At 35.3% G+C, this 70,975-nt stretch overlaps 5 protein-coding genes and 1 long non-coding RNA gene across 10 annotated transcripts; 5 read left to right on the top strand and 1 right to left on the bottom strand.

Annotated features, from left to right (window-relative positions):
- Positions 1–3,824: 3,824 nt before the first annotated feature.
- Positions 3,825–7,275, top strand: LOC120184185. The gene is made up of 4 exons (XM_039188711.1): positions 3,825–6,098; positions 6,246–6,489; positions 6,630–6,843; positions 6,963–7,275. The coding sequence occupies exons 1-4, from the start codon at positions 3,825–3,827 to the stop codon at positions 7,273–7,275; spliced, it is 3,045 nt and encodes a 1,014-aa protein (XP_039044642.1).
- A 13,792-nt stretch (positions 7,276–21,067) lies between these two features.
- Positions 21,068–32,597, top strand: LOC120184088 (glutamate synthase 1 [NADH], chloroplastic-like). Of its 4 annotated transcripts, none has more exons than XM_039188650.1 (22): positions 21,068–21,915; positions 22,030–22,149; positions 22,446–22,559; positions 23,021–23,173; positions 23,265–23,365; positions 23,457–23,553; positions 24,040–24,149; positions 24,643–24,746; positions 24,928–25,107; positions 25,191–25,534; positions 25,641–25,711; positions 25,794–26,263; positions 26,417–27,286; positions 27,402–27,556; positions 27,814–27,975; positions 28,271–29,881; positions 30,113–30,328; positions 30,421–30,689; positions 30,884–31,189; positions 31,394–31,661; positions 31,781–32,062; positions 32,161–32,196. In XM_039188650.1, the coding sequence occupies exons 1-22, from the start codon at positions 21,520–21,522 to the stop codon at positions 32,179–32,181; spliced, it is 6,420 nt and encodes a 2,139-aa protein (XP_039044581.1). In that variant the 5' UTR covers positions 21,068–21,519; the 3' UTR covers positions 32,182–32,196. The 4 variants fall into 4 exon arrangements, with proteins under 4 accessions (XP_039044581.1, XP_039044580.1, XP_039044582.1 ...); XM_039188649.1 differs by lacking the exon at positions 32,161–32,196 and adding an exon at positions 32,278–32,597 and having other exon boundaries at positions 21,520–21,915; positions 31,781–32,038; XM_039188651.1 differs by lacking the exons at positions 21,068–21,915; positions 22,030–22,149; positions 22,446–22,559; ... (2 more) ...; positions 23,457–23,553; positions 32,161–32,196 and adding exons at positions 23,624–23,755; positions 32,278–32,597 and having other exon boundaries at positions 31,781–32,038.
- Positions 32,598–41,375: 8,778 nt separating this feature from the next.
- On the top strand, positions 41,376–48,869 carry LOC120184207 (spermine synthase-like). The gene is made up of 11 exons (XM_039188731.1): positions 41,376–41,691; positions 41,788–41,832; positions 42,056–42,132; positions 42,278–42,400; position 42,796; positions 47,412–47,515; positions 47,610–47,682; positions 47,816–47,887; positions 47,980–48,175; positions 48,347–48,496; positions 48,769–48,869. The coding sequence occupies exons 1-11, from the start codon at positions 41,502–41,504 to the stop codon at positions 48,824–48,826; spliced, it is 1,089 nt and encodes a 362-aa protein (XP_039044662.1). The 5' UTR covers positions 41,376–41,501; the 3' UTR covers positions 48,827–48,869.
- LOC120184208 lies at positions 42,503–47,322 on the bottom strand. The gene is made up of 3 exons (XR_005521992.1): positions 47,189–47,322; positions 42,954–42,960; positions 42,503–42,525 (listed from the first exon to the last, which is right to left on the bottom strand). It is a non-coding gene; the product is annotated as an uncharacterized LOC120184208 (long non-coding RNA).
- Positions 48,870–49,455: 586 nt separating the features above from the next.
- LOC120184206 (probable protein phosphatase 2C 76) lies at positions 49,456–54,628 on the top strand. Of its 2 annotated transcripts, none has more exons than XM_039188730.1 (9): positions 49,456–49,773; positions 50,196–50,410; positions 50,752–50,879; positions 51,517–51,615; positions 51,840–51,998; positions 52,483–52,569; positions 52,701–52,792; positions 53,862–53,936; positions 54,311–54,628. In XM_039188730.1, exons 2-9 carry the CDS (start codon positions 50,313–50,315, stop codon positions 54,476–54,478), a joined length of 906 nt encoding a protein of 301 aa, XP_039044661.1. In that variant the 5' UTR covers positions 49,456–49,773; positions 50,196–50,312; the 3' UTR covers positions 54,479–54,628. The 2 variants fall into 2 exon arrangements, with proteins under 2 accessions (XP_039044661.1, XP_039044660.1); XM_039188729.1 differs by having other exon boundaries at positions 50,089–50,410.
- Positions 54,629–59,650: 5,022 nt separating this feature from the next.
- On the top strand, positions 59,651–61,208 carry LOC120184065 (probable trehalose-phosphate phosphatase D). The gene is made up of 6 exons (XM_039188632.1): positions 59,651–59,824; positions 59,925–60,065; positions 60,169–60,381; positions 60,462–60,563; positions 60,643–60,861; positions 60,947–61,208. Exons 1-6 carry the CDS (start codon positions 59,651–59,653, stop codon positions 61,100–61,102), a joined length of 1,005 nt encoding a protein of 334 aa, XP_039044563.1. The 3' UTR covers positions 61,103–61,208.
- Positions 61,209–70,975: the final 9,767 nt, after the last annotated feature.

Here is a 70,975-nt window from a genome sequence, read left to right as displayed (position 1 = left end):
TAATTTTTTTAAATTTTATATAAATTTAACTATTTAAGATCGTTAGATAAACGAAAATAAACTAATAAGATGAACACTAATAAGATAAACGAATATTTATTTTCATCATTCTAATAATTTTAAACCTATATAAAATTAAAATAGTTTTACATTTTATAAATAATTTCAACCCTTTTTTTTATTCATCCTAAACTCTATATTGTTGTGAGTTGTCAAACCCATGGCCATGCAAATAACATCATATAATTATAATATTAAACGGAAATATTATTCATCCTAACAAACGTGGATTTGGGGACACACTACCAAATAACAAAAATCTTTTAAAAATAACCTTTATTGTTTTTACAATTTAAAATTAATATATATATATATAAAAGAAAGCATCTTCACGTGTAACGGATTTATTTATAAAATATTATTTACATTTAAATCACTAAAATAAAGTATTTATCTGTTAATTTATTAACAGATCACCATTATGATATATAATTATATTGTAGTATTTATGATATTAATCTTTTTTATTGATAAAAAATTATTTTTATTTTTAATTTGTTTAAAGTATTTAATTGAATTTTTTATCCTTACTCTTACGTGCTTGGTGTTTATAACTATAACAGAATAACCCGCGCTCCAATGATTGAAATTTAGTTGGCATTGCGTTGGAGAATGTGTACTTCACAGTAGACTAATTTAAGGTTAAAAAATAATAGAAAGTGTGTATAATTAAAAGTGGCTATTTTGCCCACGTAATGCTTTGAAAAAGAAAAATTCTTCACGAATTGCATTTGATCAATTATTTGCTGAAATAACGTGATTTATACAGTAAGAGGGTTGGTCGTCAGGTGCTTCGGGCGACCTGTGCAGATCGTCATGTCGTCCGAGCGCTTCATGCAGCCTTTGGAGATAGGTCGCCAAGCAATCCAAGGTTGGCCCGTGATTCCCCAGCCTCTGCTCCCTTGCTGTCTGGTAAGCCAGAATGGCAGCGACGTGAATGCGATGGAGCATGCATGCATGAAAAAATTTTAAACAATTGATGCAAAAGCCAAAAATTAATTGGAATTAATTGGTGAATAGCTAGGTGAATAATTGGTGATATTATTGGTACCAATAATGCTTTAAAAATGTTGGTTATATATTACACGGACACATTTAGCCGAGAAACACCCTTTGGTGTCGCATGGAAGGGATGGCAACCAACCTTGTTACTGTAGCATCATCCCCATTTCACAAAATAATTTTTTCAAATAATTATTTCACGAATTCTTTTTCTCAATACCATTATATAAAACATTTTGCCATTAAAATTATTATTAAAACATAATATTTTTAGTTTGGTAAACCCTAAAATTTTAAAATTTTTCCAAACATTTTCCATTTGTACACCTTATTCATAATATTTTCGTTTGATAATTAAAAATGTCATCTTTTACGTAATATTTTCAATTCAACTAAAAATATTAAAAAATTAATATATTAAATTACACTCAACCAAAAAAAATTTAAACATTTCTGTTTACGTCTATTTGTTATTTGTTATTTGTTCTTGAGCTTTGAACTAGACTGTCGTACAATAGACCTCCCAGTTTGTTTGAACATGAAAATGTCAGCACAAGTGGGCGAGTGGGACAGGCTTTGCTCTCCGACCAATAACGTTACCACGCGCCAAAAGCTCAACTACACTGTCGAGTCTTGACTCTTTGGAACTTCAGAGTATGCATTCCACACACTTGCCAGTTGCCACCAGTGGTATCTTTAACTAATCAAACGGCCAACTTCTTTTTTATTATTATTAGTCCCATTACGATTTTGACCCTTTTGGTCCGTTCATGCATGTGCTTCTCATCTATCTATTCCACTCTCTCTCTCTCTCTCTCTCTCCCCCTCCAATTATTAAGAATCGTATAAGAAAATTGTAATCCGGTTCAAGTATCCAACTGGTTCTTGGATAATCAAATCAATAATTTAACTGACCATATATTATCTCCCATTTTTATAATTAAAATATCTTTAAATTAACCTTTATAATTAAGCCTTCCGACAAAGCTAGCCATCCATGTGGCCTATGCAGCAACTCGATAAAGAAAAGTCATGCATCATGCTCCCTTTCAACCATCTCTCCATTGTCTCTTCCCTCTATGGATCAACCATTTTCATATACATATATATATATATCCCGAGAAGCCGCGGTTTCTGTTTCACCAACAATTAAATTTTGATCACTATAAAACGAAAGGAAAGGTTGACATTTGAACAGTGCATGCAAGATATATGTATATGTATATATGCGTGTATGTATATGTTTACACTTTTTTTTCCATATATGTGGTAGGCTGGATCAGATATCTGTATATGTATATGTTTACAATATTAATTACCGGACATTGAATTTTGTATTTCGAGATGTTTTCGATGTTTAAGTTGATATTTTAATGAATGAAAAAAAAGACCTAAGTGGTTAAGATGTTGTTATTCATTGAGATCCCAGGTTTGAACACGACATCTGCGTCAATGTATGACCGTTCATTGTTAAATGATTGAGAGTCTTCCGAATAGATGTTATCTGGTATTGAGAGACAGAGATCTAATTCACCTAATTTCAAAACTTGGAGGACTCAAAAGACAATTAAATCCAACAAAATAAGAAGAATGAGACTTACTTTGTCTTTATCTAACTATACACAACTTCTGTTCACCTTGATTAAATACAAATTTTTACATTTATAAATCTAAATTTTATAATAAACATATGAAAAATTGAGCATTTTATAGTTTGTTATAAAAATGATTCTCTTAATTTGATTTATTTCATTTACATAAAAATTTAAATATTAGGTATTATTTAAAAGATTTAACGTCTTATCTAGTGACTTACACATATTCCATGTCAATAAGTATGAACTTAAATTTAAGATTATAAAATTATATATATCAATATAAACTAAAATAAACAAAAGACCATATGGCTTTCCGATTCTTTGATTTGATTTTGTCTATATTAATTAATTAAAATAATAGATGAATGTCCATTTACACACTTCAGATCCAATTAACTCATTTCAATATCATCTAACCCAAACCATTAACCACTTTACAATCAAAATCGAAACCCAAATCCATTTAGCCAAAGCCCAATTGGCCCAAGTGCCAAACTTGTGAAACCCTAGGTTACTCTTTGTTGTCGCCACCTCCGATGGTGTCCCTGCGTTCCAGCAGCCACATCGCTTCCCATGTGCAAGCCTCGCATCCCGCTGGTCCCCATCGAAGTCCCTCGTGCACCAATGTAACAACAAGCTGATATTCTGTCACGAGCCAGGAGGCAAGACGGGAGAATGATGAGAAGAAACGAGGAAACAAATTACAGGCTGATGAGGAGAAAGGGGGAAACACGGGAAAATTAGGGATTATATTTGGGAAATTAAATGAGAAGTTTAAGGATGGGGTTGAGATGTTACCTGATGAAGAGGGCCATGCGTGGACTGTTGAAGCAAGAGACCAAGGCTTATTGGACCATGAGATGACGAGCCCAATACCTACAGCCAACAAAAGACAATAGAAACGGTTAATATAAGTTGTTAGAGAAATGTTACGGCTGGCAATCTGTTAGTAAATAATTCCTATAAAATTCAGTTGTAATGAGATGGATATTATGAATGAAATGATGATGAATTCTGTTTTCCTTACTCTATTCTCTCTATCTTCTTAAATCCTTTCTTATTTTGTGAGCATTTCATCACAATTGGTAATCAGAGCAAGGCCATTTTTGTTCAAAAAATACTAATTTTTTTCTCAAGCTGGGTAAGACAAGGAAATTGCAGCAGATGACTCACAATGATCAGCCGCCGGTCATTACTGCTGATCCAGCAGAGTCTTATGAGGTGGAGCCAGTTCCAATTTGGTGGCTTACTCAACAGAGTACTTGGGAGCAGCGGATGCAACTACTGGAGGCTACAACAACTGACACGAAGAACATGCTTCAGCAACTATTGGGGTTGATGCAGAAGGCTGGGGCTGAATCTGGGCAATCTACTCCTGCAGAACGACCACAAGCACCAACAATTCAGATAAAGGATGCAACTAAAGTGCCATTACAAGTTACAGTCCTTGATGATAAGGAGAAATACTCATTTCAACCAGAACAACAGGGAATCCTAGCATCCAAGCCTACCTTGCCACAGGATGTTTTTAAGATGAAAACAACAGTAAATACAACGGAGTCAGGGGAACAATCTGTCAGTAAGGGTCATCCATTTATGGAAAAATATTCCAGCAATAACAACACTGGTATGTTTCTTCCGAAACCAAAAATAGAGCTCCAGTTCTTTGATGGTACTAATCCTAGGAGTTGGATTAGGAAATGTGAGAAATATTTTTCTATATTTGTTGTTCCTGAATTACAGAAGTTAGAAATAGCTGCCATGTACTTTACTGGTAAGGCTGAAGTGTGGTTTGATGGGTATATTATGAAGAAAAGTCGAGTTACTTGGCATGAGTTTGTTTCTGATATGTGTCATCGATTTGCTGATAAAGGATATATTGATGTTATTGATGAATTTAATAAATTGACTCAACTGTCCTCTGTGGAGGAGTATGAAGCTCAGTTTGAGGAACTTCAACCTTACCTTCTTCAGATTAATCCTGAACTAGGAGATGAGTATTTTGTTTCCAGTTTTTTGAGTGGTCTTAAGGAGGAATTGAAGCATAAGGTGAAGGTTTTGGAACCCAAGACTGTAGCTGAAGCTGCTAGGAAAGCAAAACTCTATGAGCTAGCAGCAGAAGTGGAAAGTAAAAAATTCAGAAGTATTTCCAGACCAATGCTGCCAGGGAATTTTACCAGTTCCAGGAATTCTAATCCTTCAGTAAGTTCACCTTTGAAAAACAGTTCAGGGCTCACTCCAAACAGACAGCAGCTACTGGATTATAGAAGGGCCAATAATTTATGCTATAAATGTGGTGACAAGTTTACTCCAGGACATCATTGCAAATTGAAGCAATTGAATTCTATGGAAGAAGTGGAGGAGCAAGAGGAGGCTGAAGAATTACAAGCAGCTCAAAATAATATTAATAAAATACCATCAGAAGAAAAAGATCCTGAGATTTCTATGAATGCAATTACTGGCAGTTCAGGAAGTAGTACCTTGAGGATTCAAGGATTCATAAAAGGGAAACCACTCAGTATATTAATTGATAGTGGCAGCACCCACAGTCTTGTCACTAATAGGTGGGCTAAAGAAGGGCAGGAATTGGAGGAAACTAATCCCTTAGTTATCACAGTAGCTAATGGTGATAAACTTTATAGTACATCAAAGAGTAAACAACTGAGTTGGGAGATGCAAGATTTTCTTTTTGCATATGATTTTAGGGTTTTACCTCTTGGAGGCAGTGATATGGTGTTAGGAGTTGATTGGATGAAGAAATATAGTCCAGTATTAATGGATTTTAACAATATGACTCTTAGTTTTAAAATGGGTGACCAAGAGATTGTATTGAGGGGAGGATTGCACACTACTGCAATGAGGATAATTTCAAGCAACAAAATGCAGAAATTGATGATTAAGAATCCTGAAGCAGTTGGGGAGATCTATATGCTGAATGCAGAGATTGGTTATAATGAAATTCCTCCTACAATTCAAGCAGTAATTGCTGATTACAGAGATGTATTTGAGGAGCCTACTGGAATGCCTCCAATAAGGAAGCATGATCATTCTATTATTCTAAAATCAGGAATTGAAGCAGTTAATGTCAAACCTTATAGAATGCCTTATCATCAAAAATCAGAGGTTGAGAAACAGGTGGCTGAAATGTTGGCAGCATCAATTATTCAAACTAGCAAAAGTCCATTTGCTTCACCTTGCTTGTTAGTTAAAAAGAAGGATGGTAGTTGGAGAATGTGCATTGATTATAGACAGTTAAATGCTTTAACTGTTAAGAATAAATTTCCTATACCTGTGGTGGATGATCTTTTGGATGAATTAGTTGGAGCTAAATTTTTTTCTAAATTGGATTTACGATCTGGATACTGGCAGATTCGGATCAGGCCTGAAGACATTCCAAAAACAGCCTTCAGGACACACCATGGTCATTTTGAATTCAAGGTAATGCCCTTTGGCTTAACTAATGCACCAGCTACTTTTCAAGCTCTTATGAATGATTTATTTGGAGCTTATCTCAGGAAATTTGTCCTAGTATTCTTTGATGATATTTTAATCTACAGCCCTGATTTACATAGTCATGCACAACAGTTGAGAATTGTGTTGGAAATTCTAAGGCAGAATAAGCTTTTTGCTAAGAGAACTAAATGTTTCTTTGGCCAATCAGAGGTGGAGTACCTTGGTTATACTATTTCTCCACAGGGAGTAGCTACAGATTCTTCAAAAATTCAAGCTATTAAGGAATGGTCCATTCCAAGGAATTTGAAATCTTTGAGGGGTTTTTTGGGCCTTACTGGCTATTACAGAAAATTTATTAGGAGTTATGGAGAAATCAGTAAACCCTCACTACTATGTTGAAAAAAGATCAATTTTTTTGGACTGAGGAGGCTAGAGAGGCATTTATCAAACTTAAGGAGACTATGTGTAGGGCTCCTGTGCTAGCTTTACCAGATTTTAAAAAACAATTTTGTTTAGAAACTGATGCCAGTTCTAAGGGTATAGGAGCAGTCTTGTCCCAAGAAGGCAGACCAATTGCTTACCTCAGTAAGGCTTTGGGACCAAAGCAAATTGATTTGTCTATCTATGAGAAGGAGTATATAGCAATATTAATGGCTATTTCTAAATGGAGACATTATCTTGAAGGGAGTCTATTTGTTATTAAAACAGATCATGAATCTTTGAAACATTTGTTAGAACAGAAGATTAGTACTACTATTCAGAAGAAAGGTCTAACAAAATTGTTAGGACTGGATTACTCAATTCAGTTTCGCAGGGGCAAACATAACAAACTGCTGATGCTTTATCTAGACAGTTTGAAGACAAATCAGAATTAAATCAGTTATCTGCTACAATTGTTATTCCTGCTTGGGTTCAAGAGGTGGAAAACAGTTATGAGCAGGATTCTTTGGCAAAGGATTTCATTCCTAAGTTGCTGCTTGATAATAATTCTATAGCAGACTGGTCCTATGCTAAGGGTGTTCTGAGATACAAAGGTAAAGTTTATGTTGGTGAGACAGGTGGTCTAAGACAGCAGATTCTTTCTATACTTCATGATTCACCACAAGGTGGCCATTCTGGGATACATGCTACTTATTACAGGCTGAAGTTGTATTTTTATTGAAAAGAAATGAAGGCACTGGTTAAACAGTATGTGCAGCAATGTGATGTTTGTCAGAGAATAAAAAATGAGCATGTTTTACAGCCTGGATTATTACAGCCTTTACATATTCCACAGCATGCTTGGGAGTTTATTACTATAGACTTTATTGACGGGCTGCCTACTTCTAATAGATTCAATTCTATTTTGGTGATAATTGATAAATTCACCAAATATGGGCATTTTTTACCTCTGGTTCATCCTTTTACAGCTTCTGAGGTTGCTAAAATCTACATGGACCAGGTTTACAAACTTCATGGTCAGCCTAAAATTGCTCTTTCTGATAGGGATAGAATTTTTACTAGTGCTTTTTGGAAGGAATTATTAAAGTTATTGGGCACTACAACATTGTTTACTACTGCCTATCATCCTCAAACGGATGGTCAAACTGAGAGGCTTAACCAATGTCTTGAACAGTACTTAAGGGGATTGTGTTTTCTAAAACCAAGTTCCTGGGCTAAATGGTTATCCCACGCAGAATGGTGGTATAACACTAGTTTTCATACAGCATTGGGCACAACACCTTTTCATGCCCTATATGGCTATACACCTCCAACAATGACTTGGTCAAGCGAGACAAGGGTGGCTGATGCACAACAGTTTATGCAGGAGAGGGATAATATCAATAGTATCCTTTTGGAACAACTCACTAAAGCACAGCATCGCATGAAATATTATGCAGATAGAAATCGCAGTGATAGGGAATTTAAGGAATGAGAGGAATTTTACCTTAAGCTTCAGCCTTACAAGCAGACTTCTTTAGCTCTACGCAAAAATTTGAAACTATCTGCTCGATACTATGGTCCCTACAAGATACAGAAACGAATTGGTTCAGTCGTATACCAATTAGAATTACCCGTTCATTCTAAACTTCATCCGGTATTTCACATTAGCCTTTTGAAAAGAAAAATGGGGGATAAAAGTGTTGCTTCACGAGACCCACCTGAACTTACTACGAATGGACAACTTCGGGTTTATCCTGCAATTGTTTTGGATAAACGAGTCATTAAAAGAAACAATAAGGCAGTGACTCAATTGTTGATTCAGTGGTCGAATTTAGGGATTGAGAATGCTACCTGGGAGGATTTTACGGTGCTACGATCCTAATTTCCTGATTTTGATCCTTGGGGACAAGCATCCATTGCAGCTGGGGGTATTGTCACGAGCTAGGAGGCAAGACGGGAGAATGATGAGAAGAAACGAGGAAACAAATTACAGGCTGATGAGGAGAAAGGGGGAAATACGGGAAAATTAGGGATTATGTTTGGGAAATTAAATGAGGAGTTTAAGGATGGGGTTGAGATGTTACCTGATGAAGAGGGCCATGCGTGGACTGTTGAAGCAAGAGACCAAGGCTTATTGGACCAGGAGATGATGAGCCCAATACCTACAGCCAACAAAAGACAATAGAAATGGTTAATATAAGTTGTTAGAGAAATGTTACAGCTGGCAAACTGTTAGTAAATAATTCCTATAAAATTCAGTTGTAATGAGATGGATATTATGAATGAAATGATAATGAATTCTGTTTTCCTTACTCTATTCTCTCTATCTTCTTAAATCCTTTCTTATTTTGTGAGCGTTTCATCACATATTCCCACGCTGGTAGTCCCTCTCATGGTCCCCATCGAGCCTCCTCGCCACCAATATAAAAGAGGAGGCCATTCGGAAAAAAGGAAAAAAATGTAAAGGGGATTCGGCGCTCTTTTCCGAAAAGCAATAGAAGCAGTACACAAGCAGCTTCTTTTCTTTGTTTTTTCGAAATACAATACCACATGTTTATCGTTTTTCTTTCTTTTCTTTCGAAACAAAAAGAGATAGAAGGGGAGAAGTTAGTTTCGCTTTACCTAGTTCTACTTCGGGTCTTCACCGGAGTCAGGGAGTCGAGTCGAGTCTCGTCGCCGGGAATAAAGATCGTTCGTCTGGGATCTTCGCCGAGTGTAAGGGAGCCGAGAGTTTTGAATGGTGGCTTAGAAGTCGGTTTAGGGGTTAGAATGTGGTTAAAAGGGCTTTGAGTGGGAATTAGGGGGTCATCGTAGTCCCAGGTCACTGGAGTTCAAGAAACCGAGGAAGATCTTTTCAGATCTACGGCATTTGTGGCACTTGTGGGTCAATCGAAGCCCAGATCTACGCTCAAAGGGAAGAAACGCTTTGATCGGTGGTCGTTTCTTTCTTTCTGACGTCGGTGAACTGCCGGTGGCGATGCGATGGCCGACCGGATTTGTTTGGGGTACGCGAGCTGCGAATGTCGGAAAGTTCTGCAGTGCGACAGACTTAAAAACGGTTAAAATAAGGTGTTACCAGTTTTGTTATCGTTTAAATAATAAAATCGATAAAAATTACCTAAATTTTTTCGGTAATTACCTAAAATATTATGTTAATCCGATCATTTTTTAAGCCTAATAATGTTTTCGGTATTTTTTTTAAAAAAATCTAATAAAAAACACTCAATAATAACAAAATTAGTAACGTTTAATAATATTTTTGATATTTTTTATCGATTTTATTATTTAACTCAATAATAAAATCGGTAACATCTTATTTTAATTGTTTTTTAATCTGTTTCATCGGAGCTATCCCCGCGAATGCCATAGTAGGGAGATTTGAGAGATTGAGAAAAAGAAAGGGAGGCGGCTAACCTTTTAGTTTTAGGTTTAGGGTTAATTTAATCTGAAATTAGGCTTATTTTAAGGCTTTTAGGTAAATTAGTGTTTAGTCACCGTGACTTTAGGGTAAAATGTCTTTTAGGTCCTCCCAATTTGTACGTATTTTTACAAAATAGTCATATGTAGGGTTTCGTTTTAAATTAAGCCTCTTATTTTTTGTCCTAATTCGTAATTAAGACATTCACTAACCCTAATTCGTAGATTCTTTATATTTTTATTTTATTTTTTCGTAAGACTGGCGCTATAAGGTACTAAAACGACAAATAATTGGCTAATTTTATAATTCATACGCATAGAACAATGCATCATTGTTCGAAGCGGAGTTTCCGAATATATATATATATATATGTTAAGATATATAAATTTAAAAAGTTATATTAAAAATTATAAAATTATGTGAATTTAGATAATTAATAAAAAATAAATTTAAAGAAATTTAAAAAATTTAGAAATACGGTCGCACTCCCAACACTCCGTCCATCTTTAAATTATATATTACGAATTTCTTAATGCAAGTCTTCTGGCTGGGATTTATTTCCATTCATAGGCTTGTTTAGGTTCGGACCGGTGGAAAACACACTAATAACTAAAATAAGCAAAGATTAATTAAATTTAGAATGGTTGTTGGACATTGTTGATACAAGAAATGATGTTTGGTGGTCGGCCTAAAATAATAAATTTTTATTATAATTGTTTTTAAAAATATATATTTTATACTATAAGTTAATGTATAGAACAATGTATCATTGTTTTAATGTGCTCGCGTAGATTATTCATTGTTGGTTTAATTAATTGATTAAAGTAAACTTTAATGTGATATAATTATGTCAGAATATTTTAAACCATATATTAAATTTTATATAAATATAAAATATTTTAAATATACTACTAATGTGTGGTTTGAGTTCAACTTTCACGAGCACCTTTTTTTTCCTACTTTGGGATCTCAATATAATTTTCTCTATTTACTTTCAAGAGTTCCTTTTTCTTTATATGAGACATTTGTTTAATGATAACATTTTGATTGTCAGTGTAATTTGTAATTTTAACAGTTTAAAGCTGGGTTTTTAATGAGCTGATTCGAGCTCGAGTATTGCTGAGCTGACACGACTTGAAAACTCACGAGCTTAAAATTTTCAAGCTCAATTCGGACTCGAAATCATGAACCGAAGCTCAAAAAGGCTCGAAATGAAAAACAATCTTAAATTTAACTCGATTGAAGCCTCAAACCCAAACTCGAAGCTAAACCTTAAACGCAACCTTATACTATTTTTTTTAAGAAATCGACACATAAATGTTGGTATTATTAATAATTTATTTTTAAAAAAATAAAATCTTAATATATTATATCTTTGAACTGCTTACGAATTTTTTGAGTCAAGTATCGAGTAGCTCATTTCGATTCATTAAGAGCTCGATCCCATTCGAATTGAATATTTTATTAAACTTTGACCGAATTGATCTAAAATAACTCGTGATATATCCCGTCTCATTTACAACCTTATTTTAAGGGATTAAAGTAAGATCCGGGTATAAGAACTTTATTCTACTCACTCGTTAAGAATTAGTAAAAGTGAACTTCCACTTCAAAGAAAACGAATAAAGAAACTTCGAAAAGCAAACTTAAATTATTATTATTCCATTAACGAATAGTACCAACCCAATCGAAATGATTACGTGTAGTAGTTTTAATATACGATTAAAAATTTGTGTTATTAGTTTTATTATTATTTAAATAGTAAAATCGGTAAAAAATTATCGAAAATATTATTTTTTTTTACCGATTTTATTATTATTGGACGCTTTACCGATTTTATTATTGTTTGACATTTTACCGAAAATATTAAAAATATAATAATATTTTAAGTAATTTTTTACCGATTTTATTATTTAAAAAATAACAAAACTGGTAACACTATTTTTTATGTATATTAAGGACACCAAACTGTAGAACTTTTTGCTCACTGTAGAACTTCTCATACTTTTGAGTGTCTGGCTATCCAAATGACTAATTAAACTAATTTCTTCATAGTAAATACATTTTCCCTCGCGCCTCACAAAATTTTTATCGATGAATAATATTGTGAAATTAATTATTTGATCTTATTTATATATTACGTAAATTAAATATATATTTAAACACATATAAAATCACCCATAAACTTTTGTTCGTGAATGAGATTCTTCCAACGACGATTCTAGGCGTAAACTTTTGTTCCACTTTGATTATTGTATTCCATTGCACTTATTAGTTTAGCTTTTCAACATATCATTATTGACTTATTCTTATCATTTGGAATTTACGAATATGCTTGCTCTCTAAGTTTTACAGAATCCAATTCCTCTATCTGTACTATATTTGGAGATAGGGATTTTCTTAATAAAGATTAATATAATGTTTTTTTTAATATTTAAATATGGTTTTATCCTCGGTTTAATCAAGAAATTTATAATTTTAGAGAATTAAAGATGTTATATCATGCAACGTCTTTGAATTATAGTTTGGTTTTTAAATCGGTTTAGAGTTATTAAACATTTTAATCAATTTAAAATAATATTATTTAAATAAGTAAAGTATGCAAATTATTTTACAACTTTAAATGCTATGATGAAGGAAATATAAATCACAATTACAAAATTTTGCAATATATTAAAGGGTAAGCTACACCAATGGTCACTGATGTTCGAGTAAGTTCTCATTTTCCCTACTGAAGTGACAAAAGTAACAAATTAATCACTAGCGTTATCGATTTGTAACAAAATGGTCACTCCACCGTTATCTCTGGTAAGTTGATGGTGTGACACCATTAATATCTAGCTTTACCCTTAAACTATTACTAAGACATCAAATAGGTCCTTAAGTGATGACTTTATATCTAATTTATCCCGAAAGCTTTCTAATTTTTAGTTTTTTTTTAAAACATCCCACCATCTCAATTATATTCTAACCACTTTCTTTTCAAAACTAAAACCACACTTAAACAAACTCTAGTTTGTCTTTAGATATTCTAACAACTTTCCTTACAAAATGAAAACCATCCCAAGAGCATTATTTTTTACATTAAAATTAATTGAATATATGACTTTAAATACTCATATATTTGTCTTTAATGGAAAAATGGTTTTCGTTTTGTAAGTAATGTGATTCAAATATAGTTGTAGTAGTGGGGCATTTGAAAAAAACTATAAATTAGAAAGCTTTTGGGATAAATTAAATACAAAATCATTATTTAAGGATTTATTTGGTTTTATACCAATAGTTTAGGGGTAAAACTAAATATTAATATTTTTATTAACATTGTCACGTCATCGATTTAATAGAGATAATGATGGAGTTACCATTTTGTTATAAATTGATAACATTAATTATCATTTTATTATGAATCAATAATATTAGAGATCAATTTAATACTTTTAAAACTTCAATGGGAAAATAAAAATTTACACAAACATTAGTGATAATTGAGTATAGTTTACCCTATATTAAAAGATTCATATATTAATCAAATTTTAATTCAATCATTTACTTAAATAAAGATTAGTCGATGAATAAATTAGAAAGCGATAATTTATAATAAGAATGTTATCCGAATAAAATTGATAATAGTGTACACCGGAAGTAGGATCACTTCTTAGGGTGTGTTTGGTTGTGAGAATGTGAGATTCTCATGGGATTGAAATCCACATTCTCCCGTTTGATTGGCCGGGAATGTCATTACCAATAATCTTACATTATCAATAGTAGATTTTTTAGGTATATTATCGGGAATGTCATTACCTCCCTTTCCCCAGGTATTGTTGGATTACCGACGTTTTGGAATAAAATGCCCTTAAATTTTGTTTTCTTTAAAAAATATTCTTATTCTGTCATTGAACAAAAAAATTCTACAAATGTTAAATTATAAATTTATTCTTAAACTATTTTAGATTTACAAAAAAATCTATAATTAAATTTACAAAAAAAATCTATAATTAAAATTTTATATGAAGTTCAGTGGTTAAAATAAAATTTTACACTTTCATTAAACCTTTTTATATTTTTAATTTTGTAAAAAAAATTATATAAATTTTATGAATTTAAATTTTTTAAATAAAATATAGAAATATTTTCCAAATTGTTAAAAAATAAATATATAATAAGGATAATTTGGTCAAATATACATTCGAATAATATTTTATTCATTCAACCAAACACGGTAATCTTACAGTTATGCTAAACCAACCAAACACAAAATACAACATTCTCAATAATCCTATTCTCTAGTAATATTTTATTTCTACAGATAATCTTACATTCCGTAAACCAAACACACCCTTAATGTACGTAGTATCAAACCGAAAGGGCTGCTATAGCGCATCGATGTGATGTCGTTTTACGGTTTTGGGAAAAGGCGGTAGATAGATTGATGACGTGGACGCCGTTGAAAACTTTGCCTACTCATCTCTCCGACGTCACAACCTGACGCGGATACCTTTAATTTACGCGACCGGACCGGATAGACATTAAACAAATACGGTAATGTTTGTCCACTTACAGTAGCCGTCTGTCATTCCACACTACACTGCCCGTAAATACCAAAGCAAACGAGAAAATAAAATAAAAAACAGAAACAAAATATTAAATATTAAATATAATGAGCTTAGAGATAGGTATACGACATTATCTTACTGTTTCAAATTATCTTATAAGGTTATTAAAAATAGGATAAATTATGTATTTAGTACTTAAACTATCAATTTTAGTCAGTTTTAGTATATGAAGTTTCAAATTTTTTAAAACATAAAGTTAAATTTTGAACAAAATAAAATGAAACAAAAATTAAACTTTAGATGTGGTCTTGAAAAAAATTAAAAGTTTTAAAACGGACTAAAATTGATAATTTAAATACTAAAAGTATAATTCATTCTTTAAAATAAATTGAAATTTGAATTATATTAAATTGAGTTTTTTAATGATAAAATTAAGTTTGAATTTTATTTATAGTTTTTAAGAGTTCAAAATAGCATTAATATCAATGAACCTAATATTTAATCCATATTTTTAATTTGATTTAATACTTAGTCCCTCTCTCCTTTGTCTTCCCTTTTTTTTCCTTTAAGTTTATATAGTTTTTCATAAATATGATCAACTTTTTCTGCTTTGATTTTCTTTAGTCGGCGGCGGCACCGGATTTGATATTGGTTGCTGACCGTATATTCTTTTTCTCTCTTTTTTTAATAAGAATAATTATGCATGTGTTGCTCGTTTATCTATGTCTTTGTGTCATATTTTTTTTTATATTTTTCTAGGTTGTTTGTTCGTTCTTTTATTTATGTTTTTCATGGTTGGATTTAACGACGCCATGATTGATCAAGATAACGCTTATTCGAAATCTCGTTTATCTTCCATGAACCTTTGGATTTAATTTGGATGCGCGATTTTGTGTTTGTAGATAGTTTCTCACGACACTCGACGTTGATCTGCAGTTCTCGGTGGTCTTTCAATAGCTTAATTCCCTTTTGTGGTTCGTTTGCCGATGCAATCAGATTTATTCGTATCTATTTTTGTTCAAGTTTCTTTATCGGAATTTTAACCTTTTCCATATATGTTCCTTATATGATCTAAAGTGACTAGTTTCAATGTTATAGGAAAAGTCTAAATTGTGTATTTAGTTTACGATAATAGTTGTAAACTCTTATTGTAATTTGAATATTTTCACTTTTTTAATAATACTAGTGACTTCTATTAAAAAATTTGAGTTAATACTTTAACTATAGCAAGGTGTTGTTTTTTTTAAGGTAAAAGGGTCACTATTGTCTTGGTAGTAAACTCAATTTATCATTTGTATCATTATCATTCTTTCTTCAATTTAGCCCTTGAAAATGTTTATGGTGTTTGATGATTGCTTAAAATTGTCAGTTTTTACTTGCTAATTTTCTTGTTTTATGAATTATTCACTGCTGATTTGGGTTGTATTCGTTAATTTTATGTGCAGTGATATGTTTACTAGAATTTGCAGTAAAATGACGTATTTTGCAATTTTTTTTATTAGAGACATGGGCACAACGCTGGGCACGACACGGATATGACGTGACAACTTCTAGAAGGTCCAATCAGTACAAGGAATATTTTGGAAGCAGCCTAGTCAGCATGGTCTGAGGAGATATCTTAGGAAATTAGTTTCTAAATTTGAAATTAAACATTTGAATTATTTTGGATTATCTTTATTTTAATTGCTTGTTAATTTTAGGAAATTAGAAGCCTATAAATACCCTTCATGAGTAAGGCTTAGGATAATCTTCTATCTTTGTTTTTGTTTTGTTACTTTAACTTGGTTTTTTTTTTATAAAAGTTTCCATTTTATTCATTTATGTTCTTACTTAAGTTTCCTTTATTTTCACAAATATGTTAAGTATGATTCGTATCATGCTTAACTAATTTCCTTTAAGCTGAGAGATAGTAATGAATCAATTCCACGCGTGAGAATTGAACAACACTTAATTTCCTTTCGGGATACATTCTCTTTTTCCTGGTTTATTAATTTGGCAAGCGACCTTTCTTACAAATTTTAAACACTTTCAAATCAAAAAGGGCTCGTTGGTTTGGATGTTGTTTAGATATATAGTCGGGTGGAATGATCGGCATGTGGCAATTCAACTTCCTGTGAACACATTTAGCGGCGATTCACTGAGGAAAATGAGATCGGATTCGATTCTCAACGAGACAACATAATCCGAGCTGGGCCTTTCCAGTTTTTAATTTGATTGTTTTAAGGACAATAACTGTGGTTAATCCACTCAATAATCATCTTTTGAAGATAGACTTTAGAAGATTAGTTACATGAGAGAATGACAAGGTACAATGTGTTAGGCCTTGTAGACTGCAACCGACATGAATCCCGGAGCAAAATTCCATTTCGATGATTGATGAAATTAAAACAAAGCTAGCTCAAGGCGATTTTTCTCATTGTCATTTCTCAACTTATTTTTATTTTTCTCCTAATTTACTTTGCATCCTTTTTATTATACTTCATCTCAATCACTTATACCCCTTTATTTATTTATTTCGTTACATCTTGTTGGACTGAAATCGACATACATTTGCATTGAAAATTCTGAATTTCCTATAGATCGACCTTCTTTACTATACTATTTATTTATTTTATTTGAATAGGATTATTCTATTTTGACGAGTAAAACTATGCTTGTAAGTGTTCATCCTATCACTCGAAATCCGTTTTAACTAATAGAACCTCATTAATTTTTCTATTTAGTCTTATGCATTTTTGAACATCATTAATTTTCAGATCAACTAAATATTACTAACGTGACTTGGTGATGACGTCTTGATGGTGACGTGACATTTATTAAAAAAAATAAAATATTTACTAAATGCGACAGTTAGAAAAAAATCTAAAAAGTTTGACCTAATTCCTTAATCACACTAAAATAAATAATAAAATTTTGGGAATTTTTTCTAATTGGTGTGTTCAATAAATATTTTAACCTAATTCCTTAATCCACATACACATAAGACTTACAATTATGTTAGTAAAAAAAAGTCAACGGACTTCGAGGACTAGGATGAATATCATAGATAATTTCGAGGGCTAAATTGATGAAAAAAATAAGGGTAAAAAATGATAAATTGAGTTTACTACAGGGACAACACTGACCCTTAAACTTTCTTTTAATAAAACTAAAATCTAATTATAATCCTACTTATAGAATAGGAGAAATATAATTAAAAAAAACTCCTAATAAACTTAAAACTCATAAATAATAAAAAGAGATTTTATTGATCTTAGAATAAACCTAAATAATACCTTAACAGTAAAAAAAAAGTAAATATGTGAACATCATTGATGATAAGTATGGACATAAAGGTACATTCCCTCCCATTCTCATCTCGAAAGACTTCTTCAGTCGTTTGCACTTTGATTCACCTAACCAAAGTACCAAACCCCCAAAATCCATCGTGCTCCAAAGGGTGGTTGGTGGCAACCAACCACAGCCATCTCGTGTTTGGTGCACAGTTTACCGACACGTGTCCGAAACCGGAGTGAATAGTTGCCTCGCGGGCGGATTCCGAACAGTGAGGTTAGCGGTCCTCCTCGTGAAGTGGACACGAAGTGAACTGGAACCTACCTTTGTTTTTTTTGGAGGGTAAATTATGAGTTTAGTACTTGAACTATTAGTTTTAGTTCATTTTAGTATATAAACTTTCATTTTTTTTAAATTATATCTAAAATTTAATTTTTGTTTTATTTTAGTACATCGTCGTTAAAAATTTTAGTTTTTGTTTCATTTTAGTACTCCGTTCAAAATTTAACATTAAATTTAAACGAAAATTTAGATACTAATACAGATCAAAACTTCAAAACTGATACTTAGACACTAAACATGTTAAGTTTTTAACAGTGATATACTAAAATAAAATTAAACTAAATATTAAGTATGATTTTAAAAAAAATGAAAGTTTAGATACTAAAACGGAACAAAACTAATAGTTTAGTAACTAAAAGCGTAGCTTACCCTTTTTGGCTTACGAAGGACCACTTGCTTTTTACTCCGTACTTCTCTGCTCTGCCATTTGATAGTAAGGAGTCCTTATATAGTTTATTTGCATAATCTGCCCGTAACTTTTCTCCATTTTATTTTTGAGTCCTTTTGGCAGAGGAGGGGCATGAAGAAAATTGTATTAACAAAAACTATGTCATGATAAAATTTATTATATTATTAATAATTTCGTTATAATTAAGTGTAATTATAAAATATATGTCACCCATAAGATTATATAATGTATCTATATTCGTACAAATGAATGAATAATGGTGAATTCAAAAATATTTTTTTGGGAGAAGATAAATAAATTAAAAAAAATTAATTTTTATATGAGATGAAAGTAAATAAAATTTTAGGATGAATAAAATATAAAATCAATATAAAGAAATTCAACCGCCTTGACCAAATTATGGATCCACCGGTGCGAACGAAGAGAATGAAACTCAACCTAATATTAACCCAAAATTCTAAAATTGGTAAGCAAAAAAAATATCTCATGATAAGAATTTATTCAAAATATATTTTTATTTAAACATATTTTTCAAATTTATTTTTTTAAATTAAAAACGACCTTCTAAATCTAGATAGTTCTGTGATATTACATGATAAAAAAAAGGACAACTACTGATAATCAGTTAGTCTAATTGGATGATGAATTATATTTTTTAAATAGGGTTAGAGGTTTGAACCTTGATTTTTTACGAACGGAACAAATTGAGTTGGGATGATCATCTTCAGCTCTGTAATACCTAATTTGAATTAGTCGGTCTATAGATTATATACAAGCGATAAAAAAAGGGAAACAAGTGGCATAGTTGGTTTTGGGGTTTGTCATCCAAGGTGTAATTTGGTCTCATATAATTTTATGACTCGAACTTGAAATTTATAAAGATAACAATCATCTCTTTAACTATTAAGGTCGTTTGATTTGTGCTCTTTACAATTTTTTTTAATTAATCCGGGGTAAGTACAAGGCAATATCTGTTATAAAATAACTCTCAATCTCTTAACATTGAATGCTCACACATCTGACGTTCTCGGTGCTTGAACCCGGGTCGCAAGGAACGATAATCGTTCCTCTAAATTATCATTATTTATATAATTTCTTAAATTAATTAGTTTAAATAAGTAATTTGATTTAGGGTTAAGTACACAAATGATCCTCACCTATAGATATTTCTTTATTAAGTCTCTCGATTATTAAAAGTTATAAAATAGTCATTCGTCTATAGAGTATTGCTTTGTTGAGTAATTCGACTATTAAAAGTTACAAAATGATCACATGCCGATTTATTATGTTCCAAACTAGACATTTTCCGTTAAGAAGTTGACGATATTATAAACTAAACTATTAGTTTACCGACTGTGACATGATAATATATGATCACATAATCTCAAATGACTATCATATCTCAGTCATCATGTTAAACTCTAACTTAGATAACCGTAAACTTTTCAACGAAAATGGACGAGTTTGGAACATAATGAATAGTCGAGTGATTGCTTTGTAACATTTAATAGCCAATGGACTTAATAATGTAATAATCTACAATCGAATGATTATTTCATAACTTTTAATAGTCGAGTGATTTCATAAAGCAATACTATATAGTCGGGGATCATTTGTGTACTTTATCCTTTGATTTGTTGTTAATTTTCTAATTTATCAAACATCACCTAAATAGGGTATTGTATAAACTGCTTATGGAAAATAAAAACTCCACAGACAAAATCATAAAATGGAACAATAACAAGTGTTGATCTCATGAGTAAAATATTTTTTTAGTTCACAAATAAATATGGTAATAAATAAATTTAATAAGGAAAAAAAACTAAATTTGGTAAGTTATTTGCCGTATCACGTATACTATTGGCCGCGTCCAGTGTTTATCAGGTTAAAAAGTTCACCTTTTTTATTTTTGTTTTTTCGTCACCCCTCGCGTCACATTACGCTTATAATTACCTACATTGTTTTTAGTAAGCTCTCTTCTCTTTAAGAATTTTTTTTAAACTTTTAACAATTTTGAATAAAAAAATATTTCTTAGTGGTTTTATTGGATAGAGTACACCAAAGATAATTGAATTATGCTCAAAAAATTATGTTGGTACAGTTTAATAAAATTTAATAATTATTTAATAAATTTAATGATTAATTTATAATTTATGTAAGTATAGCAACCAAAATGAACATCGTACTTTTAGTGACTCTCTAGTGTAATTTACCCATCTTGCAAAGGCTCGGAGCCGAACCTAATAAACCGAACCTCATGAAAACAACAAAAGCATGCAACTCCCGGAATGGCTATCTCCCTCCGTCGCTGTGCCGCATAGGGTAAAAAAACCTACACGTGGCGGTTTTTGAAGCGTGACCTATCACGTCTCTGTTAGGGTGGGGTTGTTGGGTACAGGCGTAAATTTTGAGGGCTTTCCCGCAAAACTGTGGTCCCCACATACTTGTCACTGAAAACAAATTCCCTTTTTCTTTACTCTTATCATTTTTCTATATATATCCTCAACTCACAAGGTTTATCTAAAGAGCACCCCACTCTGAGGTCGGATCTGCTCAGTAATTTTCTCTTTGCTTTTTCTATTTTCTTTAGGATTTTCTGCGCGTTTTCTCGTTTCATTTTCTTGTGGTGTGATCGGTGACGGAATTTCGATTCCTGGTTCGAGTGATTCGAAGATCGGTGTTGGAGAATCCGTGGATTTTTCCTGCATGTGAAAGAATCGCTATCGATTTGAAGGATTTGGTTTTTTTGCTTGAACTGGATTTTGAAACTTACACCTGAAAGATTTCGAGGCCTCTTTTTAATTTCCCTGAACCAATCAGAAAAATCCTTCAAAATTTCGTTTGAAATCCGTCCTATTTCAGATCTATCTAGATCTTGTTGTCGGAGCTGAAACTGAAAACGAAACTAGATTTTCACTCCAAAATATTCCGATCTTATTGAAAAGCGAACTCCGGGAATTATTATTACGAGAATCGGTCTTTTGAAAAATGTCGTCCGTGCCGACGTCTAGTTATCTTCTTCAAGTTCGGAACAGCTATGTACCTCTTCCTTCAATCAACAAATCTTATCTTAATCCTCAGCTGAATGTCACTCTTTCAAACCGCCGTAAAATTAGAAATGCTCGATGCTCCGTAACAAGAAAATCCTCGGCGCCTTTGGAGAAGAAGTTTCTCGGAACCAGATTGCGGTGCTCTGCTTCCGAGAGATTACACTTTTGGCAGTCGGACGGGCCGGGTCGGATTCCAAAACTCCGGGTGACGGTGCGGTCGGCATTGTCCGGTGTGCCTGAGAAGCCTCTCGGTCTTTATGATCCATCTTTTGATAAGGATTCTTGTGGGGTCGGGTTTGTCGCTGAGCTATCCGGTGACAGGAGCCGCAAAACTGTACGTTTTAGTATATGCGTGCCTTGTAATGTAATTTTTGTTTATATACGTATATTTGAGCGTATTTCGAGTTTATTTTAGTGTTTTGACTTGATTTTTTATGGAATTTGCTAGATAACGGATGCTTTGGAGATGTTGATACGGATGTCGCATCGAGGGGCCTGTGGATGTGAGACAAATACTGGAGATGGAGCTGGGATTCTTGTGGCACTCCCTCATGATTTCTATAAGGAGGTTTGTTCGTGTTGTCGAATTTTTATGTCTATCCCGTTTCCCTAAAAAAATAAATAGAAAAACAATGCTTGGAATTAAATTCGGTGGAATAATAAAGTTCTCCAACTGGAAATTTCCATTTCAGATTTCTTTTTTAAGTTTGAACTTTGAACCACTTTTTATGCGTCAGTGTGTGGAAGAATAATAAATGAAATGTGTCCCTTAATGCCCAGATTCTATTCGTATTTAATAATTACTGAGTAATTATGGAAAAAAATGCTCTGGCCTTCTGAACATTTTTTTATTATCCTGTTCAGGTTGCAAAAGATTTTGGGTTTGAGTTGCCATCACCAGGGGAATACGCTGTGGGCATGTTCTTTTTGCCCACATCTGAGAGCCGGCGGGAAGAAAGCAAAAATGTATTCACCAAGGTAAATTTCTAAGCTGAAAGAGTTGTTCTTTAATGCTGGTAGTAGATCTGGTAAGTGTATTTTGAGTACAGTCCTAGTATTGTTGTGTGTTCATTAAATGATAATATTTTCCCCCTTGTATTTACCTTTTCTAGAGAGCACTCCTTTCTCCACACAAATACAATGTACATATAGATTAGAAAAGTCCACTTACGAAGTGTAAAAAGTGAATTAGTTTTATGTTTTTCTATTACTTTTTATACAATTTTTTTATTAAATTGAAAACGTTTGACTATTTGTTCAACTTTAAAACTTTCAAGCATTAATTTATGTATAGAAAAATTTAGTTAAACGTGTATATATTATAAAAGGTTTCAAACTAGTATCCTTGCCCATTTTCTTGTAAGCAAAATATAAGGATTCCATATTTTCTGCCCGTAGTTCAAAGTGGAAGTTGATGAAAATTTTGTTGGCTTTTGCAGATTGCCGAATCACTTGGGCATAGAGTGCTTGGGTGGCGAGCTGTACCAACAGATAACTCAGGACTTGGCAATTCTGCTTTGCAAACAGAGCCTGTTATTGAGCAAGTGTTTCTTACAGGCACACCTAGATCAAAGGCTGACCTTGAACAACAAGTAGGCTTATCTTTCTTTGTGGTGGAGTAAGGGCATTGCAAGTTGCTTCTATATGATTGATTAAATTGCGAATGTGGTAACTATTTTACAGATGTATATATTAAGGAGGGTTTCAATGGTTGCTATCCGGGCAGCACTAAACCTCCAACATGGTGGTGTTAGAGACTTCTATATATGTTCTCTTTCCTCAAGGTTTGTGCTCTAGAAACATGGGTTCATCATAAGAGGTTTTCCTGCTGTTCTGTATATCAAAAATATTTAAACCTGTATCTGGCTTGTGCAGGACTGTTGTATATAAGGGGCAGTTAAAGCCTGACCAACTTCCAAACTACTATTATGCTGATCTTGGCAATGAAAGGTTTACGAGCTACATGGCCCTGGTAAATATATTATCCCATTCATGTTTATTCTTTCTCCACTAACTCTATACTTAAAACAGCATGGAACCACTGGTAATTGAAGAGATGCAAGGTTGAGGGATGACTTCTTAGGCATTGAGGTTTGAATGATCTCTTAAGTTCTTCCACTCCTTTGATTAACTATATGAATTTGGATGCTGGATTGGATGCCTTGGGTGAGTTGGTAAGAAACTTCATTGCAAGTAAATAATGTTTGCAGAAACTTGCTGCAATGCTCTTTATCATCGATTGTGTGAGGATGAGACTTTTATTTACCGGTGGAAGGGAAATTTGTGTCTGGTTGAGTTAGCTCAGGGTAGTGTTATTTGTGTCTCAGCACTGCAGTATACCATTCTCGAAATGCCTGAACACAATTTTTTGTGTGCATTGCGGACATTTCCGAACCAGTCCCTACATTCTTAGCAGAGGAAGTTGTGAATGACAAATTTGATCCTTTTAACGATGCAGGTACATTCTAGGTTTTCAACAAATACATTTCCTAGCTGGGAACGTGCACAACCAATGCGTGTCTTGGGCCATAATGGGGAAATTAATACACTTAGAGGCAACATAAACTGGTACGTATCAGAGGAAAATCCAAATTCTGGATTAATTTGCATATACATGTATATTACGATTTCTTCCTTCTCCTTGAATAGTTGAGAATATATATTTTAAACTTTAAACTTGTTTGAATCTTATAAAAGATCCTCTTTTTTACCGTAACTGAAGCAACTTAATAAAGTTATTTCAATCTTAGTTCTGTATTTGCCAATGTTTTATTGTTGGTTACATGCGTTCCTTTACTCCTCTTTATGGTAGATCTGATAAATAAAGTGAACAATGCATGCCGGTTTGATTTTTTCTCTATGATTCAGAACTTGAGTGCTACATGCATCTTCATTTCACTACGTTTTTGTTGGTTATGAAGTTGTTTGTGTGATTAAAGCTAAAATAAAAGGATAAATGATTATATTGTCTGATTAGTTGAAATTTATATAAGATGTTTTCCTTCCTCTTTGCATATTTATTAATTAAAGGGCTTTGGCTGAATTTCTTTTATTTCAATAGGATGAAGGCACGTGAGGGATTATTGAAGTGCAAGGAGCTTGGTCTCTCGAAGAATGAGATGAAAAAGCTTCTTCCAATTGTGGATGCCAGCTCATCTGATTCAGGTAAACTTCTGCATCTCTTCTTGTGTAGTTGGATTATCTTTCATGTATTCTTGCATCATACTTGCATTATACTTGCATTTTCTTATCCCATTTCAAATTCATCCAATGCCAAACAGATGATACTCATTGTTCTTTTAACTGGCAGGTATATGATCTTTTTTGTTTCTTTTGTGTCTTGCAGGGGCTTTTGATGGTGTCCTTGAGCTTCTGGTTCGGGCTGGTAGAAGTCTCCCAGAAGCAATAATGATGATGATTCCTGAAGCTTGGCAAAATGACAAAAATATGGATCCTCATAGGAAGTCCTTGTATGAGTATTTCTCAGCTCTAATGGAGCCATGGGATGGGCCTGCTCTCATATCATGTAAGTAAACATATTCTTTCAGTTATTGATGGGTTTAACATATTCTTTTAGCCTTCTTCAACTGATGAAAAACCTATTTGCAGTTACTGATGGTCGCTACCTTGGAGCTACGTTGGATCGAAATGGACTCCGCCCCGGTCGGTTTTATGTTACACACAGTGGACGAGTAATCATGGCCAGTGAAGTTGGTGTTGTCGATATCCCTGCTGAAGATGTACTAAGAAAAGGAAGACTAAATCCTGGGATGATGCTTTTGGTAGATTTTGATAATCATATTGTTGTCGATGATGTAGCCTTGAAGCAGCAATATTCACTTGCTAGGCCTTATGGTGAATGGATTGAGCGGCAAAAAATTAATCTCAAGGACATAGTCGATTCAGTTCAGGAATCTGAGAGGGTTTCTCCACCAATTGCTGGAACTATGCCGGTAAATGATTGGTTTTCTTTTCATTAATTTTTTTCTTGCATCTTCCTCAAGTTGAGTTTTTTCCCCTGAAAAAAGTCTCACCGATGTTTAATTCTGTGACTTGAAGGCTTCCATTGATGATGACAACATGGAGAACATGGGAATTCATGGCTTATTGGCTCCATTGAAGGTTTTTGGGTATGTGTCTGTCCAGCTATGCCTTACACAATGGAAATGCCTTAATGGAACATTCTGTAATATTCTTCTGGCATCCGTGCAGCTACACTGTTGAAGCTTTGGAGATGCTTCTTCTTCCTATGGCTAAAGATGGTACAGAGGCCCTTGGTTCAATGGGAAATGATACTCCTCTGGCAGTTATGTCCAACCGAGAGAAACTAACGTTTGAATATTTCAAGCAAATGTTTGCTCAAGTAACCAATCCCCCTATTGATCCTATTAGAGAGAAAATTGTGACATCCATGGAATGCATGATTGGTCCAGAAGGAGATCTAACGGAAACAACGGAAGAGCAATGTCATCGTCTTTCATTGAAAGGGCCTCTTGTATCAATTGAAGAGACGGAAGGAATTAAAAAGATGAATTTCAGAGGTTGGCGTAGTAAAGTTCTTGACATAACTTATTCAAAGGACCGTGGTAGGAAGGGACTAGAGGAAACCTTGAACAGGATTTGTGCTGAAGCACGAGATGCAATTAAGGAAGGTTATACATTACTGGTTCTTTCTGACAGAGGTATTACATTATTTTCTCTACTCTTAACTAAACTTTTATTCTTATATCTGATTCAACTTTTTGTGGCATTGGGCTGCACCACCTCTATTGCCATCTTTTCTATTCATGAATTGTAATTCAACGAACTAATTTCACCGTCCTTCAAATATGTAGCCTTTTCATCAAAGCGTGTTGCTGTGAGCTCCCTCTTGGCTGTTGGTGCTGTTCATCACCACCTGGTAAAAAATCTTGAGCGTACACGAGTTGGATTAATAGTTGAGTCTGCTGAACCACGTGAAGTGCACCATTTTTGCACGCTAGTTGGATTTGGTGCAGATGCTATATGCCCATACTTGGCCATAGAGGCCATTTGGAGATTGCAAGTAGATGGGAAGATTCCTCCAAAATCTAGTGGTGAGTTCCTTTCAAAGGAAGAGCTGGTGAAGAAGTATTTCAAGGCAAGCAACTATGGAATGATGAAGGTTCTTGCCAAGATGGGGATATCTACTTTGGCCTCATACAAGGGTGCTCAGATCTTTGAAGCGTTGGGGCTTTCTTCAGAAGTAATTGAGAAGTGTTTTGCAGGAACTCCTAGCAGAGTTGAAGGAGCAACATTTGAGATGCTAGCTCGTGATGCGCTTCATTTGCATGAGTTAGCATTCCCTTATCGGGCTCCTGCTCCTGGAAGTGCAGAAGCTGTAGCACTGCCTAATCCTGGAGATTATCACTGGAGGAAAGGTGGTGAAGTTCACCTGAATGATCCTCTTGCTATTGCAAAGTTGCAAGAAGCTGCCAGGGGTAATAGTGTTGCTGCCTATAAGGAATATGCCAAGCGTATTCATGAGTTGAACAAAACCTGTAATCTGCGTGGTATGTTGACATTCAAAGAGTCGAAAGCGAAAATTCCATTGGATGAGGTGGAACCTGCCAGTGAAATTGTGAAAAGATTTTGTACCGGGGCCATGAGTTATGGATCAATATCATTGGAGGCACACACAACCCTGGCTATTGCTATGAATACAATTGGGGGAAAATCAAATACCGGTATGTTCTTAGAGAAGTATCAACATAAATGCTCGTTTGAGAACTCCTATGTCCAACTTTGATTCGAAAATGATGAAATTCTGCTGTTTTTTTGTAATTCAAATTTTCCTAATAGGTGAGGGAGGCGAACAACCATCTCGTATGGAATCTCTTCCTGATGGTTCAAGGAATCCAAAGCGTAGTGCTATCAAGCAGGTTGCTAGTGGGAGATTTGGAGTTTCAAGTTACTACCTTACAAATGCTGATGAACTACAAATAAAGATGGCTCAGGTATTAATCTTTCATATGGAAAAGTGTATGCACCTTTTTTATATTTAGTGCCTGTATTCCCATAGGAATAGAGGTTCCTCTTGTTTATGGATTTATATTCCCGGCAGATGATGCTGTGTTCTGCAAAGCACCTCTCAGTGACTTTGCATCTTTAACTGATACCTACATTTGATATTTGGTGAGGTTAAAATATGAACCAAGCAAATTCTTCTTTGTATATTGATTATCTTTTAACTTAAATTTTCTTTGTTATGCAGGGTGCAAAGCCTGGTGAAGGAGGTGAACTTCCAGGTCATAAGGTAATAGGAGATATTGCAGTTACTAGAAATTCTACAGCTGGTGTGGGACTTATCAGTCCACCTCCACATCATGATATCTATTCAATCGAAGACCTTGCGCAGCTAATTCATGATCTCAAGGTAGGTTCATGTGCTCTCCCTTTATATATATATATATATATATATATATTTGAAGCCGCTAGGACATTGCAACTTAGAGTTCTTCACTCTACCAATGGTCCTAATTTTCTCTGGGCATGTTCTGCTATTTTACTTGTTTCTGTACGCAACATTACTTCATGTCTATATTTCATCTTCCAGCAGCCCTTTTGCCTTCCACTTTTGAGAATCGGTTCAATATTCTTGCTAAGATGCAATATTTTATTATGTTATTGTTCAATGGTTAGTCTTTCTGACATATTTTTTGGTTTTTCAGAATTCAAATCCATCAGCTCGGATCAGTGTGAAGCTAGTATCTGAAGCTGGAGTGGGAGTAATTGCTAGTGGGGTTGTCAAGGGGCATGCAGACCATGTCTTAATATCTGGTCATGATGGTGGCACCGGGGCCTCACGTTGGACTGGCATAAAAAATGCTGGGCTCCCATGGGAACTTGGTTTGGCTGAGACTCACCAAACACTAGTTGCCAATGATCTCCGTGGTCGTACAGTACTCCAGACTGATGGCCAACTTAAAACCGGAAGAGATGTGGCCATTGCTGCGCTGCTTGGTGCTGAGGAGTTTGGCTTCAGCACTGCTCCTCTAATAACTCTGGGTTGCATTATGATGCGAAAATGCCACAAGAACACTTGTCCTGTGGGCATTGCTACTCAAGATCCCGTGCTGAGGGAAAAATTTGCTGGAGAGCCTGAACATGTTATAAACTTTTTCTTTATGCTAGCTGAGGAGGTCAGGGAGATTATGTCTCAGCTTGGTTTCAGAACAGTTAATGAGATAATTGGTCGTTCAGATATGCTTGAAGTTGATAAGGAAGTGCTTAGTAGTAATGAGAAACTTCAGAATATTGACCTCTCCTTGCTTCTCAGACCTGCTGCTGACATTCGCCCTGAAGCTGCTCAGTATTGTATTCAAAAACAGGATCATGGCTTGGATATGGCTTTGGACCAAAAGCTCATTAAACTATCTACAGCTTCTTTAGAGAAAGGTCTTCCTGTTTACATTGAAACACCCATATGCAATGTGAATCGTGCGGTTGGAACAATGCTGAGCCATGAAGTAACTAAGCTCTACCACCTGGAGGGTCTTCCTGATGGTACAATTCATGTCAAACTCTCAGGAAGCGCGGGGCAGAGCCTGGGAGCTTTCCTCTGCCATGGCATCATGCTGGAGCTTGAAGGTGATAGCAATGACTATGTTGGCAAAGGATTATCAGGTGGAAAAATTGTAGTTTATCCACCGAATGGAAGCCAGTTTGATCCCAAGGAAAACATAGTAATTGGTAATGTGGCTCTCTATGGAGCTACTTCTGGGGAAGCATATTTCAATGGAATGGCAGCAGAAAGATTTTGTGTTCGTAATTCAGGTGCCAAAGCAGTTGTTGAAGGTGTTGGTGATCATGGTTGTGAGTACATGACTGGTGGGACTGTTGTTGTGCTTGGAAAAACTGGTAGAAATTTTGCTGCAGGTATGAGTGGTGGTATTGCTTATGTCCTCGATGTGGATGGAAAATTTGAATCTCGGTGCAACCCTGAGCTGGTAGACCTTGATAAAGTTGAAGAAGAAGAGGATATTGCCACTCTAAAAATGATGATTCAGCAACATCAGCGTCATACCAATAGCCAGTTGGCTAGAGAAGTACTTGCTGACTTCGAGAATCTTCTGCCCAAATTCATAAAAGTCTTCCCCAGAGACTACAAGCGTATTCTGGAAAAGATGAAAGATGAGGAAGCCTCTAAGGAAGCCTCTAAGGAAGCTCTTGAAAATGCTGAAGAAGCTGAGGATAAAGATGAAGCAGAGATGAACGAAAAAGATGCTTTTGAAGAGCTTAAGAAGCTGGCAGCTGCATCATTGAAAGAGAAATCAAATCCGGTATGCAGTATTTGTTATTATCAAATCTTACATTCCTTTATAAGGCTATCTGCTTCTTCTTAGTCAAAGTTTTCTTCCCTCACTTATTTTTTGATTTATTTCATTGAATTTGTACAAACCCTCATTGATTGCTCCCTTCTTTTTGGTGTTCAGTTGCTATCAGCATAATGCCTGTTGGTATCACTATCACGAACTATTTGTTTACGTTCTAATTTGCTTTTGAAATTGTAGACAGTTGAGGCTGAAACAGTGAAGAGGCCAACTCAGGTTTCTGATGCTGTGAAACATCGTGGTTTTGTTGCTTATGAACGTGAAGGCGTTAAATATAGAGATCCTAATGTTCGCATGAATGACTGGAAGGAGGTCATGGAGGAATCAGAACCTGGCCCACTTTTAAAGACACAATCTGCTCGCTGCATGGACTGTGGTACTCCTTTCTGCCACCAGGTACCGATTCCCGTTTTGCTCTTTCTTCATCATTTTAAATATTAATTTACACAAAGCACAGCTTAAATCTAGGATCTTCTTTATAAATTCAGGAGAACTCTGGATGCCCTCTTGGAAACAAAATCCCTGAATTCAATGAGCTGGTGTACCAAAATAGATGGCGTGAAGCACTAGATCGTCTTCTAGAGACAAATAACTTCCCAGAGTTCACTGGCCGAGTGTGCCCTGCACCATGTGAAGGGTCTTGTGTGCTTGGTATCATTGAAAATCCTGTGTCCATCAAAAGCATTGAATGTGCTATCATAGATAGAGCTTTTGAGGAAGGGTGGATGGTGCCGCGACCTCCTCTCAGGAGAACAGGGTATGGCTTGTGTTATACCTTCAGTATACATATCATGTAGACCTTGCATTTAAAAAGTTAATTCCTTTGTTAAAGGTTCTAGTAGAAATTTAAAATGTTATGGCTAGGAGATAATTTGCATTTCTGCAAGCTTGATATATTATAGTAATTTATGCTTCAGTAAAGTAAAATTTTGTATGCATGTATTTCTGCAGGAAAAGCATTGCTATTATTGGAAGTGGACCAGCTGGTTTGGCTGCTGCTGATCAGCTAAATAGAATGGGTCACTCTGTCACTGTGTATGAGCGTGCTGATAGAATTGGAGGGCTTATGATGTATGGAGTCCCAAACATGAAGGCAGATAAGGTGGACGTAGTTCAGCGTCGGGTGAACCTCATGGCTGAGGAAGGAGTTCAATTCGTGGTTAATGCAAATATTGGAAATGACCCGAACTACTCTCTTGACAGGATACTAGAGGAGAATGATGCCATTGTTTTGGCAGTTGGAGCCACCAAACCCAGGTATATCTTTGAGGGAAGAAATAGAGCTGTTGGTTATTGATAAATCTTTGGAGAGGTTTCAGTATTTTCAGTTCACTATTCTTTACAATCAAACAATGGTTTGTTGGCTTGAAAGAAAAGTACTCATAGGACCTAAATGATCAAAATGATAAAATTAATTGTTACATGGTTGCAGAATTGATTGCATTTATTTGCTTGATGCAGGGACCTTCCTGTACCAGGACGGGATTTATCTGGTGTTCATTTTGCAATGGAGTTCCTACACGCAAATACTAAAAGCTTGCTTGATAGTGACCTCCAAGATGGAAACTACATATCAGCTAAGGGCAAGAAAGTTGTGGTCATCGGTGGAGGTGACACTGGTACAGATTGCATAGGGACATCTATCCGGCATGGATGTAGTAGCATTGTCAACCTCGAGCTACTTCCTCAACCACCTCAGACGAGAGCTCCTGGAAATCCCTGGCCACAGGTTTGACAGTTATATTCTTCGTTTCTTGATGATTCTATGCTGTTGCTTTCAATTTGAACTTTTAAATAATCTAGAAATCTGACCGTTAACCACATTTCTTTTCCTTTTTGGAATTGCAGTGGCCTCGTGTATTCCGTGTAGACTATGGGCACCAAGAAGCTGCTACCAAATTTGGAAAAGACCCAAGAACCTACGAGGTTTTGACCAAGAGGTTCGTCGGAGATGAGAATGGAACTGTTAAAGGACTTGAGGTTGTTCGTGTGCGTTGGGAGAAGGATGCCAGTGGGAAGTTCCAATTCAAGGAAGTTGAGGGCTCTGAGGAAATAATCGAGGCTGACCTAGTCCTGCTAGCCATGGGGTTCCTCGGGCCTGAATCGGTCAGTATTGTGATCACTGCCCCTTTTTAGTAATTCTTTGTGTGGAAATCAGGTCTTAATGCCTCGTCTAGTGAACCTGAATGCCCATTCATGCTTAGGTTTTTGATTTCCTTTTACCTTTCGTATCCTTAAAAGTCATTTAGTGGTGAATAATTGTTGCTCGTCAGTCATCCAAGTTGCATTTATGTTGCATGGTTTGAGCATTGCTCATCAGTTCTCTTCCTCTTTGATTTGAGCAGACAGTGGCAGAAAAATTAGGTGTCAAAAAAGATAATCGGTCAAACTTCAAGGCAGAATACGGCCGATTTGCAACGAATGTGGACGGTGTCTTTGCTGCTGGAGACTGTCGGCGTGGCCAGTCATTAGTTGTGTGGGCAATCTCGGAGGGAAGGCAAACTGCCGCACAAGTTGACAAATACCTGACTAGTGAAGACAAGGACACGAAAGTCAACGGCGAGACTCAAGATTCCGTCAAGCGGCAGCAAGACCTTTCCCAGAAGCAACAAACAACTGTGACATAGCTGATCTACAGATTGTTATTGTTTGCGACATCGAGCTGGAAAAAAAGCCGAATTCAATGCCGTAAGAGGGGAAGAGTTGTCGAAGAAAATTGTTTCATGTATGGACACAGTAAGGATCAAATCCTTTGTAAGCACCAGGGGAAGCTTTATTTATAGATTTTACCCAGCTTGTTTGGGGAGTTCAACTCTCATGGTTTTCTTAAAGGAACAACAGTGTATAGTTTCCTGCATCTTTTGTTTTAGAAAATAATGTTATTATTATTATTGAGCTAAGATCCTTCTTATCGTGAAATATATTGTGTTTTCTATATTAACTGTAGATTTATAAATAATTTTGGATTTGAGTTAAAAACAATAATATGGAGGGATTGCTTCTATTTATTTGATTGTTAAGTTAAATTGTTAAATATCAGTGCCATAACGTTTTTAAAATCGAAAGTTCGAATTAAAAATAATGACTTGATTTTTTTAAAAAAGGGTTTTTTTGATGAATTTGAAATTTCGGATCGACTTAGAGTCATCAATGACATTTGGATTAGATCGGTCGAATACTTAAAAATGTCATTTAAAATAATTTTAAGAAAAAATATTTTAAATACAAAAATTGATATACGTTACCAAAAATTCGTTTTTAAAAGTTCGGGAGCCGATTACGTGTGGGGAAGGATGAGCACCCCACAACGCCCAAAATCGATACCTAATCGTTTATACGTTGTCGTAACGGTGAAATTCGTAATTTCAAATCAAAATTAAAGTACGATCCTTTTTGCTAAAATTAACCTATTAATAATGAGTTTTTTTTTGTTCGAATGTCGTCGAATCATACTTCCCTTATAAGGAGGTGCTTTTCACGCCCAGTCTACGACGAACGTTCTCAATAATATTCGAATAAATACATTTTTATAAAATATTTAAATAAAATAATAATAAACAAATAACGTAAAGGATGGCAAAATAATAATAAATATATAAAATAAAATAAACCTATATATCTATTTTTTCGAGTGCATGGATGACTAAAATATAATAATAAAAATCACTAAACTAGTTATTTTACCAAAATACATTCACAAGCATATAATGACTAAAATTCATAAACAAAAAGACTAAAATACAATCTATCTCAAATTAATGAACTCAACAAGATGTTTAACCATAGCATTTAGATGCGAGCCTAAAACATAAAAATTAAAACATACAAGGCTCAGAATCATAAATAACCGCTTCATTTGTAACTAAAACAAAAAGATACAAACAACCGATGACCAAAATTGTAATTTATCCCTAACATAAAATAAAACACAGGTGAGGGGAGCTAAAACAATGTCGTTTTAGTTTATTTACATACCTTATTATGAACAAAAAAGCCTAATCTCCTCCCTATTTTCATTTCAGCTGCATAGCCTGTTGATAAATCGGGCAAAGTAAACGAAAGAACACAAGAATGTTAACGAGGTTCGGCAATGTGCTTACGTCCTCGGTGCCTAGGCGGCGCTAGAAAATTTTTATTCAATGATAATAGGTTTAGGTTACATCTCTATTTATAATAGAAAACCCTGGTACATAATTACAAAATCAACCTTGTACCGTACCGCAAGGGCACAACCCCCGCACCCCCAACCCACATAATCGTAACCCCCTCTACAAGACTTCTTTGTAAGGACAGTTGATGTTCGCTTCGCTCCATCCCCCGTCCTCTTTACCGGTATATTTATGAGACATACCTTACAAATCTCCACCTTAGCGAATATCCTGCCCCTTAGGAAACATTCAATGTGGGTTGGGTTACCTTACTTCTTTAACAACTTGAAACATTCAACAAGTCCAAGCAATGCTTGAACTTATCTGTTGTAACTGGCTTGGTGAACATATTAGCGGCATTCTCATCAGTGTGTACCTTCTGAAACAAAATCTCTCCAGATGCAACCAACTCTCTGATCTTGTGAAAACGTACATCAATGTGCTTAGTTCTAACACGATATACCTGATTCTTAGCTAAGTGAATAGCACTTTGATTGTCGCAGAGCAGCTGAACTCCACCTTGCTGAACACCAAACTCCTTCACTAAACCAGTGAGCCATAAAGCTTCTTTTGCATCTTCAGCCGCTGCCATGTACTCAGCTTCAGTTGTAGATAGTGCCACAACAGATTGAACAATAGACTTCCAACAAATAGGTCCTCCACCAAGAGTAAAAACATACCCTGTCGTAGATCTTCTATTATCCAAGTCACCTGCATAGTCTGAATCCACATATCCTACAACCAAAGGATTATCTTGTTGACTACCAAAAACAATTCCATGTCCCACAGTACCCTTTAAGTACCGAAAGATCCACTTGACTGCTTCCCAATGTTGCTTACCAGGTTTAGACATGTACTTACAAACTTGACTAACAACATGAGCTAAATCAGGACGAGTACATACCATTGCATACATCAAGCAGCCAACAGCATTAGAATGCGGAACCTTTGCCATATCTTCAGCTTCCTTATCTGTCTTAGGGCACTGTTCTGATGAGAGCTTAAAGTGGTTCGCCAATGGAGTGCTAACTGGTTTTGCGCTGCTCATCGCAAACCTTTCTAGCATTTTTTTAACATAACCCCGTTGAGATAGTCACAATTTCCTTGAGTCTCTGTCCCTGCAAATTTCCATTCCAAGAATTTTCTTTGCAGCACTTAAATCTTTTATATCAAATTCCTGACTCAATAAAGTTTTCAAACCGATAACATCATCCATGTTCTTCGCAACAATCAACATATCATCAACATACAGTAATAGAAAAATAAAAGAACCATCATCAAGGCTCTTAACATAGACACAACAATCATACTCACATTAGTTGTAGTCAATCTTGATCATATAGGAGTCAAACCGTTTATACCACTGTCTCGGAGACTGTTTCAACCCGTATAAAGATTTCTTCAATCTGTAAACTAAATGCTCGTTTCCAGGTTGAGTGAAACCTTCAGGTTGCCGCATGTAGATCTGCTCCTCTAAATCACCATGCAAAAAAGCAGTTTTAACATCCATCTGCTCTAAATGCAAATCCCAACTGGCCACCAATGCAAGTAATGCTCGGATTGAAGTGTGTCTGACCACAGGAGAAAAGATTTCATCATAATCAACTCCTTTTTGCTGTGAAAAACCCTTTGCTACCAAACGAGCCTTGAAATTCTCCCCCACTTTTTCTGTTACTGCTGGTTTCTTCTTATACACCCATTTGCAACCAATCGACTTTTTACCCTCAAGAAGGGGAACCAACTCCCATGTACGATTGTGATTCAAAGACTCCATCTCCTCAACCATGGCTGCCATCCACTTGTCGTTTTCCTGACTAGTAACAGCATCATGAAAAGTAATCGGATCATCGCTGCTAACAATAAGTGCAAAAGAGACCAAGTCTTCAAAACCCAATCTACTCGGAGACTTTATATTCGTCCGTCCCACCCTGTCTCTGGCGAGACTATAATCCTGCAAATCACCCGTAGTGGAACCACCAGAAGTCGGTTGAGACGTTTCTGGTTTCTCAACTGGAAACTGCTCGAAATCCACCACTGTCGTGTCTTTCTTCTGTTGCAACATGGATTGTTCATCAAAAACAACATCTCTACTGATCACAATTTTCTTCGCAACTGGATCCCAGACCTTGAATCCTTTGACACCTTTCTTGTAACCCAGAAAAATGCACTCATTCGATTTTGCATCAAGTTTGGATCTCTCATCAGCAGGTATATGCACATAAGCAGGACAACCAAAAATCCGTAAGTTATCAAAACTAACATCATGACCAATCCATACCTCTTCTGCAACTTTCCCAGCCAATGATGCCCTTGGCGATCTGTTGATAAGATAACACGCCATGTTAACAGCCTCTGCCCAGAAGTGTTTGGGAAGACCCACATTCAACCGTAAACATCTGGCTCTTTCATTCAACGACCTTTTCATTCAACGACCTTTTCATCCGTTCCTCAACACCATTCTGTTATGGTGTCTTACGCCCTGTAAAATGTCTCTTAATCCCGTGCTCCTTACAGAAGTGTAAGAACTGTGAATCTGTTTACTCCGTACCATTGTTAGACCGCAAACACTTGATTTTTCGTCCTGTTTGGTTTTTTACCTCTCCTTTCTACAGCTTGAACTTCTCAAAAACTTCAGATTTCTGTTTCACAAAATACACCCAAACTTTCCGTGAAAAATCATCAATAAAAGTAACATAATACCTAGATCCACCCAAAGACGATGTCGTGGAAGGCCCCCATACATCAGAATACACATAATCAAGAATCCCTTGAGTTGTGTGCTTCGCAGTCTTGAAACGGACTTTAGTCTGTTTACCAAGAACACAATACTTGAAAAAATCAAGCTTACAGCTTTTGACACCATGCAACAGATTTCTTTTTTGTAATTATGTTATAGCACGTTCACTAAGATGAGCAAGACGCATATGCCACATTTTTGTAGTATCATCACAGGATTCAACAGAATGAACTCCACCTGCAACGGTACTCCCTAACAATCTATAAATATTTCCTGCAGTCATCTTTCCTTTCATCACAGTCAAAGCACCTTTAAAAATCCGAATGGTTTCCTTATCCTCATCAGCCTTAGGGATAAAACCATTCTTGTGCAAAGTGCCCAAAGAAATCAAATTCTTCTTCAAATCTGGGATATGTCAAACACCACTCAACGTCCGAACAGAGCCATCATACATCTTAATTCTGACATCACCAATACCAACAATATTGCAACATCGATCATCACCCAAATAAACAAAACCAGAATTAACCGACCTGTATGTCGAAAACCATTCCCTATTTGGCGTGATGTGATAAGAACATCCAGAATCAAGAATCCACTCATCCGTCAATTGAGTCGTTGAAATAGAAAGCATATCACCCTCACTGCAATAAGAATTGTCATCCTCGACCACGTTCACAGACTTGGATGAAACATCACGCTTCTCATCAGTCTGTTTTTTCAACTTTGGACAGTCTCGCTTCATATGTCCCGCCTCATTGCACTTGTAACAGTGAATTGTCTTTTTATCCCTAGATTTGGATCTGGAATTCTGCTTGCCAGACCCTGCCTTCTCTGGCTTCCGTCCACGGTCTCGATTACCCTTGACATATAAGCTATCGGCTTGAGAGTTTTCCCCTGCATTCTGCTTCCGCTGGTTGTGAACCAACAAGGCTGCAGTATTCTCCTCAACGTTGATAGTCTCTTTCCCATATGTAAGAGTAGTCACCATGTGTTCGTAAGAGGGAGGCAACGAACACAACAAAATCATCGCTCTGTCTTCATCCTCAATTTTTACATCATGCCGAGCCAAATCAGAAACGATTTGATTGAAGACATTCACGTGTTGCGCCAAATCATGATCGTCCTGCATCTTCAGCCCATACAGCCGCTGCTTTAGATACAGTTTTGTCGTTAAGGATTTGGACATAAACTGACTTTCCAACTTCCTCCAAATTTCGTCTGGAGACGATAGATGCATGACGTGATACATAACCTCGTCCGCCAAGCATAATCGTATGGTTCATGCCGCTCATTGTTGCAATTCTTCCCAATCTTCCTCCTCCATCGACACCAGCTTTATAGGTCGCAAAGCCTTCAGGATCCCCTGCTGCGCCAACAGATCCTTCACCCTCGTTTGCCATAATCCGAAGTTACCCAGACCATCGAATTTCACAACTTCGAATTTTGCTCATGATATCTGATACCAATTGTTGATAAATCGGGCAAAGTAAACGAAAGAACACAAGAATTTTAACGAGGTTCGGCAGTGTGCTTACGTCCTCGGTGCCTAGGCGGCGCTAGAAAATTTTTATTCAATGATAATAGGTTTAGGTTACATCTCTATTTATAATAGAAAACCCTGGTACATAATTACAAAATCAACCCTGTACCGTACCGCAAGGGCACAGCCCCCGCACCCGCAACCCACATAATCGTAACCCCCTCTACAAGACTTTCTTTGTAAGGATAGTTAATGTTCGATTCGCTCACTCCGCTCCATCCCCTGTCCTCTTTACCGGTATATTTATGAGCCATACCTTACATAGCCCTCTTCCCCAAACTCTATCTCATTTTATTTCTTTTAACCGAGAGGGGAGATAAGCCTCCCCTCCAGTAGCCTCCCAAACTGCCGCAGTGGAGGGTTGACAATGGTCCGGTGAGTTCCCCTAGACTCCCTCTTTGCACCTTGTAACCAACAACCAGTCAAATCTAACCTAAGCTTACGTAAACTCTCAAGAAATGACTCCCAAAAATTTTAAAAAAACCTACCTTTTAAGTTCACAAGATCTCGTTGACTTCGGTGACCCGATGGCGCTCGAATTTGAGAGGTAAAATCTCTTTCTCTCTCTCTCTCTTTTGTTTTTCTCCTCTATTTTTTCTTTTTTTTCACTATTCCTCTCTTTTTCCCCCGAATCCCCTTTTTGTTCGAATGACCACTCTCTACTTGCATGTTGGTTTATATGCATTTTTGATTCGGTTTTGGTGAAGCTATGGTGGCCGGTTGATAGGGAAAATGATTTCCCTACATCATTCCCGGTTTTACGGGATTATTTTAATTTTTTATTGAAGGATTTTGGATTTGGTTTATTTTTGACTAATTTTCCTCACTGTTTGTACGAGATGATGATGTTGAGTGGTTGAAATGGGGGCTGGCGGATGACGGGACTACGTGGTTGGAACAGTGGCTGTGATGCGACGACAACAACTCCCTAGGGGAACAGAAAGGGGAACCCAACTAAGATGGCCTAAATGACAAACCTGATCTGACTCAACTAGGGTTTCTAAACCTTAACCCTAATTTAAAACTGAGATATTTATAAGAAATTGATCATTATATTTTTAAAGTATTGGGAAAAGGGTTGAACTTTAGACTTGAAACAGAGATGCAAGTAGTTTATCAGCTTAGCAAAGTTAGTTTGATGTGAATTAATTAGATATCATGTAATTCTGATGCAAGTAATAATTGATTAGGAGAATCGAATATATTTCTCAATTACTAAATAATCATTCCCATTAAGAACCCGAACCCGACTCTATGTAACCCTCGTTTGAGTTGTAAATGAAACAATATAGATTTGAGCTATTCGAGATCAATTTGATCAAAACTTGATAAATATTTGACTTGAGTTCGATTCTAATTATTAACGAGTCAAAATGAGCTAATTAATATTCAACTCAAAAAACTTGTAAGCAGCTCGAAAATATTAATAGAATTATTAATATTAACGTTTATGTTTTATTTTTTTAAAGAAAGATACAATATAAGGTTTTCATGTATTGAAGTTTCGTGTCGGAGTTTTATTTTGAAGCTTTAATAGAATTAATGTTTTCTTTTCTTTTCGAGTTTTTAGAAGTTTCAATTCATAATTTTAAGTTCGAGTTGAACTTAAAAATTTTAAGTTTATAAATTTTCGAGTATAGCTTCATTTCAGAACTCGACTCGTTTACAGCCCTACCCTCGCTCTGTAATATGTAACAATGACACCGTCTTCTGCTCATTGTTCCCTTTTAACTTATTCAAACTCTTCCATTTGCCTTCTAGAAACTTCAAGCTTTTTCTCGAGTTCTAGCCTTGCTTCAGATCGTTCGTCGATCTTTCTAATGAAACCTTCTTCATTCTCTCTCAAAGTGACGTCAAAAACCTCGATTTGATGCCGAAGAAAGTCCCACTCGAGTGACAAGTCGTGGACTTTTGTCGTTATTCACTTGAGCGGTTGCTTCGTCTCTTCGTTGCTGGAGGAGACGCAAATCCTCCTCCATGGCTGAAGATTTGGATTGTAGAGATTCGTGTTGGACGTGGAGATCATGATCGGAAATCGATGAATTGGTGGAAGAATGGAGACAGTTGATAGAGATTCCTGAAGAAGGAACCGCGGTCGTTTCCGTGGTTCACAGGCAGAAGGAATTAGTTTAGGGATTGTGGTGAGAAAGGGAGATGGATTTCGACGCAGCCAACACCCTTTGATCTATCCCTGTATCAGTTAAAAATAAAAATTAAGATTTTAGGAGATTTAATAAAAAAAAAATTTTTTTGAAGGTTAGTTAAAAATATTAACAAAATCAGGATTTTATAAGAATTTTTGATAAACTTGAGAATCTAAAACAGAGAGGAGTTTAATTATTTTTCATAATATTATTTTTCGATTGACGTTTGTTTAATTAATTTATTAATCTACTCATAATCTAATTAAAATTTCAAAAATTTAACAATAATTATATTCAAATCCAATAAAATGATATGAAAAATGACACTAAACTAAGTAAATTATTAAAAATCATTACATGATAAATTAATTAAACCTCCATAAAATTTTAAATACAGTTAAACAACATTAAGATAAATGTTTTTTCAAATAAGTTTGAAATAATTAATTTCAAACTATAATACTATATATAGACCATTGTTCTTTCCCCCATTTGATTCCAGAAAATACAACCAATAACATATAGGATGGCGCTACTCAACGAGGGACGGTTGTGTTTTTTTTTTCGGCGTCACATGGCTTTCTCACTGATGGAAGCAATGACGGTCATGTAGGGATGGACATGGGATCCAAACCCGACGGATTCCGATCGGGTCAGGTTTTTATTATTATTGTATGATAGCATAATCTTCTTGTATTACTTTAGGTGATTAGATTATATTTTAACAACGTTGAGGAATGTATCAAATTAGTGATTGAAGAACAAAGAATCAGATGCTATTTTTTTCGTAGGGGATATTATTAAAATTACTATTTTTATTTCTAAAAGAAACATCTTTACTTCTTTATATCATGCATATATTTTTTGAACGATTCTGCTAAAAATATTTTAAACTTTATGTGCCTGCATGTGTTTTTTCTCTTCTCCTTCTTTAAGAAGGGAGCTTATAATTTTTTTGACTTGTAGAGGCTGGAGCCGAAGAAGAAAAAGATAATCTATGGGGGAAGACGCAGGAAGAGATTTGGAATGCCATAAGATTATGGATGAGAAGGTGAATAGCGGAAATGGCTCAGATAAAGTTCTCCCTTCTTGTTGCTTGAAGGCCAGGGCTTCAGCCCCTGAGCTTGAGGCAAAATGCCATTCAACTGTTGTTTCTGGGTGGTTCTCGGACTCTCAGTCTTCCTCTGGTCTTTATCTTTGAATTAGCTTTTTCCCTTTCTTTTTCGTTCTTTTACAAGAATTACTCAGTTTGATCTTTATTTTTCCTTTTTCATCACTCGCAGATAAAGCTGGTAAAATTGTCTACTTCAACAATCCTATGTGGCCTGGTGAGTTTTTATTTATTTTGTAATTTATATATGTTTTAAATTCTTTGAAGTATCTTTATTCTTTACCTTCTTATTGTGCTAGAGTCCCAGTTTTCCTTTTATAATTTTTCGTAGTAACTTATTCTATGGAATTAGAGCTTAGGATCCTTGAGTTGAGCTAGTGAATACCTCTTACACATTGCACCACATTAGTAATTTACAATGCTTTAAAATTTTGCTGCAGGAGAAGCACATTCTCTGAAAGTTGAAAGCATTTTATTCAAGGAGAAATCAGACTATCAAAAGGTCCTTGTTTTTGAGGTTTGGCGTTTAGACTGTGTTTTCTATTCCCAGTTCTGTCTACCTCTAGTTCATTCCTATCTATTTTTTCTTCCCGACTTGGCTTGCCTCTTTTCTTACATTCATTATGCATAATCTTGCTGATGAAAATAATTTTTCCCTGCAGTCATCAACATACGGGAAAGTGCTTGTTCTTGATGGAATAATTCAGTTAACCGAGAAAGATGAATGTGCATATCAGGAGATGATAGCTCATCTGCCACTTTGTTCAATTCCATCTCTCAAAACTGTAATCTCATCTTATCTTTGTAATATATTCATCTATTGATGAACTTATCCTACTTTCTTTTGTTCAAATTCTTAGTTGACATTTGAATTTATTTATTTATTCCTAAGATTGCATAATGAGATAATCTTGATGAAGTTTTTGTTAGGAAATAAACCGAGTACAAGTAATTTTCTTATAACCAGATTAGTGAGAATGCGAAATAAAAGCGGAAAAATAATACCCGAAAATTGATAACGGAGTTCAACCAATTGTGCTTACGTCTCCGGGCTGCTGCAGATCTTTTACTAAGAGAGAAAATTTACAGGTGTTTACAAAACACTTACTACTCACAAGAAAGCTCTCTAGTATATAAAGAAAGAAATGTTTTGGGATGATTTTGAAGCTAAATGAGCTAGGGTATTTATAGTTGAAGCTTATGGACTAATCTTGTAATTAACCCTATTTCTATTTTAATAAATAATTGCCAGCCCATTGAAATTATGCACATTCGGTGCCAACCCATTGAAATTATGCATATTTGGTGCATGCATCCTTGACTTTAATAATCTCTCACTTGAAGACTGATTTTAATCTGTCTTCACTCCTCGATCAATGCAACAGCTTTTCTAGTCTTGTTACTCTAGCATGCCAACTGAAGCTGAACACAACTTCAGTTTGTCTATAGTCACCGTCTTTGTTAACATGTCTGTCGGATTTTGAGCTCCACTAATCTTTTCAAGTTTCAAAATCCCATCTTCCAGAAGAGACCGTATAAAATGATATCTCAATTGTATATGCTTTGTCATGGAATGAAAAGACGGATTCTTCGCTAGATGGATAGCACTTTGACTGTCGCAATACAAGATATTGTTTTCTTGTTTCTTGCCTAACTCTTCCAAGAAACTTTGGAGCCAAACCATCTCCTTGCTGGCTTCCGTAACAGCGACATATTCTACTTCAGTTGTGGAGAGAGCAACTATCTTCTGTAGTTGAGAAACCCAACTCACTGTAGTTCATCCTAGAGTATAGACATACCCTGTAGTGCTTCTTCTGATGTCGACATTTCCGGCTAAGCAGCATCTACATAGCCTGTCAGTGTCGTATCTCCACCTTTGAAACAAAGTGCTTTGTTTGTGGTACCCTGCAGATATCTGAGGATCCATTTGACTGCTTCCCAGTGTACCTTGCCCGGATTATTCATGTACCTACTAACAACTCCCACTGCATGAGCAATATCTGGTCTGGTACAAACCATGGCATACATCAGACTTCCAATTGCTGAGGCATACGATACCTTCACCATGTGTGCACGTTCTTCCTCCGTCTTTGGTGATTGGTCTTTGGAGAGTCTGAAATGAACACCTAAAGGTGTACTTACTGGTTTAGCATCTTGCATGTTGAACCTGGAGAGTACTTTGTTGATGTACTCAGCCTGTGATAACAACAAAGTCCCCGACTTTGTGTCTCTCTTTATCCTCATCCCAAGAATCTGCTTTGCAACGCCCATATCTTCAAGTTTATGATCTCTTGCATGTTTGAGCCTGCAATGAGCATGTCATCAACGTACAACAATAAAATATTGAAGCTATTATCGAACCTCTTGATGTAGCAACAATGATCTGCTTGACATCTGGTAAAACCACTGTTACCCATGAAACTATCGAACTTTTTGTACCACTGTCTAGGAGCTTGTTTTAGACCATAAAAGCTCTTCTTTAACCTGCATACCAGATTTTTCTTGCATGCCTCTATGAAGCCTTCTGGCTGCCTCATATAGATTTCTTCCTCCAAATCACCATGAAGGAAAGCTGTCTTTACATCTAACTGCTCAAGATGTAGATTTTCTGCAGCTACAATTTTCAACACCAGTCTGATAGTAGACAGTTTCACGACTGGAGAGAAAATTTCATTGTAGTCAATACTTTCTTTTTGCTGAAAACCTTTGACAACCAATCTCGCTTTGTAACGTTTGCTCCCATCGTGTTCTTCTTTGATCCTGTAAATCCACTTGTTGTGAAGCGCTTTCTTGCCTGGTGGTAATTCAACTAATTCCCACATCTGATTTGACATAAGCGAGTTCATCTCATCTTTCATGGAAGACTCCCACTTGACTGAATCCTCCACTTGCATTGCTTCATCATAGCACTCTGGTTCACCATTGTCAGTCAGCAACAAGTAGTGCAAAGAAGGAGAATACCGTTGGGTTGGTTTAGGAATTCTGGAGGAGCGTCTTAGTTCCGGTGTGCCTGGTTCTTCTTGAACTGCTTCAGGACTAATCTGAACATCATTTCTAGAAATCTCCTCGAACTCAGCAAATTCATTTGTTTTAGCTTTGGTATTGGAGCTGCTTGATTCTACAATTAACTTGTCTTTGTCATCACATTCTCATTGAAAATGAAATCTCTGCTTCTGATGATCTTCCGATTTTCATAGTCCCAAAACCGGTAACCAAACTCATCACCGCCGTAACCAACAAAGGCACATTTTTTGGACTTAGCATCAAGTTTACTTCTTTCAACAGAGTCTATGTGTACATAAGAAATACAACCAAACACTCTTAAGTGTGAAAGGTTTATTTCTTTCTTGCTCCAAACTTCCTCTGGTATTCTGCCATCCAAAGGAACTGAGGGCCCACGGTTGATCAGGTAAGTTGCAGTGTTGATAGCTTCAGCCCATAGATATTTGGGCAATCCGGCATGTATCCTCATACTTCTGGCACGTTCATTCAGAGTTCTGTTCATGCGCTCTGCTACGCCATTCTGCTGCGGTGTCATGGAAAATGTTGTCTCCATCTTGATCCCATTGTTTGCGCAGAAGTCTTTGAATCTCCTATTTCTGTACTCTCCTCCATTGTCAGACCTCAACAGCTTGACTTTCAGACCAGTCTCATTTTCCACCATGGCCTTCCATTTTTGAAGGTATCAAAGACTTCTGATTTCTTCTTCAAAAAATAAACCCACACCTTCCTTGTAGAATCATCGATGAAGGTGACATAATATAGTGAACTTGTTAGAGATGGAACTGGAGATGGTCCTCATACATCAGTATGAACCAACTCTAACTTTTCAGCCTTGGGTGTCTTACCAATCTTTGCAAAGCTGACTTTCTTTTGTTTGCCAAAGATGCAATCCTTGCATAGTCCGACATCTACATTCTTTAGATCCGGCAACTTCCCCTTTGACAAAAGTGTCTTCATCCCTTTCTCGCTCATATGGTCAAGCCTTTGGTGCCATATGTTTGATTTTCCATCAGCATCTGCTACTACAATGATATTCTCTAAATTTGAGGTTATATAGAGAGTACCAGTTTTCTTACCACAAGCAATGACGAGTGCTCCTTTAGTAATCTTCTATTCACAACCTGAAAAGGTTGTGCTAAATCATTCACCATCAAGCTGTCCTACAGAAATCAAATTTATTTTGAGGCCAGGAATATGTCTAACTCCTTTCAGCGTCCAGGTGGTCTGGTTTGGCAACTTTAATTAGATGTCTCCTTTTCCGACGATCTTCAAGGTTTCATCATCGGCTAGATGAACCTTCCCAAAATCACCACTGACATAGTTTTCCATGATTTCTCGACATAGGGTGGAGTGGAAAGATGCCCCTGAATCCAAGATCCAGGATTCAATCGGACTGTTGACTCTTAGAATCATGGCATCACCTGTCTCCTCTGTCACGTTGACAGAATCCTGTGTGCCGGTATTTTTCTTCAGTGCTCGGCAATCTCTTTTAAAGTGACCCTTCTTGCCGCAGTTATAACAGGTAAAATCTTTCTTTCCCGTTATTGATTTTCCCTTCTGGATTTTGATATGCCACGATTTGAATTTCTTTCTGAAGTTCTCCCTCTAGACTCTGAGGAGGTTGATGCTTCACCCGATTCTCTTCGTCGAATTTCTTCACTCAATACCAGATCTCGAATATCGTCGAATTTTAATTTGCTATTTCCCGATGAGCTGCTGACTGCTGTAACAGTAGCATTCCAACTGTCTGGTAGAGATGATAAGAGAATTAAAGCTCGAACTTCATCATCGAATTCAATTTCCACGGAACTCAACTGGGTTGTGATAGTGTTGAGTTCATTTAAGTGTTGAGCCATTGATGCCCCTTCCGCCATCCGCAAATTGAATAATCGCCTCATCAAGTGAACTTTATTTGAGGCTGATGGCTTCTTATACATACTGGAGAGAGACGCCATAAGACCCGCCGTGGTCTTTTCCTTTGGTATGTTGAAAGCAACATTGCGGGATAACGTCAGTCGGATAACTCTGAGGGCTTGTCTATCGAGAAGAGCCCAATCTTCATTATTCATCCCCTCTAGTTGTTTTTCTGAGAGGGGTTGATATAGATTTTTCTGGTATAGAAAATCTTCAATTTCCAAAGTCCAAAGTCCGCACCCTCGAACTTTTCAATTTTCACTTTCCCTTCGTCTGCAGCCATCGCTCCCACTCGAATCTGGCTTCGTTTGGATCGTTTCTGATAATTTCTGCGAACCGCCGTGTATTAGAACACCTCTGTCGACAAACTCGTATCGCCGATCGAATTTCACTATTCACGAAATTCACTATTTACGTAAATAGTAAACCGAATAGTAACCTCGCAAAAAATTGACAGATGTCACAACCAAAAGCTCTGATACCAGTTGTTAGGAAATAAACCGAGTACAAGTAATTTCCTTATAACCAGATTAGTAATCTTGTAATTAACCCTATTTCTATTTTAATAAACAATTACCAACCCATTGAAATTATGCACATTCGGTGCCAACCCATTGAAATTATGCATATTCGGTGCGTGCATCCTTGACTTTAACAGTTTTGTGCCAAAAAGCCTATTGAAATTGGTTTGTATTTTCTGGCATCAAAATCCAGAGATGTATCCCCTAAGCTGTTTGGTTGATTCAAAGTTCTTGATGGCCGATCAGTCTTAAATTCTCTATTTTATCAAACCTTTCCTATCTAGCCTCATTCCGAAAAGATTTTATTTTAGCCACAAGGTTATTTCATGTTGATTTTTACCTAAATATTTGATGCAAGTCCTGGTTGTTGGAGGTGGTGATGGTGGAGTCCTTAGGGAGATTTCTCGGCACAGCTCTGTTGAGCACATTGATATATGTGAAATAGATAAGATAGTTATAGATGTATGTTGTATTTTAGTATCTATTCTTGTTTCCTTTTCCTTTTACCTTTTGTATGAAAATGCTCATTTAGTAGCCATATATGACATTTTTATAGGTTTCCAAGAAGTTCTTTCCAGAATTAACCGTTGGATTTGAGGACCCTCGGGTTCATCTTCATGTTGGTGATGGTATGTGAAAGCAATATTGAATATTTTATGTGTTTCATATATATTCCTTTTTTTATGTGAATTTTCTGTTTAGTGATCAATCATAATGCTTTAATTCCCAAACTGATGTTTTACTTGCATATAATCTTAACAGCTATTGAGTTTCTTCATCATGTTCCAAAAGTGAAGTATGACGCGATCATTGTTGATTCATCAGATCCTGTAGGTATGTTGCAATGTATGATCTGATAAAATTTTATTTACAGCATTGATGGTTTCGTAAAGAATATTTTCATGGTATTTTTGTTTGCAATTTAGGTCCTGCTCAAGAGCTTGTAGAAAAACCCTTTTTTGAGACCATAGCACAAGCATTAAGGCCTGGTGGTGTCCCTTGTAACATGGCAGAGAGTATGTGGCTTCATACACATTTAATTGAAGATATGCTTTCTGTTTGCCGTGAAACATTCAAGGGTTGTGTTCATTATGCATGGACAAGTGTTCCAACTTATCCTAGGTATTTAACTAAGCTCTTGTTTCCCCTTGGTTCTCTTGTAGATATTAATGATGCTTTTGATAGTGGTAATTTTATAGGTTACCATTAACCAATTGCAGAACCATCTTCAGAATCATCGCCTATCTCGTTTCCGACTTCAGACTTCTGTTTTCCTTTTCTTTTGTAATGCAGTGGTGTGATTGGCTTCCTGTTATGCTCCACAGAGGGACAACCGGTTGATTTTCTGAATCCCGTAAACCCAATTGAGAAGCTAGACGGAGCTTACCATCATAAGAGAGAACTTAGATTTTACAACTCTGAGGTGAGAACTCATTCCATCAAGTTCAGTTTTCACTCTTCTGCAGGGTACCCAGTGTTTACTTTTGCTATGAACATTGACTCCTTGAAGCTATTATAGTTCGTTTCTTGCAAGGAAATGAACCCCATGTCCCCATCGAGTTAAGAGTGATGGTCCATTTTATTTCTCGATGTCTTAGCATCTTGGCCTGCAAAGTCTTATCCCTTTTACTGTAAATTCTTTTGTGATCTACAACGGACCTCTAACCATTTTATGGTAGAAATAAAATATTTATTCTCTATTTTCATATGCATAGGGCTGCTTTTGCATTACCTCCATTCCTGAAGAGGGAGGTGAGGCTACTTCGAGACTGATGCCTCGGAACAAGGAACTTGCCTCTCTTGAAGCGAATATGTAGACTTGTGATCCGAAAGTACTCTCGACCACACAATCGGCGGCTTATATCCACGCCGTTGGCGTTGGTAAAAAATTGGACTGTTTAGCTGTACTAAAGATCAGCTTTCCTCTATTTAATTTATCAGAAAAATGTTTATTTTAAAATCAATTATGAAATTAATACAAAAAATTTGTTAGAGAAATGATGTTTTTTTTTGTCTTGTGAATTATAATTGTTTGAATTATATCAAATTTAATTCATAATTACTTTCGTAATGTAAAAATATTTCATATTTAAATATAAAAATAACTTTAAAATGTTATATATGAGTTGCTAATATTTTCATTTATTTAAAACTATAATTATATATATATATATAAAAACTAAAAGACAATTAAATATAATTTAGCCATATACACTCCTAAAATTACTTGGAAACATTTGAAATTATGAGCACTAGGGTCTAGCACAGACGATTATCCTCCAAAACAAAAATTATTGGCTAGACCATGTTGCGCCTCCTATTCGGTGCCAGCCTACGCAAAATCGCCAGCTCTCTCTCTCTCTCTCACACACACACTAATACACTATCGTCTTTCCACCCCGCACTCTCTGTATAGTGAGTGGTCTCTTCACATCGCTTTCTCCCCTCTACCTCTCTCTCTCTAGGGTTTCAGATTCTTCTCGCGTTTTATATTTTTTCTACAATTTGCTACGCGGTCGATGTCCACTGGTCTCCACTTCAGATTCAGATCCTCTACGTGTTCTAACCTCGAACCGATCCGATCCCTTTTTTAATCCAAATTTCTGGACGAGAAAGATCCCCTTTTTTTTGTTTAGTTTCGTTTAGATTTGATCGCGAAATGATGCACTTTTGATTATTTATCAGCTCAGCAAATGAATTAATTACAACGAAAACCGATTGTGAGATTTTGATTCCCCCTCCCCCCTCTCGATTACGTAATTCAAAATCTCAGCTTAATATTGCTAGATTTTCCTTCTTATTGATATTAAAAGCTGTTGATTAAATACATGTGCTACTAGAATATTCGACTTGAACGTGTACTGATTCGACTTTGTTGGAAGCGATTAATTTAGTCTATGCGAGTTACTGGAGTTAATTGCGTTGTTCTTTTATTTAACGACCGTTTAAGAATTAGTTACTGTGTTGAATAGTTATTTTTGTGAAGTTAGAAAATCTTGTTGATTTTATATATTTTTAATGATTTTGGTATGCAGCATTGTGCGTGGCTTTGAAGATCTGGCTGTAGAAAGACATAAGTGGGACAACAGTTTAGATGGTATGCAACAGTTGTTTAAAGAGTGTAATTATTCAAACTAGGCAGTTAGGGACAATATTAACCCGGAAAAGGCTGCATTTACGAAGTACTGCAAGGACTTTATATGCCGGTGGTGTTGGATCAACTTTTTCGTGGAATCGTGACTTTCGAACGAGTACTAAGATGATGGTTGATTCAGGTGCCGCGGCAAGCCAGGGTCCTGTTGTCCATAAATTCCCTGAGAATGATGATGGTGGATATGTTAGTGGAGGGTGGAAAAGGTATATATTAGTTGTTTTTGCAGTTTTCATGAATGCCATGATTGGTTTAGAATCAAACATGCATGTTGGCGGCTAGAAATTTATGATTTTGTTTCTTGATAATTGTTGCCAGGAAGGTACTTGTATAGTGATTAATAATTATTGTCAGAATCGATTTTGATCTGTACTTTGCATGTTTGAAGTTTGGTTTGGTGAACATAATAGCTAATGATGGAAAGCTAGATTTAGTTCTGATAGTGGTAGTCACTGATTGTTTATACAATCTAAAGAATTCAATAATGTGTATCTTATATTTGTTGATTTGTTAAATTCATAGTACATTTCTTACTCTGATATGGTAGTGAGGATGGAAAACTAAGCTGCGGTTATTCAAGCTTCAGGGGAAAGAGAGCAACCATGGAAGATTGCTATGATATCAAAACTTCCAAGATTAATGAGCAGACAGTCTGCTTGTTTGGAATCTTTGATGGTTAGTTTCTCTCGTTTCAATGCTTTCTTTGTAGAAGGATGTGAAATAAAAGACACTATATGTAACATATTATTTAAAAGCACTTAGTGGGCACCGTCCAAAATGATCATTGAAGAAGTACTTAGTCTACAATCTGGGGCTAGTCTTTCCCCAGGATCTGGATTTTCACTACCACAAGACTGATAATGCAAAGAAATGCTAAAACATACAATTTGTTGATGGTATGATATGTTTGTGGTTTAAATCTGTGTGCATATAATCTGAAAAAGTTTAATAACCTTGTAGTAGTGTGTTGGGACATGCTTACAACTAATTAGTGGCATAAGTGTCCAATGTTTCCTGGGTCAAAGACAGTCAAACTTCTAAATTATATCTTGTAAGCTTTCTTGTGATTTCATTTAAATCAGAGTACAAACCAATATGTGATTATGATAATCAATCTGTCTTATTTTTAATTAGCATCTCAAAAGTGCCTGCGGATGTAAGATTTGAGTTTTGACCTATTTATATCATAAGTCATCCTACCAATGCGTTCTTGGATGATAAGTAAAATTTCTTGAGAGTAAGATGCCTTTCATGTCCGAGAATGACAGCTTTTGTTAACCTGTGAATTAACCACTATCATTTGCAATTGCAGGGCATGGTGGTTCTCGTGCTGCTGAGTATTTGAAGCAACATCTTTTTGAGAAACTAATGAAGCATCCACAGTTCACGACTGACACCAAACTTGCAATAAGTGCGTTCAAGATATCTGATGTGCTGTGTTTATGGAGCATATAAATTGTTGCATGTCATTTGTTGTCAATTTTTTGAAGGATCCATGCAATTACAAGTACTTGTATCTCTGTTTTGTTCTGAGTCTGTAGGTTGCATTCTCATGGTCTTGTGTCCACGTAAATATAATCAACTCATTTGATAGTTTTCTGTAATTTATATTGGCTTCAATGGATATGCTTGCAGGTGAAACATATCAACAGACTGATGCAGATTTCTTGGATTCTGAAAGAGATACTTATCGAGATGATGGTTCAACTGCTTCAACTGCAGTGTTGCTTGGTAACCATCTATATGTTGCCAATGTTGGAGACTCACGGACTATAATATCAAAGGCTGGAAAAGGTATTCTATGCATTTTTTAGTGCTTATTGATATGTTAGTTACAAGTGCATCAATACATGCGCTAGTATATTCTTCCTTTAAGCACTTTTACACAAGGAACAGCTCCTTCAAATTGCTTTGCTCTGAGGGGCCGGTAAAGGGAAGAAAGTCATGCACCATACTCTGAAAGCATTTGAGTTTTTCTTTATTCTGTCCTCTGTTTATTATAAATGAACGGGCATGTCACAATATTTTGTATTTAGAGATTGTGGGTTGTCTACTACTTATCTTAACCTAGTTACTGTTACGAGTATGGTCAGTAATCATTAATAAGTGTAAGCTATATATAATATGAAATGTACGATACATTTTTTAGGGATTGGTGTATCTTACATATGAAACCTATGGCTTTGTTAGAGTAACTACACTTGACGTGAAAATAAATGTTTTGAATTCTTAATTTGCAAATTGAGATTCCTAAAAGCAGTTTCTTTTCCTTATAAAGTTATCCCACTTTCTGAAGATCATAAACCAAATAGAAGTGATGAACGGAAGAGAATTGAAAATGCTGGAGGGGTTGTTATGTGGGCAGGTAAACTGTTTAAAGATCCATCTTGTCTTATTGAAGTCAAGACAAATATTTTCCATTATACCTGGTGATTAAATTGGTAGAGCTGGCTCCTGAAAGTTCATCGTAAATTTTATTTTTGATCATGTTATCAGGAACTTGGAGGGTAGGAGGTGTATTAGCTATGTCTCGAGCTTTCGGTAATCGAATGTTAAAACAATATGTTGTTGCCGAACCAGAGATTCAGGTGATCCTAAAAATTATATATTAACGAACTAATAATCTTTAATCACTATTACATTTTATAGTATCTTGCAAATATTTTCTTCCATTATATTGCCTTGTGTTTAAAATTAAGAGCTCATGTAGGGGAAACATCATCTCATGAGAATATCTTAAAAAGTTGTTACTTTTTATTTTCCTCTATCTCGATTGACCACAAACATCCTAAAAGTCAAACCTGATATGTTAGAATTGAGCGCTAATGTGCTCTTTGTTCCTTAATTTGAATATAGCGGTGAATAACTTTGTCTCCCACTTTTCCTAGAGTTCTACCACCCCTTCCTCCATCTTAGTTGATCCTTTGATTTCTATTACTTATGGTGATCTGATTTCAACTCAACTCTCATAGAATTGATTTAAAAGATAGTAGCGTAGGTTTTGAAAATTGAGTTAATGATTTTTTTGGATAATTGATTTGTATTATCCTATCCAAGAAAAAGCAGAAATCTGCTACAAAGAAACATCATTCAAGTGGCTTCTGTACCTATATTTTATACGTTTCTGTCAAAATCTACTAGCCTTCAGTCAATAGAGTCTACTATTTACATTTTCCAATTGAACAATTTCTTTAATCCTACCTAAAATTTGTTTCTCTACACTGTTCATTTCTGAAAAGCCTTCTGTTTCTCTCACACTGAATCATAGAGTCAAGGCTAGCTCCAATATAAAAGTGAGAAGATATTAGCCTTTAAGCCTTGTTTGAATTTCTTGATACGGCTGAGAACCCTTCTTTGAATATGGCAGTCTAAGAATTTTCTCCCAGATCTTTGAAAAGGGACAAACAAAGAAGATATGATCCCTTTCGTCAACTCCATTGTTGTAAAAATTACAATCCAGCTGCACAACTATTCCATGCTCAGGAGCCTTTCTTTAGTTGGCAACCGATCTAATAAAGCCATTCAGAATAGACATTCATTAGAAACCATACCAGTTTTACCCTGCAAACTTTACTCTCCCTTATGATCTCATTCCATTAAATCCTTGACAGGTTGTTTTGCATTAATGGAGATTTTATTTCTTATTTTATTTCTCAGGACCAAGAGATAGATGAAGAGTTTGAATTTCTTGTGCTTGCTAGTGATGGATTATGGGATGTAGTGCCTAATGAGGTAAACCTTTCACAATTCCACTAACTTGTGCATGGTTGCACTTAATTTATCCATGTATCAGGCATGCATTGTGTTTTGCTATCGATGAGTGTCTAAGAATCAAAGTAATAGTTATTCGAGAGTGTTGAACTTTTGTGTTAGGAAAGGAACTTGCATAAGATGAGCTTTGCCGATTTAACGTTACATTCCTTAAAGTTGTTGTGGTTGAGCAACGTCCAAGAGTGAGCATACTAGTTATCCAGGACATTTTAACTGGTGAATAAGGAATGAAAAATAGAAACGGGTAGGAAACCAGTGAACACGAGCTTGATGTTTTGCTACGAGTAGTTTCCTACTATTTTGCACGTTATGAGTTAAAAACATCGTGTTTCCAGGATGCTGTTTCGCTTGCTCGAGTAGAAGAAGAACCAGAGACGGCGGCTAGAAAGTTGATAGAGACAGCATTCACCCGAGGGAGTGCCGACAATATAACATGCATCGTGGTGAGGTTCCACCACGACAAGGCAGATCGACCCAGTCCCGAGCCCCAAGCGCGTGATTAGAAATCCTTGTAGTACTGCATATGCATGTTTAGATTCATTGGAAATTTAGTTTTTAAGCTTGAAATCTGGCCAATGTGCATATATAACAAGGTGACTATTTACTCATTCATACTCGTGGAATACATGGACCGAATGCCCTGTTTGTTCCCATTTCCACACACTTTTCGTGTGTACATCTCTATGCTTAGTTGAAATCTAATGTCTTTCAAGTTAATCTGTTAACTGATCATTTCGTAGTTTACTCAGTGGAGTCCGAGATTGGTCTTAATTATCAATTTTGGCCCGTTTTAGTGTTTATATTTTCAAATTTTCAAAATGATACATAAAGTTTAGTTTTTGTTTTATTTAGTATCCGATCAAAATTTAACGTTAAATTTTGAAAAAAATTGAAAGTTTAGATGCTAGAACGGGTCAAAATCGATAATTTAGGTAATAAACACGTTAAGTTTTTGACAGCGGAGTACTAAAATGAAATAAAAATTAAACGTTAGACATGATTTTTGAAGATTTTAAAAGTTATGTATTAAGACGAATTAAAAGAGATAGTTTAAGTATTAAATATATAGTTTATCCTAGAATTTATGTCGATGTTGACAAGGAATGCAGAAGACTAGCCGACAGTTGAACGCAGAGTCTAAAGACCAATCTTCTTGCCATATTAATTGAGAGCCAAGACCATGAGTTTTCTCTTTCAAAATACATCCAAGGAAGTTTCATGGGTAAATTCCATTAATTTTTAGATGAAATCCAGTTTGAAATTAACAATTTCAAAAATTAAATTTCATCCATTAATCGATTAATTTAAATACAAATTTGTTACAAAGATCATCTTATCAATCCAATTTATTCTATTTAAAACATCAATATTAAAAAAAATCAACAAACAATATTCAATTTTTATATATATTTTAAATAATCTAATAAGTATATCATTTTATCGGAATAATAAATAATGAATATTTATTAAATTTAAATATGACACGATTAACATGAATAAAATAACCAAGTTAATGCGATATCAATTATGAATCAACATGAAAAAAATATAAACACTTGAATGTTAATAAAATTTATAATTCAATCACATAATATGAAAAAGACACCACGTGATTATCGTCACATTTGTCTTTGTTATCAAAACAACTTAATTAACAAAATATTTTAATTTTTAATTATACAAAGTGTAATCTCTTAAACTAAAAATTTATCGATTGTAGTAGGTTTTCCTGTGAATCGTCTGCGTACGTATTATGTATTAGTATAATATTATAGTTATAAGATAATATTTTACTATCCTATTGTGGTTGGTGTATTATTATTGTATTATTTATGTAATTATTCCCCTAAATCAGCGGGATTAAAATTTCGTAGTTCTTTGTAGAATACTAATTTACAGTCATTTACGTCGATACAATGACTATCAATAATATATTATCCTTTTAAGTCCTACGATCTTTGAAATAATTCAGTAGGAATTTCGATGAAATTCAGGAGAAATTACAGTGGTAACAAATATATTAAATATGTGATTAAGACGGTGTAAGTGCTAATCGGGCATAAATTTAATTTGAAAAACAATTGATAATTTCTTCTAAAAAAATATAATAAATAATGTTAAAATATATTTTTTAAATTTATATAATATCCAGATAAATCAATGAAAAATCACAACTTGATCGTACTCGTAATTAATATTAATTGATACGATGAATCTTTCACAACATCATTTATAATCATTCCCACTTGTTCGGCTATAATAATTGAAGAAAATAATTGATGGATTCTAGCTATATGTATTTAATCTAATAATATTTATCGATTATAATAATTATTCATGTTCATGTAATTACACGCAAGAATACATATATCCAATTAAATTTAACATGAACCCTTGCAACTCTGGTTTTCAAATTAAATTCATGAAAATAAAAGTAAAAGGGACTAGATTTAAATAATCCGAAAAGTAGAGCAACCGAGAGTGAAATTAACAAGAAAAGGAAGACGAAAAAAGAAAGAAATATTTGGTGATACCGAAGCGATCTCAGAAGGCATCAAATTATGGTAAAATTCTAGGAAGTTTTAAATAAAAAGAAAGGAAATAATATATTTTTAATAAAACGAAGTTTCCCCTCTGAAACCCCCTTCCTCCACACTCTATAAATTAAGCCCTTCACTTGCCTTTCTTCCACCTCTGTTTCTTCGATTTCCTTTGCTCTCTCCGTAACTTGAAAAAAAAAGGAGAAAATTATACTTTCGGTCCTCTGCTCTTTTTCCTGCTTCGTCGATTCGATTTTCTCGAGAAAATCGCTTGTATTACGGTACGCATTTTCCTTCGTTTTTTACTTTTATTTATTTTTCTGCGTATATTGCAAATAACAATGTCGCTTCATTCGTTAATTTGATTCAAACACGCCTCAAGTATTCCCCATGCGACGCGCGCACGCAAGTTAATCGCGCGTCTAATCCCCGCCGTTCCTACAGACGTTTGCTTCTCACGCGCCGTGTAGTTGACTGCCCCATGTTTTTCGTTACCAGAAAAAACAAACTCATATAATTCACCTTCCGAGATCCGTACGCGTGTCTCTTGTGGGGCCGTAGATCTCAACCGTTGTCTTGACCGTAGGATCCGCCGCGTGTAGGGTCTAGATTGTAGGTTCCACCGACTAGTTCCTAAGGGTAAAGTAAAGCTATACGGCCCACAAAGGGCGCTTTTCAAAGAAACGACTTGTACCTGAAAAACGGTTAGTGGTATGTTTTGATAGTGAAGTTGCCTTGCTTTGTCCTTATTTGTAGATGAACCCTGATTTGACTTTGACCGTGAATTAGAAAATATCAAGGGATTATTTTTGTACGGTATTTAAATTATTTAAAAAAAACAAATTAATTAAAGATAATGCTTTTGTTAAGTGCATTAAAACCTACCATAAATTTCATATCAATTATCTTACTATATTTTTCATATCAAATAAATTAATATTCAATTGATTTGATATGCCTGCTTAGAGGCAATAACGAAATTAGCTAGTAGGTCGGTGAGTGCATGTTTAGCATATTTAATGAGAATTTTAAAAATATTTTTAAAAAATAAATTTAATTAGAATATTATTTCTTTTGGAAATATCAAATTAAAGTTTTTTCAGAAGTTAAAGGGTCAAATGCTAATTTTCTAAATATAAGGGTTAATACAATTTTTAAAGGTGCTTTTTAATTAAAAATTGGCTTTGCCTCTCTCTTCTTTCTCCTTCGATTAGGTGATAGAATTACATAATTAAACATAAAACGAGAGTCGTTAAGTGAGGAGAGGTGTCATTACCTTGACCGTGCACTGTTTCGCTTTGCAGCTTAATTTTGTATTCCTCCTTTATGGTTTTACTCAATTGATTAATAATAAATTAATGAAATGATCGTTCAAACTTCAGTTTCAGGACAGTTTCTTTGAACCAGACATTTCGTCCTTTTGCAACATGTCTGTTCCCCACAGGACACCTTGACGTGTCCGCCATTAACACCTTGATCTGCCGATGCTCTTCGATCATCCTCTTAAACCCGTCGACACGTGAAAACCTGTCTTTTGTACGTAAAAATAAACCACTATAGGTTTAGTATTATAAAAACCGGGTTTCTTTTCTTTTTCTTTGTTCACACCTAACTAGGGTTCAAAAAGTCACCTTTGATATTCTTTTTAGAAAGCAATAAATAAAGACATTGTCAATTCATGTCTGCATTGGATACACGTGTATTATGGGACGTGCCATGTTGAGGAGCCCTTTGTTTATTTTGGTTGGTCGTCGACTCTGACAATCGGATTTGGCTGCTTCTGCTGGCTGAGTTCCAGGCCTATTTGTCTTTGACTTTAGTGGCAAATTGATTTTATTTTAATTAAAATTAGTGTCGTATAAGTTTAGTTTTTAATCAACAAAGTGATCAGTCGTTAACTCTCGTGGTAAAATGTTTTTATTCATTAGAATACTAACATATTTTGATTTCAAATTAATTTGATAGTTAATAAAAAAAATTCAAAGGTTTTAATTTATAATTTTTTTATTTTGTTTTCAATAGCAATGATTTAATTGCAAGTTTTTAATTGGTATAATAACAAATTTATTCTCAATATTTGTACAAATAATTATTTTGTTTGTTATCTTTTTTTTGAGTATTTTATCCTAACGATTTATTTTTGAGCCAAATACCTCTTGATAGGATGAAAATTGATAATTGATTAACGATTAATATTTTTTATTAACGTGATATGTTCATGTGTGATTCGACATCATAAAAAAATTACTTTTAAACTATTATTATATAATTTTATTGTACTGATGTTGCATCAAATGTAGATCTATCACGTCAATAGAAAATATTGACAGTTAGTCAATTATCTATTTTCATCTAACTAGAGTATATTTTGCTTTAAAATAAAATATTAATGACTATTTGTGCTAATGTTAGGAATAATTTTGTTATTCTGCCATTTTTATTTTGGTGATCAGAGTGAAAATGTCCTAAAATTTCAGCGACTATTAGTGTAGTTTATCCGAATAAGTATATCGATTACTGTTGCCATATATCATCATCAAGTAACCATCTTATCAGCTGCAATCAAAGGACCATCAGATGCTATGTTCACCGAGTCTTGTCTTGTCAAATTATCACCGCCCCGATGTTATCTTCTTTATGTCGTGAATCCCTCCCCCTGTCTAAATGTTTCTTTTGAGTTCGAACCCAAGGGAATTCAGTTAGAATAAAGGCAAAGGTGGTAGTTAAAGATTGTTTTCAACTTTCTTGCTTTTTTGTTTGAACTAGTAATGGCAGTACAAGATGTCGGTATCGTCTGAATCAGCTGATGGCAACCCTTGTTAGACGAAACCCTTTGGATTTCAGGGCACGAGTCGACTCATCAAATCGGAACCTGTCCGATGTATAAAACCATTTTGTCTTTTGTTTTCTTATGGTTCCTAATGTACTTTCTTTTCAACCCGACAGTGACCTTTGTTGAATCCATATTCTCGTGTTCTGGGAAAGAGGGGGGGGGTGTAAACCCCATAATAAATTGCTTAGTTTAATGGTGTTAGGTATATGTGTTATAGCACACCACCGACTCCGGCTTCTGGAAGTTAAAAACATTTAAGTTTGTTTGGTCGTTTGACTCGAACTTTATTATATATGTATAGAATGATCAAGAGAAACTTGGCAAAGATTAAGCACGCAATGGGATTTAAAATATCACATTCCAACAATCAGAAGAAAGTGAAGCCTTTCTATGGTCCAGTGAATGATGATGATGGAACCGATGGCTCTTTGACGTTAATCAGCCCACCTGATGATGCGGGCTATGCTTCATGGCTGGTAAAATTCCTCTACCATGCTACATGGTTGACATTCAGATGAACATCATGCATGCATAAATGTCTTAAAACTCATAATTGCCGTGCATGATCTTGTCCAGATTCAACACCCTTCCGCATTGAACGCATTCGATTCCATAACGAAGGAAGCCAAGTGGAAAAAGGTTGTCGTGTTTTTGGACTACGACGGCACTTTGTCGCCCATCGTTGAAGACCCCGACAAGGCCTTCATGTCTGCCGAGGTACCCTTTAGTTGAAATCGCTCTGCATGCTCATACATGATACATGCCCACCATACATAGTTATGAGGTATTTTAACTCCTTTTTTATTCTTCTTGATTTCAGATGCGTATGGCGGTACGTGAAGTTGCAAAGTATTTTCCGACATCTATAGTCAGCGGTAGGAGCCGAGAAAAGGTTAAAGAATTTGTACAGTTAAGCAATGTGTATTATGCCGGGAGCCATGGGCTGGACATATTGGCGCCACCCAGAGCGGATAAAAAGGTGAATGAAGGTGCCTTTCAACCTGCAAAATTATATTTACCTGCAATTCAAGAGGTAATTTTGCTCAACAACTCGCTGTTCTTAAAGCTTTTACCGCATGCAATTTACATTAATAAGCTATCTGATTACGACAGATATCAATAGAGTTGGAAGACACAATTAGAGATATACAAGGTGCTAGGCTAGAGGATAACAAGTTCTGCATCTCTGTGCATTATAGGCAAGTTCAACCAAAGGTAAAACCTTTTAAAATATCATAGTTTTCATCTCTTAAAACATCACAAATTTAACCGATTCGCTTCCTTATGCATCCAGGACCGTGAAACTCTGAAGGAGAGGGTGAAATCTCTAGTTGAAAATCGCCTCGAATTTCGTCTCACCGAGGGTAAAATGGTTTTAGAAGTGCGACCGTCGATAGAGTGGAACAAAGGTGACGCCCTGAATTATTTACTTGATGTTTTAGGATTCAGCAATGCCAAAGATGTTCTCCCATTGTACATCGGAGACGATCGAACCGATGAAGATGCATTCAAGGTCTAATACATTTTTGCATATATTTGTGTCATAATTTACTAGAATGCAACTGTTTACTGATATTTTTACTGGTGATTTTTTGCAGGTCATAGCAGGTAGACGTGAAGGGTTTCCAATAATAGTTTCTTCCATTCCAAGAGACACCATAGCTTGGTACTCCCTCCGCGATCCGTCCGAGGTATTAGCTTTCCTATTACGACTCGCCAAATGGAAGAAATCAGAGACTTCCATCTTCAAGTAGATTCATCAATGGTTCCTTTATATAACATAATATATATATATATAGTTAGTAGAAAAGGGTCTTTGAATGGATGGATATTCATCACTTTAGGTGTTTTTTTGTTGTTGTTGAAGTGGTGTTGTATCCATTAAGCTTTGTAAATGATAGCAGGCTTCCTAATCACTTTAGGATGTGAAGCATAGTTTATTTTTAGTCATCACATTACTGGTAAAGTCACAATGAGAATCCGAGTGGTCATTGTCCCCTTAAAGCTTTTCCAACATTTTGGCATCTATTAATTGGATTATTAAACTTTATATATGGGAAATGGTAGCTTTTATTTTCCTTTTAAATTGTCTGCTTCTGCCATTGTTTTTATTTTATTTCTGTGTTAAATATCACTTACGCTCGGCTATATGTTGAATTATCTATATTTGATACATATTTAATTTTTTAGTAAAGTACATGAATGGTCCCCGTTATAGGTACTATTTTATGAAATCACTTGATTATTAAAAGTTATAAAATGATCTTCCAATTATGAAGTGTTATTTATTAAGTTTTTTATTATTAAAAGTTAAAAAATAGTTATCTGATTATTCATTATGTTTTAAATTTATTTTTTTCGTTAAAAAATAAATTGACAGTGTTATGAGTTAAAGTTAAATGTTAACTGTGATATAATATAATTAAATCACAAAATCTCAAACGACTATCATATCTCAGTTATTATGCTAACGTTCAGTTTAAACAACCATCAATTTTTAACGAAAAAGGACGAGTTTAAAACATAATGAAAAGTCGGATGATCATTTTGTAACTTTTAATAGTCGATAGACTTAACAAAGCAACATTTTAAGTCGGAAGATCATTTTGTAATTTTTTATAATCAGGACTGTCATAATCATATTTTAAGAAAATTTATATTTTAAAAATAAGAGAAAATAACCTCAGTGACAAAAAATGTCATATAATATACGATTTAAACCAACTTTTTTTGGATTTGCCAAAATGACCAACTAAATCGCAATACGATCGATAATTCGTAACGCGATCTCCGGTATCGCAAATCAGTTTCCAAATTCGCAACGCGAACATCGACTATCGCAACGCGAACTTCGACTATCGCAATGCGATTTTCTAAATTCGTTGCGATAGTCCAAGTTCGCGTTGCGATTTATTCCAAATTCGCGTTGCGATAGTCCAAGTTCGTTGCGATAGTCGAAGTTCGCGTTGCGATTTATTCCAAGTTCGTTGCGATAGTTGAAGTTTGCGTTGCGATTTATTCCAAGTTCGTTGCGATAGTCGAAGTTCGCGTTGCGATTTATTCCAAGTTCGTTGCGATAGTCGAAGTTCACATTGCGATTTATTCCAAGTTCGTTGCGATAGTCGAAGTTCGCATTGCGATTTATTCCAAGTTCGTTGCGTTAGTCGAAGTTCGTGTTGCGATTTATTCAAAGTTCGTTGCGATAGTTCAAAATCGCAACGACTGGTGGTATTGCATTTGTTTCTTAAGAATTTTCTCTAAAAAAATAGTATTCGTGCGGACGTGTCGAAGACACGTACGACCACGACCACGACCACGACCTGAGACGAGACGGACGGCAGCGGCGGCGCGCGAGAGTCCCCCTTGTTCTCTATCACTCAACAAGGAAGTGGGAAAGCCAAGCCTAAAATATCATTCCCAATAGTGTTTCCAATACTATGTGGGATTGAGCATTACCAACACTTGTTCCCAATACTATGTGGGATTGAGCCTTAAATAGTGATATTATTTGTGAATTATAGTTAATGACTTTAGTATTTGTATGAAAAGTATTTGTGGTTCGTTTAGTTTACATGCAATTCTAATTTATTTTCAATTGATTGTAATTGCACGATAATGATTTTTTTTATTCTCGCGAGTGATGTAATTTTTTTGAATGTTTTGCTTAAAATTGTAATAATCACGATTGATTGTAGATTGACTTTTAATTATGACATATTTAATCGTATAATACTAATGCAATTGGTTGCTGATTTAATTGTTTTAAGGTGCATGATTGTTAATTGTTTCCTGAATAATCACATAGTATTGGAAACAAGTGTTGGTAATGCTCAATCCCACATAGTATTGGAAACACTATTGGGAATGATATTTAAGGCTTGGCTTTCCCACTTCCTTATTGAGTGATAGAGAACAAGGGGGACTCGTGCGTCGCCGCCGCCGCCGTCCATCTCGTCTCGGGTCGTGGTCGTGGTCGTGGTAATACGTGTCTTCGACACGTCCGCGCGAATACTATATTTTTAGAGAAAATTCTTAAGAAATAAATGCAATACTGTAATACCCCAAAAATTTGACCAGTGACTAAAATGTAAGTTTTGAAAGTTTAGTGGCTAAAGTATAAACTTTGAAAAGTGTAGGGACTGAAATTTGTAATTTTTAAAAGTTATATATTTTAGCCATAAATGAACAGTTTGGCTGAAAACAAGGATTTTAGTGGAAATCATATTTTCGGTACGAGATTTGTGTTAAAGGCTATAAAGCGGTAAAGTTCGGTATTGAAATCGGATAATCAGATCGAATCAAAATTTCACAAAAATATTAAGGATGCTAGATAAAGGTTGGAAATATTATTTATATATTTTAGAAAAGTGAAATTTAACATGGATCAATGGAATTAAGGTCGATTTTCCGTGTTAAGCCAAAAATTTGGAATTGGGTGACTAAATTGGAATTTTCAAAAATTACAAAGACAAACATGAAAAATCAGAATTTAGATATTTTTCTGGATATAATGAGGTAAGGGATGATGTCATTGAGTGGCATGGATGTAATTTTAAGAATTCATTAATGGTATTTTAGGTTTTTGGCCCAAAATGAATATAAAATTCATTTTTCTAATCATATATTAAAGATAAGGGGGAGATATTTTCTCAAGAAATTTCATGAACTCTTCCCCCTATTCACCTGCTGTCGGGTCTTCATAGCAAGGTAAGTGTATTTTATATTTTTTTTCCATTTTTGGTTCAATTTATTAGGATTTTGGGCTAAAGTGTGAAATAAGAAATTTACCTACACTATTTTCTCTACAAGATGGTATAATTATTTCTTTGTTTCATGTTGATTTATGAAAGTTGTGATTTTGGAGGTTGAACGGGAAACGAGAATTCAAAGATATAAGATTGGGATTTTGGTTCTAGGAGTGTAATGGAAGCATGATTAAGCATGAAAGTGGAAAAAAATATTAGAGAGACTAGTTTAGTGATTCAGCTATGAATTTGGTGGGTGAGAACGATAAAATTGATTTGTTTTATTTTGATAAATTTTGAAGAAGCTGAGGTTTGGCTTAGTTTCAGCAGACACTTTTGGGGTTATGAAGAGTTAAGTGATTTTAAAGAATTGGTTGTAAGGATTGATGAAGAATTTAAGGATGAAGTTAATGAAAACAGTTTAGATTTTGAATTTGGCAGTGAGTTTGAAAATTCACCATAAATTCTATAAAAATTATTAGAAGGTGATTTTTATATATTGTTTTCGTATATCAATCTAGTTTCGTTTAAAAAAAACTGGGATCAGTTTCAAGTTGTACAAAAAAATATATGAATTTTTAACCGAGGAAAGGTCATAAAAACGGGCAGTAGATTCTGCATAAAACAGATTCTGTCAGTCAACTTTAAAAATTCACCATAAATTATAAAGATTGAATTAGAAGGAGTTCTTTATATAGATAGATTCGTATTCGAGTCTAGATTTCAATGGAAGAAACGGAATCAAATTCCAGTGTGTACATTAATACAGAATATTTATTCTTTAAAGATAGCACAAGTTGTCTGAATATGGAAATTTGTAGAATTTAAGTTGAAATGGATTAGAAGATGAAGAATAATGTTTAAATGTTGAATATATTTTTGGATGCTTGGAATTGAATTTAAATGGCAAGAGACCATTTTGGATAAATCGGAAATGTTGAGAATAATTCTAAAAGAATTCATTCTAATGGTTAGATGGTGGAATTCGAAAGGTTCCAGAACTTTGGGGACTTGTTTACAAGTTCTTAAATGAAGAAGTATTATTTGGGTATTTTATTCAAGTTCTGGAATTTTAGTAATTAATGTAAAATTATCATAATGGCGAAGGACCATTATGAATTAAAGGAAAAGTTGAGTTGAATTTTAGAAAGAATTCAAAAATATGTGGTTTGACGTTATAATGGAGTTATGATTTAGGTTGATATCGATTTAGTTATCGATTTTATTTTATAGATTCTCAAATGTCAAAAATGAGCTTATGTTAAAACGATACTAATATGTAGTTTAAACATTTTGTGTTATAATTTCGTATTGTCAGATTTCAATAAAACTAACAATCCGAACAATCTGAAAGGAAAGGACAAAGCTTGTGACTAGTATTATCGTATACAAGTTCTTAAGTGAGGCAAAGGTGAGTGCAATTTATTTATTTAATTATTTTGATCGAGGACGACTTGCGATAAGTCAACCTCACCTTATTTATTTCAAAGATATGAATTATGTTTTGTTTATGAAATTATATCCATAATTTCTTTAATAAGTTTTATGAAAGTTTTAAGAATGTGAATTGAATATATTTTCGACTCTGATATGATGTTTATCAAATGGTTAAGAAATGAACTAAAAGCCCACTGTATGTTATATTGAGAGTCAAAGGCACAATTGGCATGCCATGAGGTGGAGTGATTATCTGTTCTGATTTTGATATACTGTGGTGTACCGGAGTGTACACTAGTATATATATATTCTGATCTGAATGCACTTGGTGTGCATATTGTTATTTCCGATGTGATAGCACTATGTGTGCTTATCTGTTCCGACTGATGATCTGATATCTGTATTGCGCACACTCGTCTGACTCACGTATCTTATATTCTCTTAAAATATACTTTGGGCTATAAAAATGAAATAAGAAAGTTCTGAAAAGTGTCTGACTATAAAGAATTATAAACTGATTATTTTATCTGATCCGATTATTTATGATCTTGTGAAAATTATCAGATGATTATTTTCAGGTTTATTATAAAGTTCAACATGAGATATCTGGTTTGAATATTCTGAAGAATTTCAGTCTGTATTATTTTAATGATTTTATATATTTTGATATTTTATTTAATTATTCTCACCTTTAGTATTACTGCCTCACTAAGTTATACTTAGCGCGTGATGATTTTCATGCGTAGGTTCTAGTAAGGATAAGTACGATCGGTAAGGAGCTATCGGAGCATCTTTTGGAAAGACATACATATCATCAGTATCAGTAAGACATCTATGATGTTCCTTTTGACTTATAGTGGCATGTATAATTATGTCAATAGTTTCTAATTATCGTATTTATTTGAAATAAATTGTAATAGTAAACTAGAACTATTTTAGTTTATTTTACTTAGTTTAGTTTTATTGGTAACTATGCATGACAAGAATTTATTAAATTATTATGTTTTTAAAAGGTTTTACGAAAAAAACATGGTTTAGTAAAATTACTGAATAAATAATGAATTTATTTTCATGTAATAAAGAAAGAAATTACAATATGAAATATACTTTAAAATGGATTTTTTTTAAATTAGAACAAGAGTATTTTCAAAGAAAATTTTTTTTACGGAAATTTCAGTTCAGTAAATGTTTTCAGTTTGATGTGAAATTGTTAACTCGTATATCGAGATATATATGGGTTAAGGGTGTTACATTTATTGGTATCAGAGCCAGGTTTAGCAGATTCTCGGCCTAAATCGAGCCTATAATATGTCAAAAATATGCACATGCCACTAAGATGTCGAAATTACTGATATGGTACGGTCTGATGATTTTATTTATGATGCTGCTCCTTACTAACGTAAATTTGTGCTTATGTTTAGATGTCGGGTTCGGAAGGCATAAGACAGGCCACCGAACAAGAGGTTCCTGAGGGAACTGGTAGTGGGAGTAGTAACGAAGTAGAGCACGTACCTCAACGTCAGGGAGAACCTGTACATCAAGGAGTACCCACTCCAGATCAGGGAACTTTCTTACAAGCTCTAGAGGCTATACTGGCTCGATATCAGCCGGCGGCAGCACCTCTTCTTCCTCTGCCTCCACCTCTTCCTCCAGCTCCGAGAATATCGGTTCCGAAAGAATTAAAAAGCGTAGGAGCTGTAGAATTTAAAGGCGAAGCAAACGATGGTCCAGTAGAAGCAGATATGTGGTTGAATGATGTGAAAATAATGTTGGACAGTCTTCACTGTTCCGATAATGAAAGATTAGAGGGAGTAGTTTCATTATTACGAGGTCAGGCTCGTATATGGTGGACGAATGTGACGACACATGTTCCTCTAGATCAGATCATATGGCAGTTTTTCTTAGAAGCATTTCAGAAGAAGTATATTGGAGATCAATTTATTACTCAGATGAAGCATGATTTCTTTAATCTGATTCAGGGCGGTAAATCGGTGTACGATTATGAATGTGAGTTTAATAAACTTGCTCGATATGCCTCAGAGATGATTCCTACTGAAAGAGACATATGTTAGAAATTTATTCGAGGTCTTCGTCCCAGACTCAAGGAACTTCTGTTGGCTGCGAACTTGACCACTTTTCAGGAAGTAGTGAACAAAGCAAAAGATTTGGAAATGACACAAAATGAGAATTTTCTGATAGAGCAGAGACGACAGTCTAAAAGATCCGGAGTATCATCATCTTTTCAGTCTAAAAAAGGTCGAGGTTCCGGTTATCGATATCAAAATAAAACTGAAAGTGGTGCTTCTAGTCGTAAAGGATTTAAGGCAAAAGAAAAAGGCCGACAGACTCATATGACAGTTTCAGGAGCCAGTAGATAAGCTCGATCACAGGATCAAATATTGCCATGTCAGTATTGCGGTAAAAATCACCCTGGAGTTTGTAGAATGAAGACTGGAACTTGTTTCCGTTGTGGAGATACCAATCACTTTGTCAGAGATTGCCCTTTAATTGGGGAGAGACCAGTGCAGACAGAAAGGTCTGTAGCAGTATCTCAGAGAGGCAGAGGTAGAGGGAGGGGATATTCTGAGACAGCCTCCCAGTCTGACGTTCGTGCTCCAGAGAGAATTTATAACATCAAGACTAATGATAATCGTGACGACCCAGAGATCATAGCAGGTACTTTCTATCTTTATGATGAGCCTGCATTTGTTTTGATTGATCCGGGTTCTTCGCGTTCCTATGTTAGCTCGGAATTAGTTAAAAATAAGAATATTCCGTTAGAACCCATCAATAGTGATATGATAGCTATAAATCCATTGGGTCATAGTGCTAGAGTCACAAGGATTAGCAGAAATTGTCCGCTAAAGATTCAAGGGGTAATATTCCCAGCGAATCTTTTGGAGTTACCGTTTGATGAGTTTGAGATTATATTGGGCATGGATTGGTTATCTCGGCATTATGGTTGGGTAGATTGTCGTATGAAGCGATTATTTATAAAGGATGCAGAGGGTACCGAGATAATAGTAATTGGAGAAAAAGCGGGGTCTTCGCCTAATGTAATATCAGCCTTTACGGCAATGAAAATGATGGAAAAAGGTTGCACAGCTTTCTTAGCAAATGTGCTTGATACCCGGACATCTGAAATTCGATTAGAGAATATTCTGATAGTTCGAGAATTTTCAGATGTATTTCCTGATAATTTACCAAGATTACCTCCTGACCGAAAAGTGGAGTTTAAAATTGAAGTTTTCCTGGGTACATCTCCTATTTCAATGGCTCCATATAGGATGGCTCCAACGGAACTTAGAGAACTAAAGGCGCAATTACAGGAGCTATTAGATCGAGGTTTTATTAGACCGAGTGTATCTCCTTGGGGTGCACCAGTACTTTTTGTTAAAAAGAAAGATGGCTCGATGCGATTATGTATAGATTATCGTAAATTGAATAAGGTGACAGTGAAGAATAAATACCCTCTTCCGAGGATCGATGATCTGTTTGATCAGCTCAAAGGTGCTTCAGTATTTTCGAAAATTGATCTTCGATCAGGGTATCATCAGCTAAAGATAAAAGAGGAAGATATTCCAAAGACGGCTTTCAGAACTCGATATGGTCATCATGAGTTTGTTGTGATGCCGTTTGGACTAACCAATGCTCCAGCAACATTTATGGATTTGATGAATCGAGTCTTTCAGCCATATTTGGATCAATTTGTGGTTGTGTTCATTGATGATATTTTGGTGTATTCTAAGACTATGGAAGAGCACGACACACATCTCCGTATCGTAATTCAGATATTACGAGATAAAAAGTTATATGCTAAATTATCAAAATGTGATTTTTGGCTGTCAGAGGTCGCCTTTCTGGGTCACGTGATTTCAGCAGAAGGAATTAGAGTGGATCCTAAGAAAATACAAGCGGTAGTGGAGTGGAAACCTCCGAAAAATGTTTCTGAAGTTCGAAGTTTCTTGGGGTTAACTGGATATTATCGGAGATTTGTGAAGAATTTTTCAATAATTGCATCTCCACTTACCAAACTACTTCGAAAGGATGTACCATTCGTTTGGAATGAAAAGTATCAAGAAAGTTTTGAGAAACTTAAAAAGATTCTGACTGAGGCACCGGTATTAGTACAACCAGAGTCAGGAAAAGATTATGTAATCTACAGTGATGCATACCATAATGGTTTGGGATGTGTTTTAATGCAAGAAGGTAAAGTAGTAGCCTATGCTTCAAGGCAGTTAAAGACGTATGAACGGAATTATCCGACACATGATTTGGAGCTACCAACTGTAGTGTTTGCTCTAAAAATATGGCGCCACTATTTATATGGTGAGCGATGTTATATTTATACAGATCATAAGAGTTTAAAATATTTGCTCACTCAGAAAGAGTTAAATCTAAGACAAAGAAGATGGATTGAGCTTCTCAAAGACTATGATGTGATTATTGATTATCATCCTGGGAAGGCTAATGTGGTAGCTGACGCACTTAGCTGAAAAACCTTTACTGCTATGAGAGCGTTAGATGCACGACTATCAATGGAAGATTATGGTGCATTGATTGCAGAATTGAGATTGAGACCCGCCCTATTGAATCGTATCAAGGATCTTCAGAATAAAGATATGAAGTGTTTAGATAGAATGAAGCAAGCAAAAAAAGGAGAAATGACATATTTTGAAATTAAGTCTAATGGATGTTTGTATTATCAGAATCGAATTTGCATACCCGATGATGAAGAACTGAAGAAAGATCTTCTTTCTGAAGCTCATTATAGTCCTTTGACTATGCATCCAGGAGGAAACAAAATGTATTAAGATTTAAAGAGTCGGTATTGGTGGGTAGGTGTGAAAAGAGCTATCACTGAGTTTGTTTCTAAATGTCTAACCTGTCAGCAGGTAAAAGCAGAATACCAAGTACCTTCGGGGTTGTTGTAACCTATCTCAATTCCTCAATGGAAATGGGAACGAGTTACCATGGATTTTGTGACAGGTTTACCTTTGACACATAGTAAGAAAGATTCGATCTGGGTGATAGTGGATAGATTGACAAAGACATCACACTTTATCCCAGTTCGAGAAGATTATTCTATGAACAAGTATGCTGAGTTATATATCAGAGAAATAGTACGACTTCATGGAGTACCCATTTCGATAGTTTCCGATAGAGATCCGAGATTCACTTCGAGATTTTGGAAGTCCTTGCATGAGGCATTGGGAACCAGACTAAATTTCAGCACATCTTATCATCCTCAGACAGATGGTCAATCTGAAAGAACTATTCATATACTTGAAGATATGCTAAGGGCGTGTGTTATTGATTTTAAAGGATCGTGGGAAAAGTATTTACCTTTAGCAGAGTTTTCTTATAATAACAGTTATCAATAATGTATCAAAATGACTCATTTTGAAGCGTTGTATGGAAGAAAATGTCGAACACCACTGAATT

The sequence above is a fragment of the Hibiscus syriacus genome, unplaced genomic scaffold (assembly GCF_006381635.1).
Source record: "Hibiscus syriacus cultivar Baekdansim isolate YM2019G1 unplaced genomic scaffold, ASM638163v2 tig00112857_pilon, whole genome shotgun sequence".
Lineage (NCBI taxonomy): Eukaryota > Viridiplantae > Streptophyta > Magnoliopsida > Malvales > Malvaceae > Hibiscus > Hibiscus syriacus.
This window is presented reverse-complemented; position numbering and strand designations above follow the sequence as displayed.

What these genes read in the sequence shown, in the direction of transcription:
- LOC120184185 (XM_039188711.1), top strand. Translation starts at nt 3,825, where the DNA reads ATGACTCACAATGATCAGCCGCCGGTCATTACTGCTGATCCAGCAGAG. An exon ending in ATGGTCATTTTGAATTCAAG is followed by an intron (nt 6,099 to 6,245) that starts GTAATGCCCTTT and finishes CATGCACAACAG; the next exon opens with TTGAGAATTGTGTTGGAAAT. An exon ending in TAGGAGTTATGGAGAAATCA is followed by an intron (nt 6,490 to 6,629) that starts GTAAACCCTCAC and finishes AATTTTGTTTAG; the next exon opens with AAACTGATGCCAGTTCTAAG.
- LOC120184206 (XM_039188729.1), top strand. Translation starts at nt 50,148, where the DNA reads ATGGTATGCAACAGTTGTTTAAAGAGTGTAATTATTCAAACTAGGCAG. An exon ending in TGACACCAAACTTGCAATAA is followed by an intron (nt 51,616 to 51,839) that starts GTGCGTTCAAGA and finishes ATATGCTTGCAG; the next exon opens with GTGAAACATATCAACAGACT. An exon ending in TTGCCGAACCAGAGATTCAG is followed by an intron (nt 52,793 to 53,861) that starts GTGATCCTAAAA and finishes TTTATTTCTCAG; the next exon opens with GACCAAGAGATAGATGAAGA.
- LOC120184088 (XM_039188649.1), top strand. Translation starts at nt 21,520, where the DNA reads ATGTCGTCCGTGCCGACGTCTAGTTATCTTCTTCAAGTTCGGAACAGC. An exon ending in ATATGTTCTCTTTCCTCAAG is followed by an intron (nt 23,366 to 23,456) that starts GTTTGTGCTCTA and finishes TGGCTTGTGCAG; the next exon opens with GACTGTTGTATATAAGGGGC. An exon ending in GCTCCATTGAAGGTTTTTGG is followed by an intron (nt 25,712 to 25,793) that starts GTATGTGTCTGT and finishes GCATCCGTGCAG; the next exon opens with CTACACTGTTGAAGCTTTGG.
- LOC120184207 (XM_039188731.1), top strand. Translation starts at nt 41,502, where the DNA reads ATGGGGGAAGACGCAGGAAGAGATTTGGAATGCCATAAGATTATGGAT. An exon ending in TAGATAAGATAGTTATAGAT is followed by an intron (nt 47,516 to 47,609) that starts GTATGTTGTATT and finishes ACATTTTTATAG; the next exon opens with GTTTCCAAGAAGTTCTTTCC. An exon ending in GTGAGAACTCATTCCATCAA is followed by an intron (nt 48,497 to 48,768) that starts GTTCAGTTTTCA and finishes TCATATGCATAG; the next exon opens with GGCTGCTTTTGCATTACCTC.
- LOC120184065 (XM_039188632.1), top strand. Translation starts at nt 59,651, where the DNA reads ATGATCAAGAGAAACTTGGCAAAGATTAAGCACGCAATGGGATTTAAA. An exon ending in CGGGCTATGCTTCATGGCTG is followed by an intron (nt 59,825 to 59,924) that starts GTAAAATTCCTC and finishes GATCTTGTCCAG; the next exon opens with ATTCAACACCCTTCCGCATT. An exon ending in AGGCCTTCATGTCTGCCGAG is followed by an intron (nt 60,066 to 60,168) that starts GTACCCTTTAGT and finishes TCTTGATTTCAG; the next exon opens with ATGCGTATGGCGGTACGTGA.